Source organism: Pinus tabuliformis, chromosome 1_2 (assembly GCF_031772625.1).
Source record: "Pinus tabuliformis cultivar Carrire ecotype Pingquan chromosome 1_2, CPIR1, whole genome shotgun sequence".
In the NCBI taxonomy this organism is placed as follows: domain Eukaryota; kingdom Viridiplantae; phylum Streptophyta; class Pinopsida; order Pinales; family Pinaceae; genus Pinus; species Pinus tabuliformis.
In genome coordinates, this window is record NC_142298.1 from 336405175 (window position 1) to 336477263 (window position 72089).

General features: G+C 37.6%; 1 protein-coding gene and 1 pseudogene across 1 annotated transcript; both read right to left on the reverse strand.

The window, feature by feature from the left end:
* Window positions 1-36863: 36863 nt before the first annotated feature.
* On the reverse strand, window positions 36864-45769 carry LOC149205750 (ubiquitin C-terminal hydrolase 22-like; annotated as a pseudogene).
* Window positions 45770-51680: 5911 nt separating this feature from the next.
* On the reverse strand, window positions 51681-52178 carry LOC149205751 ((R,S)-reticuline 7-O-methyltransferase-like). Its single transcript, XM_089397496.1, has one exon. It carries the CDS (start codon window positions 52176-52178, stop codon window positions 51681-51683), a length of 498 nt encoding a protein of 165 aa, XP_089253622.1.
* Between the last annotated feature and the right edge of the window lie 19911 nt (window positions 52179-72089).

The following is a 72089-nucleotide window of genomic DNA, read 5'->3' on the forward strand; positions in this document are numbered from 1 at the left end:
TCATCATGACATGCCTTGAGGATGTCAGGTATTTCGTCTTCCCGAACACATCTTCTGATCACACAATCTAGCCTTGTTTTAAACAATTCATTAGAAATCCATGAATAACTTGAGCTCTCCTGAATAATTTTTCTTTTTTCACCAGGAAATAGATGTGGAGGTAGCTTCCCTGTAACCAAGTAGTTAGCAATATCTACATACCAAGGAGTCTTAGTAGTTACTGCAAAAAAATATTCATCTGGAAACTTATCCTCTACAGGAGAATCTTCGTTAGTATTTTGGATTCTAGACAAGAAATCAGCTACTGTATTTTGTTTCCCTGGCCTATCCAACACAGTAATATTGAATTCTTGTAAAAGTAAAAGCCATATTGTAACTCTGCCATTAATAACAGGTTTGTTCATGAGATATCTAATTGCAGAATGATCAGTATGGACAAAAGTTTCATAGCCTGTTATATAATGTCTAAACTTGTTGATTGCATGAACAACAGCTAAGAACTCTTTCTCAGTCTCAGTATAGTTTAACTCAGTGGGAGTCAAATTTTTATTGGTGTAGTAAATGGCATAGGGAACTAAATCCTTTTGTCCCAACGCAGCTCCTAGAGCTGTATCTGAAGCATCTGTAGAAATATGGAAAGGAAGTTTCCAATTTGGACCTCTCAAAAATGGGTGCTTCAGATATTCTTGTTTTCAAAGTTTCAAATGCAGATTGACAATTAGGATCCCATTTGAATTCATAGTCTTTTGTAAGTAATTTGAAGAGTGGAGATGCTATTTTGGTGAAGTTTTCAATAAATCTTCTATAGTATCCAGTAAATCCAAGAAAACTTCTAACATCTTTTTGACAATTTGGAATAGGCAACTTGGAGATGACCTCAACTTTTGATTTATCAACTTTAATCCCATCTCCTGAAATATGATGTCCTAAAACAATCCCTTCAGTAAACATCATAAAGCATTTTTCATGACTTAATGATAGGTTTGTTTCTTTACATCTTATAAGGACTTTTTCCAAATTCCTTAATGCCTCTTCAAACGAATTACCATAAACTGTAAAATCATCCATATAAACCTCTACACAATCATGGATTAGATCGGAAAAGATTCCTAGTACTGCCCTTTGAAATGTTGCGGGTGCATTACATAATGCAAAAGGAAGTACTCGATAAGAAAAAGTTCCCCATGGACAGGTAAATGTGGTCTTGTCCTGATCTTCAGGTGCTACCTGAATCTGATTATAACCACTAAAACCATCCAAAAATGAAAAATACTTTTTGCCTGCTAAAGTATCTAATACCTGATCGATAAAGGGTAAAGGAAAGTGATCCTTCAGAGTCGCTTTGTTCAATTCCCTGTAATCAATGCATACTCTCCATTTACCATTCTTTTTAGGTACTATAACCAAAGGAGAAACCCATCGGCTATCTGAAATTGGATAAATGAAGTTCACATTAAGTAACTTTTGGAGCTCTTCTTTCATGATCTCCCTAAGGTTTGGATTCATCCTTCTCTGATGTTGTCTGATATGTCTATTGTTTTCCTCAATGTAGATGTGATGAATACAAGTCTTAGGGTCAATACCTTTCATATCAGTATACTCCCATGCAAATGCAGTAGAATGTTTTTGCAAGATTTTGGTTAGTTCTTCCTATTGTGATCTTTCCAAATTTTTGTTGATATTCAATGTTTTTCCTGGAGAGATCTCAATGGCGGAACTACCAAATTCTTCCATAGAGAAAAGAGACATTTGTCTAGATGATAGATACTCAATGTCAGAATCTAACTGAAATTATGTGTGGTCATATTCTGAAGATGTTTCAAAATTTTCTAATGTGTTCAGAATTTGACTATCTTCACTAACTTCAGAAATGGTAAAGACAAGTTGTATAGTATCTTCATCATCAACCCACTCATTATCTCCTATTTCTGTAATTGCTTTTGCTGGAGGATACAGATTGAATTTCTTTGTCGAATTACAATAAGAAATATACATATCCCCAGACCTACAACTGATGAAAGCATCGGCTGTGGCTAGCCAAGGTCTTCCTAAGATGAGAGGATGTCCTCCTAAATTACTCTTGGGAGTTAAAATCATGAAATCCACTAGATATTCCCAAGAGTCTAAGGAAACTGAAATGTCTTCTAATACACCATCTGGTTTAATAATTGATCGATCTGCAAGTTGCAGTAAAGTAGGTGTAAAGAGAAGATTAGGAAGTTTCAGCTGTTCCATAGTCTGTCTACTCATAATGTTGATAGCAGCCCCTAAATCAATCAAAGTATTTGGAATTTCAACCCCATTGATATGTGTTTTGACAATTGGACTACCGGGATCTACATACTTCTGCATAGTAATTTTTCCCATCATGATGTCTGCAATTTTCCCTACCAGGTGGATTCTTCTTGTGTCTCTAGGTTTTCTTCCTGGTCTTTTAAGACTCAACTCCTTTATTGTTTTTGCTAGAATAGGAATCTCTTTGATGGCTTGTAACAGGGGAATCTTGATACAGGCATTCTTCAATTCATCTAGAAAATCATAGTCAAGCGACAAGATTTGTTTTTCCACCCCTTTGTCAATTTGTAATCTTTCAGGAAAAGGAGGTGTGGATGAAGATGCAGGTTGCACAACTATAGGAGTTGTGGGGGTTAGCTCTTTTTCTTTTTCTTTCTGAGTGTTTGGGTTTTGAAGAGATGCTTCAGAACCCTTATTGGCTTCAAGAGACTCTTCCTCAGAAATGCTTTGATTTTGGGCATCTATAGAAGGTTTATCTAGAACTCTACCAAATCTAAGTTGTACATCATTGAGAGGAACAATCATATAGGCAGGAAATTGTTGACCTTCTATCATGTAAGCATTTTGAGGGTTTTTATTATTGGGGTTTGGCAATGGCTGAGAAGGAAGTTGATTTGACTTCTGTTGGAATGGAAGCAAGAGTTGAGAATTTGGGTTTTGTTGAGAAGGTTGTTGTTGTTGAAATGGCAATGATAGTTGTGGGTTTTGATTTGAAAGTTGTGGAGCTTGTTGGTTTTGAAAAGATGGAGGATATTGATAAAATTGAGCAAATCTCCCATAAGGATTTTGCATACCTTGTACCCATGATTGAAAAGGATTCTGAGGTTGGGACCAAGGTTGTTGCCAAGGATTCCAATTTGGTGGGGATTGAAAGTTCATAGAGTTGTTAAACCCTTGATTTTGTTGCCCCTGCCAAGGTCTCCTTGCAACAAAACAGAGAGACTCAATTGTATTTGGATCTTCTTGAAAGACAGCTTTGAGCCCAGGAATTGAAGGACAATCCTTGGTCTCATGATTCTCTGAACAGATCACATATGTTTCTACAACTTTCGCATCCAAGGGACATTCCCTGAGAGCATGTTTTTTTTTACATTTTGGGCAAAAGATGGCTAAAGCTTCAGCTTCTGCTTTATGCTTGTTGTGGATCTTAAGAGTGTCTAGTTGCTCACTAAGACTCCCTAAGATATCAATTTTAAATTCATCAAGAATGTTGCCAATCTCAGCCCTACTTACTGATCCAGTTGCAGATTTGTTTGCTCTGATGAGAGAAGGATCTCTAGGCCCTTTTCCAGTTTTAGATTTTCCTCTTGAGAGATGGACACACAGTTCTGCGATATCATGAAGTGGAAGTTGAGATATATCTCCTTTTCCCATCATGTTCAAAATATCTATCCATTCATCTCTAATAACTTCTAATAGAAGGGCTTTCAAGGTCTCCTCATCTAAGTTACTCATTTTTGCTCTTTTCAGGTTGTATTGAAATATTTCAAGTAAATCCTCCAAGTTTTCGTCTTCTTTTTGTACCATTTTGAATACCTCATCCTTGTGATTGGTGGGCATACAATAGTCCAGGTATCTATCCAAAAATGTTTGTTTCATATCATTCCAAGTCCTAATGGATTGAGTGAGTAATCCCATGAACCATTTCAAAGCTGCTCCTTTCAATGTTGAAGGAAACAGTTTGAGTTTTTGAGAGTCTTCCAGATAATCATAGGTTCGACACACGACCTCAAACTCAAATAGAAATGTTTCAGGATCTTCATTTCTTAACCCATGAAAGTTTGGGAGGACAGATGGTGAAATATTTTTCATTGTTGCTCGAGAATCCTCATCGACTATAGGAAATCCGAATGAGTTATCTCCATCCCTATTTCCCCCATTGTTACCTCTACCTCCTCCATTATTTCCTCCTCCTCCTGCTCCACCTCTACCTCTACCAAATCCATTTACTCCCTCTTCTGTCATGGTAGTTTTCTCAGAGATTTCAAAGTCCTCTGGTTCTTCTACTAATGGTGAACGAGGAGGAATTTATCCCTCTTCTTCCTCAGGTGATTCTACTTCTTCAATTACAATGTGTCTCCTTGTAGAAGAAAATAAAGGATCTATTCCTAATTCAGATTCGATGGATGGTGTGGGAGAGTCAACTACTACCTCTTGAATTCCAGGAATCCTAGGGCTAGGAGATGATGGAGGTGTCTCTTGTCTATTCCTTGAAGTAGAAGGAGTTGTAAAAATCGAACTCTTGGCTCTAGCTAAAAACCTTCCGCTAGAGTCTCTTGCTCTATGCATGTCATTTTTTTTTTTTTTTTTCTTCAAGTCGGGCTAATAACTCTCTTTCTGATCTTCCAGGTCACTCTAGGTGCAAGAAGAGAGCATACTCAAGAAACTATTAAACCAATAACTTTCTCTTTTCTGATCCTCCAGATCACTCTAGGTGCAAGAGGAGAGCATACTTTGAGAGCTTATCGATTTTCCTTCCTTGAAATTTTCTTGTGTTTTTTTTTTTTTAAGAAATTGGCTACCTAATTTCACTTCCCCGGCAACGGTGCCAAAATGTTTGGTCAATTTAGTATGTTCTAAATTGCTATTTAAAATGTCAATCTGGGGTTCGTAAACTGACGAAGTGAAGTGTACTATATGTACTAGATAACCATTTCCTTAGTCTTTTGTCATTTTTGAGTTTTTTAGTTTGTTTTTGGATTTATCTTTCCCTAATGTGTGATGGCGAAAATGAAAGTTAAGTATGGATGGTGATGGTGATTTCTATAGTGATTTTCCAAAACTTAAAAGTGCTCAAAAAGAAAGCTTTAAAACAACTGTAATGAAATCGATTCTTAAGAGGAAATCAATGTATTAAACAGTGAACTAATGACAATGGCCCAGTATCCTTGCTGCTGAATGAAAAAGAAAGTAAAAAATGAACTTAAAGCAACTCAAACTAAAAGCAAAGCAACTAATTCACACTACTTCAACTCTTCAGATCCTTTACCCTTCAGCTCAATCTACCTTGTGGGAAGCAATCATGAACAAGTCAAACAATATGATATCTAGATGGCAAGAAATTAAATTGCAGAAAGGAAACTAATCACACTACTTCAACTCTTCTGATCCTTTCCCCTTCAGCTCAATCTACCTTGTGGGAAGCAATCATGAACAAGTCAAGCAATATGATACCTTAGATGGCAAGAAATTAAATTGCAGAAAAGGAAACTAATCACACTACTTCAACTCTTCTGATCCTTTACCCTTCAGCTCAATCTACCTTGTGGGAAGCAATCATGAATGAGTTTAAGCAATATGATAACTAAATCACACTACAATAAGTAATATTTTGATTTCTTACTAATAGAGTCACTTGACTATAGAAAGAAACCATAAATTGATGAGTAGTATGATGTCCAAGTAACAGAAAAATAAATAAGAAAATCACAACTTGAAAAAAAGAACATTGCTGGAATTAAACTTCAGAAAATGAAAGTTAGCAGGAAGGACAAGATGATCTCATATGTCAATAGTTATCAAAAATATGAAAATTTGCCCGGGCTGCCTAAGAAAACCTGCAGAAAAACATTGATCAGCTGACAGCTATAAAAACGGAAGTGAGCATGTAAACAGTAGTGAATTTAAAAACATCTAAACAGCGTGTTATATACAAGCTAATGATTATGAAGACAAAAACATAATGAAAACAACTATACAGGGCTTTAGTGCGTAGGGGCCCTCTGCCACCTCAGCCAATCAACAAACAGTCACAATAACGAGCTCAGCAAAGTAGTCTTCTCATGTATTAAAGCAGTAGCAACATATATAAAACAAAGTACAGTGGGGTGCTAATAGAAACAGTTCCAAAAATTACATCGCAAAAGCTTCTACACAGCGTTCATCAACGCGTTATTTATAATGAAAAAGTATTGAAACTAACTAACTGAATCCTATGCTATTAACTGTGTTGCCAAGGACGCGTAGATCTCCTCAGCCGAGATCTAGCATAACTGTCATCATGTTTGTTAAAGCTTCGGAGTGGTAGCAGGTTACGGGGATGATCTCCAGGTATGCCGGTGTCTTTGTGGGCTGAGGACTGTGCCACGTAAACGTTCACGTGCTCAAAACAGAGACGTGCCACCGCTAAAATCCTTGGTTGGCTTTGCCTTTGACCCTTGTTGACCGTGACCTTCTATGGATGATTTGGCTGATTTGAAGGGACACGTTCCATGTACCTGTCACCTGTAGCTTGCCCATGTGGCTCATTTCTTCATAGGACACCTGTAGCATAGCTTTTAACAAAATAGCTGCGGAATCCTGTGCTAGCTGCGGAAACGTGTGCTGGCTGCGGAAACTTACAAGTTTCCGTAGCTGTCTGAACAAAAATCTAAACCAAACAACAGTCATAAGCATAGTCAGAAAACCATGTAAAAATCTCTTTTTAGACTATAATGCAATGATTTTAACAGCTTGGTGGATGAAGTAAGTGGAAAAAGAAGGCTGAGAGGGTGTATAGGAAGGTGCAGGTTTGAGGCTCAACAGCGACCCAGAATATGGCCACACATACCAGCCACTCTTGTAGGGTTAGCATGTTCCATATTTTCACCTCCAGGATGCCCTGTTATGCCACCTGGGTCACCTTTGTGTTCCTTTAAGCGAGCATGCCAAGATGATTTGGGAAGCACACTATAGTTGGGTTGATGGGAATCTCTTGGTCGAGAAAATGGTGGCAGTACTGCAAAAGTATTTCTATTGTCCGAATCTTCGACAAGATGTTGGGAAGTAAATCAGATCATGCACTTCCTGTGCCATTGCCAAAGTGACCATCAAGAAGCAAGGCCTCTATACCCCACTGCCTACCCCTAGTCGACCTTGGGAATCCATCTCCATGGATTACATGTCGGTCCTTCCTTCCACTAAGCATGGAAACGACTGTGTTTTTATGGTCGTCGACAGGTTCTCGAAGATGGCCATTATGGTGGCCTGCAAGAAGAATATCACAGCAAAAGCCACTGCTAAACTCTTCTTTGAACGAGTGTCGGTACACTTTGGGATCCCACAGTCTATCATCTCAGATCAGGACAGCAGGTTCCTCAGTACATTTTTGCCCAGTCTCTAGTCGATGCTAGACACCAAACTCACTAAGTCCACAACCTTCAATCCTCAAACTGATCATACACATTTTGCGCATGTACAACTCAAAGCATCCACGCACATGGGATGAGAGCCTCCGCTATGTTCAACACAGCTATAACCAGGCTCTCCACAGCTCCACTGGCCACAACCCTTTTCAGGTGGGCTTGGGATTCCAGCCAATATGTCCCATTGATGTGGCCATGCCATTTGCAGCTACTCATACAGATTCGACTCATGTCCAGTCTGAAACAGATAAGGTAAACAACTTCATTGAGCACATCCAACATATTCGCCAGTAGGTCCATGACATTGTGGAGAAGTCAAATGTCAAGTATAAGCAGCGACATGATCAACATCGGGTGCCACAAAAGTTTCAGGTGGGAGACAAAGTCTAGTTTCATTTGCAAAAGGAACACCTTACCAAAGCCTATCAAAAACTCAGGCCACTCCGCTATGGTCCTTAGACCATTACCAAGGTTGTGGGAGACAATGCATTTGAGCTCAACATTCCCCCATTCCTTGGCCTGCACCCAATTTTCAATTTCAACTGCCTTCGACCATACTTTCCACCATTACTAGACACATCTGACATTGTAGAACAACTGACACCGATAGAGTTAAATCCAAATTGCATGGAACAAGTTGCAATTGATCGGATCATGGACACTGTTGGGCATGGGATCCCCCGCTGCAGGTTTTGGCGCTCAGAGCCCAAGTTTTGGTCAAAGATGATGTAAGACTCCGCGATTTACGGGCGCAGAGTGCGAAGTTTAGGATAAGGCATAGCGTTGTCCACCCTAAAATATTGTAATTTAATGTAAAGTTGTGTCAGCCTACCCATGGTCCCCGGACCATGGGATTGTATAAATAGAGCGAGGCTCTAAGTGTAAATAGCTTAGTAGAGTAGATATAGAATAACGAAGGCATGGTTCGAGGTTAGAGTGGAATCTAAAGTGTACTGGGTCATAGTAGTAGGTAGAGGCTCTGCAGCTGAGTGCGCAGAGGCCTAGTAGAGTCCACAGCTGAGTACACGGACCCCTACAACTGAGTGTGCAGGGCAGAGTCTGGTCTGTACTTGGGATTGAAAGTTAATAAAGAGAAGTTTATTCTGTGCATCTGTTCTTGAATCCTTATTTTGATGTTATACATTACTTTTACTCTATTTATTTACTGTACACACTTGATGAATACTCGTATGAATGCTTATATGTGAATTTAATCTAAGTAATTAGCTAACGGAGACAAATTAAAGAAGACTTGGGTAAATAACATAGGTTGCATTGCGGCTAGAACTGCGCGAAGACAGTAACACAGGGTGCGGGGTGCCCACAGGTGCGCATAGCACAGTAAGTGCAAAGGTTGGACAACGTACCAATCACCTCATATCAAACATTCGTAGCATGTGGAAACCTAGTTCTAGCACCCTCCCATACTACTTCGGGTGAGACCTCAGTCCGCACTCCGTGGACTGTTGCCAAAAGGGCCAGTAGTACCGGGATTTTCTTGGCTATATCACTTTCAAACCTGGGTCAGGCCCCAAAAAGCCAACAAATGGTTCCGTTGCCGGGATTGGGATCTGCATAAGGGATGTCTGATGTTGGGCCACTGGGACCCAACAAAGAAGGAAATTGAAGAGTGGTTGGACAAGAATATTCACGAGTTTGCAACACAAGAAAATAAAACTTCGCAAGTATATGAGGAAAAGTGGTTGGAGAGCTACGTGTATACAGAAATCCACGAGATTTTCTTCGCATCTTTTTCGTCGGAGCTGTATTAGTGGATCACGAAGTTAGTAGACAACTAAGGAACGTGTAGGCTCGACAAACCAATAGTGTGGACTCCGGAACTAGTGTGCAGACTAGAAGCCTCAGAAGATAAGATAGCGCGAGTTGTGGACCACTGACTTGACCGAATAATAGAAGGATTTATCATTGAGTTCACGGTGGACACCACCATCAGTTACAGCAAGGCAGAGCAACGTTTTCTCAGGGGACCACGAGGTACGTATATTAAATCTTTGAACACCTAGATTAATATGATGTTATGTGAAAAGAGGGTTATGCGAATAAATTAATGTTTGGAACTACACGAAGTGGAAAGATCTATAGAAGCGGAAGTAGGAAGAATTAGAAAACAGTCCCTTAATTTCACCCTCGCAAGAAAGCGAGGAGTTCGCTAAGGTCTCTCCGAAAAGCGCATTCAGTTTAATAAGGCAACGCATTCCGCAGTTACCACCTCCACCCACACCACTACTCGCTTCACCTCCCTCACCTCCATCTCCACCCACTCCACCTCCACCACCTCCACGGTTCAGTATGGCGAGTGTGATCAAACTGCCAGTATTCAAAGGGGTAGGGAATGAAGATCTGGACCAATTCTGGTTCATGGTAAGAGCAGTATGGGAAGCACAAGGTGTCACGGATGACAATATTAAAAAGGCTACATTGGTGAGCGTGCTGCAAGATCACGCATTAACATGGTACATCAAGCACTCTAACCACCACCCAAACGCAGGGATAACAGAGATCCAGAATGCATTGAACAGGGAATTTAGTAGGCCAAAGTCAGAAACACAATCAATCATCGAGTTTAAAGAGATTGTGATTCTCCTGGGCGAGACTCCCTGGGATTTGGATCAACAGCTGAAGAGTACGATCTGCGAAGCCAATATGACGCTAATGGATGCATAATATTGAGCTTGGTTTGTAGCATCTCTGGCACCACACTTGAGGACGGTGCTGTCACAACAGAAACTTTCCACTTAGGCCGAAGCGTTGGAAATGGTGATGAGATTACATGAGACCCCGATACAAGACCCTAGGTTGGGAGTTCAACAAATCCACGCGCAACTACAGAATCTATGTTTGGAAATGCAAAGCTTGAAGTGCACTATGGCCAGAGGCACGCGAGGAAGTACGGTGCATAAAATGCAAAGGCCAGGGCCATGACAAGGATCATTGTCCAGTGTTCGCGAACTACTCGACAGGAGGAGGGCCAATGCCATTGAGACCGAAGGCGTAGGCAGAACTAAGTGCGACACCCGCTTTATGGTGCGCGATCTGTCAGATAGGAGGGAAACACATGATGGATAATTGTCATTTGCTACAGAAGTATACACTGACACCCCAACAATTGTTTTGTAATTTTTGTACATCGGTAGGCCATGATGAGCACACTTTCCGTAGTTACGAGCTAATGATGGATCAGACCACGAAGTTGGTGAGATTGCGCCACCCCATATGGTCTATGAGGGGCCCGGAGATGTGGCGGTTGCACCAGAAGTTCCAAAATCACCACGGACGTTGCGGCCGAAGAAAGATAAGCAAACTATGGGACCAATCTGCATATCCCCAAGAAACCCACAGTTCGGCAAATTGTCAATGGAAGAGAAAGGCAAAGCCATCACCATTGAATCAGATGCAGAGGAGGAAGACTTACAGGCTCTAATTGATCAAATAGAGGTGCAAGACAATGTGGAGGAGGATGTCCCACCAATGCCTTCCGCAAAAAAGTTACCCACGTACGTCCCTCCGTGGAAAGGGAAAGTTAGGGTGGCCAAAGACCTGGAGGCCATGAAGAGTGTGCTCCAAACCCTGCTCCTCCCTGATGGCATTACTTTTGAAGGTCCGCCCCTCGGCTGGGTGCCTACCCTGAAGTTCAAAGATTGGGACCTCGCAGACAGCGAGAAGTTCCCGCACCTGATGACGGAAAGCTTGATGAAACAGAAGTTGGAGGGGCCAGTGATCACGTTGGAACCGCGAAAATGGCTACGCAGTGTGGAGAAGGCCAGGTTACTTCATCTACGATGGATACCCCACTTTCACCGCGCGCCCATCACCATTTTCGTCATCAGGCAGCTGCTGTGCTAGGTGTATGATGGGTATCTATGGCTAGAGGAGCTGATTCCCATCACGGCGGAACTTATTCACAGGATTTCTCAGCTTCCCTATAAGGGAAGGGACCCCGTGGAAATAGCTGGTAAAAGAAGTGATTTGGCTCTCGTAGAAGCCATGAAAACCAAGTACACGCTAGAGAAGAAGAAGCGCGGCTATGCAATTGTGAGTATCAAGGACAAAGGCATGCACGTAGCCACCCAACTCTTGGCTGGCAAGTTAATGTAGAAGTGCCATGCCAATGAAGTACCAATGCCTGTGGTTCTGCTAGATGAGTAGTGTGCGGAGGGGGCCCAGTTCAACTGGGTTGAGTTCCTTTGTGAGGAATTTTTGATAAACTGCAAGGAGGCCCAAGAGCAGGGTAAGACCTTCCACAATGTGTGGTTACTCTTTTCCATTGTGCTGGTAGCAGGCGAACTATAGGTAGATAGCCAGTTCTCCCATATCGACCAGGACCTTCCTGAGGCTGTGAAGTATGCTTCTCTCTAGGCCACGAAGGACGCAAAGCGGATTCACGCGGTCAAAGTGTTTTGGGTGCTGATGGAGGCGAGCATCTAGATATGGAGCAATAGAAGGCTACGATTGTCTCCCACAGTGTATGCCACTCTGAGGAGCTTTGTAGAGTTTAAATCGGACATACACAACATTCATGTCTGGACGCGGAAGGATCCAGTGAAGGAATGGACAAAGCTTCCATTTATTGCTATGGATGATGCCATCTTCATAGCATTGGAAACATGGCCTGCGGAGTGGCACACCATGGACTTGGCAGGAATGGAGAAGGCCGCAGCCCAGCAAAGGAAGAAGGACACCAAGCTGCACATCACGCAGCTGGATGAAATGAAGCGCCAGGAACATGAAGCAGCCGCACATCAAAAGACGGTCGATGCAGAAGCAGTGGCGCAGACAGCAGAAACCACAACAGCACCAATAAAAGAGGCAGAGGGGGGCCAGGAAATGTCCACAGGGTAGGAGGCTGAGGACATCGAACTGGATAGAGAGCGCGCATATCCAGAAACTACCTCGCAACAATTGAAAAAGTCGCGCGTCCTTGAGAAACTGGTCCCCAGAAAAAAGACGAAGACATCTAAGACATCCATTGACCTAATCACGCGTACAAAAGGTGATCTGTTTGAGATTGGTGAGATGGTTCGCGATGTCACTAAGGACGCGCTCCAAGAAGTGATGATGGAGCAAAACACTGTGTTGGGGGCGCTACAAGCATAGTTACAGGGACTATAGGTGTAGCCCCCACAAACAGGAATGATGGCCCCATATGTTGTAGCAAGTACATCAGAGACGGAACAGATGTTGTGCACCCGTGTGACCAACACTTTCGTGTTCCCCGAGGGCGCGTTAGCGGCAACAAATGAAGTTGACTGAGCTGCGATGGGCAGGATTAAGGGGTTGAGCGTAAACTTGGCTACCCTTTCACGAGAAACCCTATACCAGTTACAGGATGGGGTCATAGCCGAGCTCCGCGCTAGAGAAGGTCGTGCGCTATAGGTATTGAGCGAACAAAAGATCAATATGGAACAGCTCAGCTGACAGCGTGATGAACTCATTATGCAGACTCAAGGACTGGCGTAGGCAGTGGACAATGCTTATAGAACTGTCCTGGAATTGGCTGTCCTGGCAGATCTACCAGTAGGAGAGCGAATTCACAGATTGGCTAGTGGATTCCGCGAGGCAAAGGAGGAAGCAACGAGGATATAGCTAGACCTCAACCTTCAGATTGCCGAACTGTGATTGAAGGCATAGTCATCCACACCCCTGAAAGTTTGGGAACAGCGCGCTAACGCTATCCAAAAAGGGTTGGAGGAAATAGGACAGGCAGAGCAGACTTGTACGAGTATGTTGGAAGAATCCTTCATGGTCGTCACTTCCTTGCAGGAGGACCCCACCATACAGAGCCTGGAAGCAAAGGCGCGGCAGCTTCAAGTACAGTATGAAATTGTGCACAGAACGACACAGATAGTTGTCCTGAATCAACGGTTGGCAAAGCTACAATAGGAAAAGGCATTGAAGGAACTGGTGGATGTGCGCGACAGAAAGAGGCAGTACTTAAAGTGCGTGTCCAACCCTGGATTGATGAGGCCTTCCTCATCACTGCCGATATGGAAGGAAAGCTCACAAAGATGAAGGTGATGCATGCCATAAGTCAAGGATTTGCCACTGACAGCGAGCATTCAATAGAAACAGTAGAGCAGATCCAGTAGATGGCACAACAGTGCGTTGCAGACCTTCGCGTAGCACAGGCACAGTTGGAGGGGCTTCGTACCAAGATCGCCGCACCAACAGAGTGACTTGGGACGCGTCACGATGATTGTGTTGCAGGCTTGTTGGGCATGGGATCCCCCGCAGCAGGTTTTGGGGCTCAAAGCCCAAGTTTTGGTCAAAGATGGTGTAAGACTTCGCGAATTGCGAGCGCGGAGCGCGAAGTTTAGGATGAGTCATAGGGATGTCCCCCCTAAAATATTGTAATTTAATGTAAAGTTGTGTCGGCCTACCCATGGTCAACGGACCATGGAAATGTATAAATAGAGCGAGGCTCTAAGTGTAAAGATAGCTTAGTAGAGTAGATATAGAATAGCGAAGGCATGGTTCGAGGTTAGAGTGGAATCTAAAGTGCACTGGGTCATAGTAGTAGGTAGAGGCTCTGCAGCTGAGTGCGCAGAGGCCTAGTAGAGTCCGCACCTGAGTGCATGGACCGCTACAACTGAGTGCGCAGGACAAAGTCGGGTCTATACTTGGGATTGAAGGTTAATAAAGAGAAGTTTATTTTGTGCATATGTTCTTGAATCCTTATTTTGATGTTATAAATTACTTTTACACTATTTATTTACTGTGCGCACTTGATGAATACTCGTATGAATGCTTATATGTGAATTTAATCTAAGTAATCAACTGATGGATACTAATAAAAGAAGACTTGGGTAAATAACACAGGTTGCGCTGCAGCTAGAACTGCGCGAAGACAGAATCACAGGGCGCGAGGTGCCCGCAGGTGCGCGTAGCGCAGTAAGTGTGAAGGTTGGATAGAGTAACAATCACCTCATATTAGACATCCCCAGGGTGCGGAAACCTGATTCTAGCACCATCCCATACTACTTCGAGTGAGACCTCAGTCCACGCTCCGCGGGCTGTTGCCGAATGGGCCAGTAGTACTGGGATTTGTTTGGCTAAATCACTTCTGAACCTGGGTTAGGCCTCACTAAGCCAAAAGACACACAGAACAAAAACACTTGACAGCAGAATATCCAACTGTATTGAGTTGTCAAAGCAAGCCAACTCCTTCACCATGGCAAGTGGCTCACCAGGGACCAGGTTCAGCAAAAGTTTCCTCATTTCATGGAGGAACTCAATGCAATGGGGACCATTACTTCCTAAGGGGGGAGGAATGTTCCAGGTGGATACTCGTGGCCACCCGCCAAGTCCACTTGGACCCCCACCATTATTTCTTTCAGCTTTTTAGTTTCCTTAATTGTAGCACAATTTACTATTTTTAGCAGTTTTTTGGGTCTTGAACTTCCGGAGCCATTTTGAGGCCCTAAATGACATTTTTTTGGGAAAAGTGGGAGCAACATGGGTCCATGGGCTGATGTTTCTCTTCCCAAAGTTTAAGTTCTCGGATAGATCTTTCTAACGAGATACTGTGTGCGTCAAACGGAGATCGTATGCCAAACTTACGACCTTAAGAAGTTGATGTACCAATTTACTCAAACGGCGCCCACACTTTGGTGTTTCATCTTCTACGGCTATGTTTAAATCCAGATCAACAACCTATTGTTCCTAACTCAATCTTGCCTCCCGATGCTACTCCTCAGGGACCCTTTCCTTCTGCTAGTGTCTCTCCTAATCGATTTATGCCCAGAACCATTTCCCTAGGCCTTAACCATCGTAGATCAATTCCTCCATGCCATTATTCTTCTGGTCAGATATTGTTCTTATTTCCACCTCCTAGAGTTTATTCTACACCTGTCATGGCTACGTTGAGTCTACTCAACATTACCTTGGGGATCCCAATCTGGTACATTGATCCTCCTGCAAACACTCCATCCAATCAACTTAAACCTTACACTGCTTTGACCTCGATCCAGCCTATTGTTCCTACCCTTTCCTTTTGATGAGCACCAGTATTGCAGCAAGAATGTTGCACCTCGTGGGGCTACCAACTTTAATTCATCAACTCGGGGTTCATACAAACTTGGAGGTCACTAAGCTGTATACACAAATATATGTAATGGGTCCACTCTTTTCCATTGTTGAGCTGGGCCGATAGACCACTAGGGTTTCTCAAACCATCCTTCTATTGATTTAGAAGAAGTTTGATTACGAATTGAGAAAGGATAATTTTACCCTAATGGAGAGGATTGAATTGCTACCTACTACAGTAATGAAAGACTGAAAGAGATGCCTAAAACACACAACTCATCTAGATATTTGTTAATGTATCTTGATTTCAAAAGAATTCCAATTTAACACATGTGAAATCTTAACTACCCTAAGCATGGAATCTAATCTAAACAAGCACTTAACTATTGTGCATATGAATAAACATAACCTTTTTCCTTTTTATCTTTTTGTAAAAACATGAATGCTAATCCCTCTTGGCTGCATGGCAAGTGAGATAGGTGTGGAGGGAGATGAGTGCAATGGGTCAGATGTCTTGGGAGACATGCAGGGGTGTTCTCCTAGCTTTCATAATGTTTTTTTCACAAATTGGGCTCAAAACAGGCCACTACAGGTTTTCCTACAGGATGTCTACAGGATGTCCTAGTTCACCTACACGATCCCCTGTTTTCATACGAGAATAGGACGAAATCATAATGAGTGATTTGGAAAGTGGTATGGTCCTTAGGGAAGGTGAGGAATGGAAGAGATAAGGTAAGGGAGTGGTTGGAATTCACTCAGAACTAAAACCAAAGCTTTGTGATGGTTGGATTTTCTCAATAAGCATAAGTTGTCTTTGTAAAACAGTGCTTCGAATTGAGAACGTAGTGGCCCTTGGCAGTCATCGGTGGATATGATGTGGCTGAGGATGATGACATAAGGTCTTCTTTCAATGTAGAAACTCCTACAACATATACATCATTGATGACATTTATTCAAATATCATCTTAAAACAAGAAGGGTTTACAAAAATATGAGAAAAAATAATTTGCATCATTTATTTGCAAAGTTCATGCATGAAAATGCCTGAAACCTACTATGAAAGCAACATGAAATCTAATACAATACTTAAGATATCAGAAATGAAAACTGCAACCTATCTTCTAAAACTGAAAGAGGATGACCTAATTAGCAGAAGAACGCTAAATTTCATAAGAAACCAGAATTTTGTCTTTTTGGGCTAAATGAGAGTTGTTCCTCAAGCCGTGGTACCTGAAGGGAGGAATGAGGTAAGAGCCACCTATTATCTGCCTTATTTTGAATATTTTGTTATATATGTGATGCTACTATTAAAGTTATGTACAAATGGAAGCAAACTAATCAAATCTACCAATTCTTGTAATTTAACAACACCAAAATCAATTTAACAACTAATCTATGAGATACACTAGCTCGATCAAGCACTTAAGAAGTTCAATCAAGCGCTTAAGGTAAAATTTGAAATAACTCGATCAAAGGTTTTAAAAACCCTCAATCGAGCTCTTGACATGGTTAAACAAGGGCTCGATCGAGCCCTTCAAACCATAAATCCATCATTATGTTTTTGGCGGGAATTTAAAAAAAATAGCCCGATCAAGCTATTATGTAATTGTAGGTTACATAGGAGCTCGATTAAGAGTTATTTTTAAGCCCTCAAATAGCTTGATCGAGGGATAAACTATTTCTCGATCGAGCTATGTTATTTCTCCCTTCTAATCCGTGTGCTTACCAAAATGTGTAACCCATATTCATGCATTCACCCTAGAATAAGCTATGAAAGATGATATAAGATAAATGATTTTAAAAAGGAAAAATTATAGTTACAAAATAAACATAATTATTAAGCAAAATTCAAGGTTAGTTTAAAACAATGAATTTAGGATAAGTTATGAAATTTGAATTCAGGATAAGCCATGAAAGATGATATATGATAAGAATAAAATTGATGATGGAATCCATGATTAACAAATAAGAGTTGAGGTGGATGAAGTAGGTAGACTATAGATACATTAATTTTAATATTAAATTTAATAATCTAATTAATAGATGAATTGATTTTTTTAAGGGCATTTTTCTTGGTTAATTTTAACCAAAATATGGAAAAGATTTTTTAAATATTGAGTTTAAGTTGTTTAATATGTAAAATTCGAGTTTCCCAAGGGTGTTTTTGGGTACTAAGGCCATTGGTGCATAAATTTATTTTAAATAATAAAAAATCACAATTCTTCTTGAAATAATATCATGAGATTATTATGAAAAAAATCATTTCATCTATAAATTAATTTATGAATTATTAAATAAAGTTAGCAATATTTTCTTCCAACAAATTAAGTTATTTTTTTATAACTTAAACATACACTAAATTAAATGTCTATCATATAAATTAAATGTATATTCTAAATTATTTTATGTTGCTATAAGAACACTTGCTTTGAGGAAAAATATATCTTAAACCTCATAACCATGTGTGCACTTTATAAACCAAATTTCACCCTCTATAGAATACCCACCTTTAACGTCATTTATAACTTTCGAATTGTGTGGGACCCATGGCCATGTCATTTTATCTACATTCGTCCATGGTATATACGTTCGTGAAGATTTTATGTTGAAAATTAGGTTGTGTTTTTTAATTGAACGTGATGGCTCAATTAAAAAAATAAAATATCGATCATCGAATGGCTTTGTACGGGTTCTCATTCATGGGCCTTTTCCTTTCGTGGGGCCTTTCCCTCCTCACAAACCTCGCCATGAACAACTAAGTCATTCATATCAAAAGAGTCACAATGCCCACGAGTCATTTGGAGTCTCAATTGTCAAACCAAAAAGAGAGCATTATCTAGTTGAATCCTTAAAATGTAAAAAAAACAATACAGATGTGTGAATCCTTGGTTTGTAAGGTTCCAATTGTTATATCTCTTGCATATGAAGCATAAATGGTGTGCCATAAGAAGTAGTGCATAGAAAACACATAGGGTTTTTTGAGGACTAGTTGTATGATACATTTTGATGTTATTTTTATGTACTCTATAAAGCATAATGTAAAAATTTGCATCTGGGTGAGATCTTTTTAATATTATGATTTTGAATCGAATATTTGGAGGTCAAAATTTAATTACGTCAACTCCATGATGCTCGGTGATCTTTAAAAATATATCTAGGCTAATCCCTACCTTCAAATAGATCATTCTTTTTTCTATTTATTTGCTAGCTTGTTCACGACTTGTGAGACTAACATTTTGCTAAGAAACCATGAGTTAGGGGAATCTAAGACATCAAAATTACAGAGGGATCGCACTCGACTTGGACCGCACCAACCCTTAACATTTCTATTTTTTTTTGTACCCTTGAGGTTTTGAACTAGCAACCTTCATGCAATGAGTGCCTTAGAAAACATCTGTAATTGATTGTTCTAATCCCATGAGTTTCAAATAGGTCATTCTATCATAATGCCTAGTTTTGTTTAAGGCAGTTTCCACTATGTTTTCATATTGTAGTTTTAAATTAGATTTGGTCAACTCCAACATGATCTAAAACTTTAAAATATTTTCTTAAGTCATTATTTGTACCTGAATTCTTCATTGGACGTAGAAACACAATTTCTTCTTAGCATTCGACCTAGAAACACAATTTCTTCTTAGGTAGTTTTATATGTCTAATCCATTTCCCATACTTATATATGTTATTTGACAAGAACATTTTAAGGATTAAATTTCTCCTAGTCTCAAATTCCATGTTTTTGGGCAAAAAAAAATTACATATTTCCATTATTTTATAAAAGTGGTTCACCTAAATTTTATGAAAAAAAAATTACTTAACAACCAAAATTTTATAGAAATATATAAAATTTTAAAAAAGAATATATTTTTATAAAAGTAAAGCTAAATATTTTAAATTTGTATACCCAATATTAATTAGATTAACCCAAATTTTTACACTTTATGATAAATTTCATTCTTAAAATTTTCATTAATTTATTTGAATAGTGAACCACGAGACAAAAAAACTTTTAAAAAACAACACTACTAAAACTATTTTTAAATTTAAAATAGAGCCATCCTTATATTTGGATGTTGGTTAAATAATAAATTATTATTTGATAAATATAGAAATGTTGAGAATTTTTTTTTTTTTTAAATAATAATGATAAATTGAAATTGATCTGATAGCTTATTGTTGAAAGTTTTTATTTCAATTTAAGCTTGATGAGGATTTGTTGACTTTTTTTTAATATTTTTAATTAAGGGCCTAAATTGATTCTCAATGGAATATGCTCATCATATGCTTAGTCTTAATGTTTATCAAGTGTTGTAGTGTATTAAAAAGTTTGTTAAGTTGCATTGACTTTCGAAAAATTCCCCACCCACCAATTTCCTTGGGATTTGAGATGAACCACATTAGCTGGTCGAAAAGTAGACCAAATATTAATGATGTGATTAATCCGAAAGACATCCTCAGGCTGTAGTCTAACGATTATGTTTTTTTGCCCTAAAAGTTATGGAAATCCCGACCATATTTTGAAAAATCTGGTAGATATTTTTGTAAATCCAAGTAAAAATGGTCAAACTTCATAATTTTAGGGGCCTTAGAAGTTTTTGATGGTGTTGAATCCATTTCCACCATCAAAAACATGATTCAAACATTGGCTCTACAATATTTTTTTTTTTATTTTGTTTACTCGGATTCCGAGCAACTCCTCGCCTTTGTAGACGACTCCCATCCTCACTTGCAATATGTTTCAAAAAAGTCTAAGATCTAACATTATTCCAATTCTAATAGGTTCCTCCATGATGAGTTCCTCATTACTATTTATAACATTCATTTATATATAAGCATTTTTTATTTAGCAAAATGATCCATTAATTAAGAGAAGCATGGGAGCATCCAGTGAAAAAGCATGAATAGAAAATAATTAACATTCATTTTTAATAAATATAAAAAGGAAATTTGGAATTTTTTTTATAATGATTTTTTTAAAGAATATGGAGGTAGAAAATTACTTTGACTGTTAAATGTTACAAGAATTTGAACAAAAAAATTCAAAAAATCTTATAGTAATAATGTTTTATTGAAACTTATATTTTAGAAATAATAAAATAATTAGAACCCTTCAACCTTTTATTAGTATATTTAAAAAAAATCTGAATCATAATAATTACTTTAAAAAACAATAAATTAATAATATAATAAATATTTTAAAAATTAAATTAAATATAATTAAAAATTATATTGTAAATTATTTTTATTAATTTCCTATATTACCTATTATTATAACATAAAATTGAAAACCATTATTCTTATAAATTTCAGTTTTTGGTAAGAAGACTGAAAGTTAATTTAACTCACCATATCTATAGAAAGTAAATTTTACACCATAATGATGTAGAAAGCACACCCACATAATCTTCCAGTTATTTATAGGAAATCCCCGTTATTTAGAGGAAATGGAAAATTTCTCATATATAGTAACCCTGAATCAGTGAAAACAAACTAGCATTAGAATTTTGGCAAAAATCTCTCTGCATTATTTACAAAGTGAATAGTGGTTTTTTGAGTTTGTTTTGTAATTTTTTCTAGCAATTCTGATATATATATATATATATATATATATATATATATATATATATATATATATATATAATTGTTTTTAAGAGGCGGGAAATTTGTTTTTAAGAACTGTATAGGAATGCTACTTTTTCAATGGGAGCTATTGAAAGTTCAGAGAGCTTTGATGTAATGTCTCCATATAAAAAAAAAATTGAAAATGATTACAAATCACAACATATTCATAATTCCTAATTATATTGACTTATCATTAACGATATTATTAACTACAATAAGCACTGTATACATCTGCCATCACCATATATTTGGGGTTGGGGGAATGTTGTTACAACCATAGCTTAATTTGTAGGCGAGTTTATGATTTCCAAGGTTTACATTTATCAATGGTTTTGCCAACCACCTAATTGACTATCCCAACTATACAAACCCTCATTCTACGCATCGGGGTATTGTCATAAATATCCATAGACTTGATCTATTGTGGAACTGTAAATTCTTTATGGTGGACTTTAATTTTCGGAGGCCACTTGCCAGGACGAGGGGACGACCTCCTTGGGATGCTTCTCCATGGCGGACAGTTGTCCCTTGCTGCTTCGAGGTTTGTACCCCATCGAGGGCTCTCCTTGCTGCATTGAATTGGACGGTGGAGGCTGCTGCTGGCAGTATTATGCTTGGTTGAATACAGGAAAGGTCTTTATTGTTGTTCTTGCTCGCAATGGAGGGTTTCTGCTCCAATCCACGCACAAAGGATTTCACTGTGGTAAAACTCTAAACCCAACTTCTGCCTTTTCATCCTCGCCGCTGCTCGAGAAGGCCTTTCGCTCCTTGATTGTTCTTCCTTCTTGACTACAGTGTGTTGTTATAGCTTTGGGCACGGCTACAGGGGTACTGGAGGTGTTTTGTGACAACTTAGGTAAGTCAACCCAACACTAAGGCATTGTTTATTTAGAGTTGCAGTGTTTGATTCAGTTGCCAATGTTTTCTAACTAGCCTCATTGTTAGGGTATGCAAGTGCAACTTGAGAGGCCTGACTCTGGTTGTCGAAACTCGGCTTGGTCTTCAACGGGTATGAGCTTAGTTCTATATATCTTTCAAGAAATGAAGGGTGTGCCCCTAGTCTCATGAATCATTATGTTGCGTGTATATGTTAGCAAGAGCCGGGGTTGCTCTAGTTTAGAGCTTCTAAGTTTTTAGCTAGGTTGAGCTGGTTGACATGTATTCTCTGTTAATGAGACCACGAGTCTCAAGACTTTGAGGCGTTATTTTTAGTTTTATGAGGGTTGGGCCAAAAAGCTCTGCTCCTTCCGAATGTATGGTATTGTTCTTTAATTTTTGTGGTGACTACTATCCTCAAACTGGTTGCATGAATAAGCTAGCTCGACCTGAGTTTGATTATGTAAAACTGGGACATTTTCCTCTTGAATTGTAATTTTTGAGGACGGTCTCTATCTCTGGTTAATGTATGATTCACGGTTATTGCTTATGCAAAACCCGCGACTCATTTTCTTGGTGTCTGTACTGGAAGATAACTTTAAGTGACTCTTTTGCTCACTGATATTTAATACTATGTTTTCTTTGCTTCCTGGCTTGAATGTATTTGATCTCACAGACTATTTCTTTGCTATAGGTTTTCCATGTTTAAATATTTCCTTTCATGGATAGCTGCAGCCTTGCAGCTATATTTCTCACAATTTCCTACTGATTGCTTCTTTCCAACTAAAGAATTAGTTCCAATTTCGTTTATCTGTACCCAGATTTGGGGATTTCGCCAGATTGGAATAGAATAATTTTTTTTTTTTTAATATTGTGAAGGAAATGGTTTTCTTTATTTATTGAAACGTAGATGTTGTTCTTTCCTACTGGTATTGGGCCATTATTTATGTTGCTATCTGGGAATTCTTCTGAATATATACACAGTGTTATCTCTTAAGCTTTTCTTAAATTTTGTCTCATTTTGCCAACTCCTGAACTTAAAGGGGTTTCAGTTTATACATGTTTAGTGAATCAGTTTGCATTAATTACTATTCGTATATGCGACTATATTTGAGATTAGCATTTTGTTTAAGGGTTACTGGTGTTAGTAATTAAGCAAGATTTTTCAGATGTAACTTATCTGGTTTGTAATTTAGCATTCTATTTTATTAGTTACTGTTGATAGTATTCAAGCAATATATTCCAGATGTAAATTTATCTTGATTGTAATTTAGCCTTCTATTCTAAGAAAATTACTGCTAATAATAATTAAGCGAGATATTCCATATGTAAACTTATCTGTCTTGTAATTTAATATTTTATTTTAAGAAAATTGCTGCTAATAATAATTACACAAGATATTCCAGATGTAAACTTGTCTGGCTTGTAATTTAGCATTCTATTCTAAGAAAATTATTGCTAATAATAATTAAGCAAGATATTCCAGATGTAAACTTATCTGACTTGCTGAATTTCCTACAAGATGTCTACAGGATGTCCTAGTTCACATACAAGATCCCCTGTTTTCCTACGGGAACAGGACGAAATCATAATGAGTGATTTGGAAAGTGGTATGGACCTTAGGGAAGGTGAGGAATGGAAGAAATAATGCAAGGGATTGGTTAGAACTCACTCAGAACTAAAACGAAAGCTTTATGATGGTTGGATTTGCTCAATAAGCATAAGTTGTCTTTGTAAAACAATACTTCGAATTGAGAACGTAGTGGCCCTTGGCAATCATGGGTGGATATGGTGTGGCTTACGTTGATGACATAAGGTATTCTTTCAATGTAGAAACTCCTGCAACATATACATCATTGATGACACTTATCCTTAAATTATCTTAAAACAATAAAGGCCTACAAAAATATGAGAAAACATAATTTGCATCATTTTTTTGCCAAGTTTATGCATGGAAATGCTTGAAACCTACTATGAAAGCAACATGAAATCTAATACAAAACTTAAGATATCAGAAATGACAACTACAACCTATCTTCTAACACTAAAGGAGGATGACCTAATTAGCAGAAGAAAGCTAAATTTCATAAGAAACCATAATTTTGTCTTTTTGGGCTAAATGGGAGTTGTTCCTCAAGCCATGGTCCCTGAAGGGAGGAATGAGGTAAGAGCCACCTATTATCAGCCCTTTTCAGAATATTTTATTATATATGTGATGCTACTATTAAATTTATGTACAAATGGAAGAAAACTAATCAAATCTACCAATACTTGTAATTTAACAACACCAAAATAAATTTAACAACTAATCTATGAGATACACTAGCTCGATCGAGCACTTAAGAAGTTCGATCAAGCACTTAAGGTAAAATTTGAAATAACTCGATCAAAGGTTTAAAAAACCCTCAATCGAGCTCTTGATATGGTCAAACAAGGGCTCGATCGAGCCATTCAAACTATAAATCCATCATTATGTTTTCGGCTGGAATTTAAAAAAAATAGCTCGATCAAGCTGTTATGTAATTGTGGGTTACATAGGAGCTCGATTGAGGGTTATTTTTAACCCCTCAAATAGCTCGATCGAGGGATAAACTATTTCTCGATAGAGCTACGTTTTTTCTCCCTCCTAATCTGTGTGCTTACCAAAAAGTGTAACCCATATTCATGCATTCACCCTAGAATGAGCTACGAAAGATGATATAGGATAAATGATTGTAAAAAGGAAAAATTATAGTTACAAAATAAACATAATTATTAAGCAAAATTCAAGGTTAGTTTAAAACAGTGAATTTAGGATAATTTATGAAATTTGAATTCAGGATAAGTTATGAAAGATGATATATCATAAGAATAAAATTAATGATGGAATCCGTGATTAATAAATAAGAGTTGAGGTGGACGAAGTAGGTAGATTATAGATACATTAATTTTAATATTTAGTAATCTAATTAATAGATGAATTGATTTTTTTAAGGGCATTTTTCTTGGTTAATTTTAACCAAAATATGGAAGAGATTTTTTAAATCTTGAGTTTAAGTTGTTTAATATGTAAAAATCAAGTTTCCCAAGGGTGTTTTGGGGTACTAAAACCATTTGTGCATAAATTTCTTTCAAATTTAAAAAAAAAAAAAAAATTCTTGCTTGAAACAATATCACCAGATTATTATGAAAAAATCATTTCATTTATAAATTAGTTTATGAAATATTAAATAAATTTAACAATATTTTCTCCCAACAAATTAACTTAATTTTTTTTAATAACATAAACGTACACACTAAATTAAATGTGTATTATATAAATTAAATATATATTTTAAATTATTTTATGTTGCTATAAGAACACTTGCTTTGAGGAAGAATATATCATAAAGCTTAATTTCGTAAACCTCATAAATGTACTTGATGCTTCTCGGCTTGGTTGCAATAGATGCTTGCTTATTGCAAGAGGAGTTTTGAACTCAATAACCATATGTGCACTATATAAACCAAATTTCACCCTCTATACAATACCCACCTTTAAAGTCATTTATAATAAAACAAGCATAGGGATTTTATATTTACTAAAATGAGCTTTATGAACCGTATACACTTAAAACATTCGAATTGTGTGGCACCCATGGCCATGTCACTTTATCTACATTTGTCCATGGTATCAAGGGTAATATAGCATATATCTTGTTATCCCCACGTTCGTGAAGATTTTATGTTGAATGTTTTGATATAGAAGATCCCATGGATATTTTTATAGAAAAATTAGGTTGTGTTTTATTCACTATCCCATGAACCTGATGGCTCAATTTAAAAAAAAAATCGATCGTCGAATGGCTTTGGAGGGGTTCTCATTCATGAGCCTTTTCCTTTCGTGGGGCCTTTCCCTCCTCACAAACGTCGCCATGAAATGATCACCAGCGATTTGATTCTTTTGATATGAACAATTAGAGTCATTCATACAATTTCCTCCAAAACTTTGCAAAGAGTCACAATGCCCACGAGTAGATTGGAGAGATGGAGGTATTAGGGCCATGGAACATGGTACCCCTCTCTCAATAACCCTACTAACAAGTTGGTGGAACCCTTATTTTTTTTTAACAAGGTCAGGTAGTTGATATATTACCAAAAGCCGTGTTGGAACAAGTTCCTATTACAATCGACTGTAGCATGATAGTTAACTGAGCAATGAGATGGGAGCGCAGTCCCATCTCCTATGCTTGAGTTCAAAATTTCATGTATTTTTATGACGATTCTTGAATACTGCCTAACCAACTGACCTACTAGGAAAGTAAATTTACAAATCATAGATTCACTGTAACTTCTTCATGGCTTGTAGACTGATTGTTCTTGAGTTGGTTGGTTATTCTTGTTGTAATTGACCGAGTTCTCTCCTTCATTGCTCATTGTGTTATTTTTTATTATGCCACTACTTCTTCTAAATGCTTGCATTTTGTTTTTAGGTCCATGATCTCTTCTTTCTGCATCGCCATGCTTATTTTCTGGTAGATGTATTCCATTCTCATCTCCCTTCTGATATCCTTGAGTGACTCTTGCAGTTGATGAATCATTCATGCTCTTCCTCTTGTGTTGCTTACTGTTCCTTTCTCTACTATGATTCCTGAGTCTTATTTTGCCTGACCTATTGCTTCCTTCACTGTTTTTGTCCACGCTTCTTTTATTCTACGCTTTCTTGACTGCTATTTTGAATGTGACATAATAGAACTGAGGTCGAGTTCTGTTTAATGCCTTCCGTGGGAGCGCTAATCCTTCGTATTCTCTGATCTCCGATCGGCGCTTCATCGGCCATCAAATAATCAACCCATTGCATATTAGCACATCCATTCCCTACCATCTCTCCGATCTGACGGTCCATACTTCATCGCATTTCCCTGCGTCGCTTTGATCTCTGCCGTCCATTACTCCATCGAATCTAACTCTCTGTCGTTGATCTGATTTTAGATTCGACGTTAGTGACTTCACCCAGTGAACAAAACGATTGACAATCCTCCACCGTTGATCATCACCACTGGATCCGACGGCTAATAGTGATTTTAGGTGGACCACTTGCACGGTGGTTACCCACCCGAAAAGCTATTTTTTCCTCTCTCCTCCGCTGCTACGTGTTGAGCAGTTAATGGAATCGGGTGCCCAATCTGAATTAACACTTACTACTTTTTGCTCGCTCGAAATACCATTTAATATATAAAAACGACCTTTTCGTTGGCTATCTTCGGCGTGCCTTCCCCATGCGATGACTGTTAGATCTGTCGATCTATCAATCGGACAGCTCTCGCTCCCCTTTAACAATCCGTCGATGCGATATGAATACTCCGCTCCATGCGAATTAATTCGCAGAGAGGTAAGGAAGGTAATAGATTTGCGTGAAGGGCTTGGAGAGGGTGACAGCCCTGATCACTGAACTGGGGAGCAGAGAAACTCTGCGTGAGCACAAATTTGCATGAAACGCTTGCTTGAAATATTCAATTTCCTTATGCTTTTATAGCATTTTTGAGCACTCCAGTGACTGCCTTCGATGGAGTGGTCTGCAACATGATTCTCGTGACCAAGATTGTAATCTTGCTGCCTTCCTATACTCATGCGAATTTCTGAACTACTGAGTTGTTTCCATTGCATTCTCGTGACTTTCTGCCTTTGTCTGCAATGGAGTGTCCTTTGATGATTTTTGACTATTGATTTATTTTTTGTTTCTTTTATCATTGTGATTTGTTCCTTATTTTTGGGGATCCTCATACTTATGATATTTTGTTGATTATTATGGGACTGAGTTGTGATATTCCTCCTGATTTTCACGAGTATTCCCTTCAATTTTTTCCACTGCTTGATTTGCATAATAATCCGCCTGTTGATTATGTGTTCTCAAGACATGTCTGAAGATTACATCGCCAGAGTCTTCAAGGTTCTTCCTGATTCTTCTGAGAATTATGTTCATGAACTCATTACTTGGGCTTTTATTTTGTGCCATTGCCTCTATTATTATGGCTGAGTCTCCTATTATTATAGGATTTTGTATTTCTCTTTTTTTTTATCATTCTTGATCCCATCAACAGGCTGTATGCTTCAGCCTTATTATTTGAGATTTTTCCAAGTCCCCATTCATATGTGACAATTTCTCTCCCATTAGGATCAAGGATTAATCCCCCTTCCCCTGCCTTTCCTGGATTATGCTTTGAGGCCCCATCAAAGTAGAGGCAGTATCTGTTCTGATTTTTTTTCCAAATTTCTAGTTCCTCTTCACTCATTCTTATTTTCCAAATATTTCTTGAGTTTGCTTTCCTCTGTCCTTTTTGTCCATTGTTATTTATTATGGCTTTGCTGAGCCAATCTCGCTCTTCTTGTTGTAGAATGTTGTGATCTGTTGGTGTTGTTCCTTTAACGTTGAGGATTTCAAAATTTAATCCCCACATTTCTGATAGAGTTTTCCCTATTCTTAGAGTTTGGTTTTTGAAGATGAACTTATTTCTTGTCAACCAAATTTGCCAGCATAGTACTGCTGGGATGCATTTCCATATTCTTTGAATTGTGATTTTCTTCTTTGTTGTATATGGATAGGCCTTCTCTAGTGTTTGTAGAAATTCCGACAACGACTTTTCAAAATTTATTCTTCTTTCCAAGGGGCTTATAAGCTGTTGCCAACATTCTTTGGAAAAAATGCATTCTTGAAATAAATGTTGAATGTTTTCTTCAGCCTGTTGGCATAATGGACATCTTGATGAACCTTGGAAACCTTTTTTTTTAAGTTTTCACTGGTTAATACCTTCCCTTTTAAAAGAGTCCATATGAACATTTTGATCTTAGGCAAGCTTTCAAATTTCCAGGCTATTTTCCAAGGGTCGCAATCTTGTTGGTTTGGTTGTTCATGTAGGATTTTGTATCCCGTCTTGACTGTGTAATGCCCACCACTAGGATCCCAGAGGTATCCATCTTCTTCATCATACTTGCTTGGTGCTGCCCCTTTTAGGAGCTGCCTAATTTTGCTCCATTTCCCTTCCAGATTTGTAGGTATTGTTTAGAGTTTCCATTCATGCCAATCCTTTTGATTCCATAGATAAATTGAGAATAGAGTGTTAATACTTTTTCCTTTCATCTACTCTTGGATGCCTTCTATTTCTGGATGAGTCATCAATGGTTCTTTTCCCATGATTCTTTCCTCCCATATCGATATTTTTTTTCCATTGCCTAGGCTTTTAGAGATGTAGCTACTCATTAGAGGAATTTTTTTTTTACTAGCTTCCAAGCTTGAGTACATTGTCTTGTTGGGATATTTCCATTGAGCAATCTTTCCCTTGAACCACCCATGTATTTTGAGATGAGAGTTTTTTTCAACCAGCTCTCTTTTTCAGTGATCAATCTCCATACTATCTTCATTCCCAGGGCTACGTTCATGAGTCCAGGTATCTGTATAGAAAGGCCTCCTTGTTTGTATGGTAGCACTACTTGCTCCCACCTCACCAAGATGAACTTATTATTTTCTTGTTTCCCACCTACCATAGAAAGCTTCTTAAGATTAACTCCATTTGTTTGTGTGCACTTACTGGGGCCATGATTATTGCATATTGGTAGATAGGTAGTGCTGCAAGGAGTGCTTTGACTAAAATAACCCTTCCTGCCAAAATTAACCACATCATACCTTAGCTCTGAATTTTGTTTTTCATTTTTTCAATCTGCTTAGTCCATATTTCTGCCCGCATGTTCTCTTTTGAGATTGGAAGTCCTAGGTAAAAGAAATGGGTCCATTTTTCCTGTATTGGGATTTCTAATATTTGTGAAATCCTTTGCATGATTCTGGGGGGGGGGGGGGGGTGTTCCATCCACATATTTTGCATTTTGTGTTATTTAGAAGCCCACCTGAAACCTGTAAAAAGTCATCTAATTTTTTTTTGAACCTTCTTGCTATTATTGTTGATGCTGCTCCCAACAACAAGGTGCCATCCGCAAAAAGTGAGTGGTTGATTGTTTTTACTCTTTTTGCTATTCTGAGACTTGTAATGTTTTTTTTTTTTTTTTGTTTTTCCAAAGCTCTACTTAGAGTTTCAGCCTATATAATATATAGGAAGGGTGAGAGAGGGCATCCTTGCCTGAGTCCTCTTGTGCTTTGAAAAAATTCACTTGGCCTTCCATTTATGAGTGGGGCAATCCAAGGGGTGGAGATGCATGCCTGAATGACTTCTATTATTTCTCTTGAGAAACCCAGTTTTTGAATAACGACCATGAGATATGGATGGTTGATCCTGTCAAATGCATTTTCCATATCTAATTTAATTATTATGCCTTTTTATTGCCTTAGCATACTAGAGTGTACAACTTCTTGTACAATAATTACATTATCTATGATTTGCCTGTTGGGCACAAATCCTCCTTGATTTTCAGATATGATTATTGGTAGCACTTCCTTGATTCTATTTGCAATTATTTTTGTTATTATCTTATAAGAGGAATTGCACAGAGATATAGGGTGATACCTGTTGAAGGTGGAGGGATTTGACTCCTTTGGGACTAGAGCGAGGTAGGAGGATTTTGTGTTGCTTCCTATTTTTTTTTTTGAAAACATTCTTCACCATTCTTAAGAAATCTTTTCTGATTGTATACCAATGAGATCTGAAGAATGCTATTGTAAATCCGTCGGGCCCTAGGGCTTTATCCAGATGCAGGCTCCATATAGCCGCCACTACCTCTTCTTTTGTGATTTCTTTACACATTTCTGCGTTTTGATCTCTCTTTTTTTTTGTGTGCTGAAGGAAATCTTCATATTCAGCCATTTCTTCTTTTGCTGACAGTAAATTTTTAAAGTGCTTGTGGGCTGCTTTTTTTAATTTCTTCTCACCTTTGACCTCTTGATTTTCCACTTGGATTTTTTCTATTTGATTTCTTGCTCTTCTAATCTTCATTGAGTTATGGAAAAAAGATGTATTTTTATCCCCTGCCTTGAGCCACAGGCTTCTGGATTTCAGTCTAACCTCTTCTTCTTCTTTCTTGTTTTCCCTGTATATTTCCCAAAAGATTTCCTTTTCTCTTAGATAATCTTGCTTGCCTTCTTCTCTGCCTTCTTTTTCAATTTACATGCTGTCCATTCTCTGCTGTAATTCTTTTTTCTTTTCTTTTTTTTTTTAATTTCATTTGCTCTTGCCCATTCCTTTAACTTGATTCTTGCATTTTTTAATTTTGTCTCCCAAATATATTGTGGTGATCCTGATACTCTTGGCTCCCATGCTTCCTTAATTAATTCATTGATTTCTGTATTGTTGTCCCAAATTGAGCTGTATCTAAATGGGAGTGGTCCTTGATTTTCCATTTTTCCCATGACTATTGCCACCAGTTTATGGTCGGATGTTGTGGTGTGAATGATTTTTGTTTTAATGGCACTGTACGCTACTGCTATGTTTTCTTGTATCAAGATTCTGTCCAACCTTTCCTTTATGTTGCTTTTGCCACTCTTTTATTGCTCCAGGTGTATTCGCATTGCTTGGGGGGATGTCTAAAAGATTTTTTTGTTCCATTATTTCTTCTAGTGCATCCCTAGATGGGTCTGTGTGATATATGCCTCCAAACTTTTCTTCTATACTTCTTACCAAATTTAAGTCTCCTCCTAGAATTATTTTTCCTATTTGCGTTTCTTTTAGTGCTTCTTTTATGGTGGCCCAACATTTCTCTTTTTCCTTGTAGTGGTTTGGGGCATATATATTGATGACACTATACTTCTCTTTTGTACTGATTTGCATTAGATCCATTTGTATCCAGTGCTGTTCTTTTTTGTAGTGTATTAATTCCCATATTCCTTTCTTCCATATTGTGCAGATACCTCATGATGCTCCTATTGCCTGTATTGCTTCACCTTCATAATTTCTGATTTTTTTTTTTTGATATTTTCAGTTTCTTGGCTATTTGTTTTTGTCTCCTGAATCATAAGGATGTTTGGGTTTTCTTTTGCCAGAATGTCTCTTGTGGCATTTTCTTTGACGGATGATCCCAATCCTCAGCAATTCCAGGAGACCACTATCATTATTTTCTTGTTGGGTGGTGAATGGCTCCTTTTCCTCTTTGTTGGATTTTTTTATTGTTTCATGTGTTCCTTCCTAAGAAGGTTTCCATAGGTTTTTGTGTTCCTAATGCCATTTCCTTTGCTGCTGCTTTATCCCTCAACTCTTTGTTTGTCTTTCTTTTTTTCTACATTTGTGAGAGGTTCCTTTGACTGCATTCTAGTTAGGATTCTGTCTACTTACGGAGGGGGTGAGATTTGGGTGGTTAGGGCTAGAGGGGATCAGGGGGGAGAGTGTGGTGAGGGGATCTGGATCTAGATCTAGATCTGGGTCCGAGGGATGGTTGGACAGATGGATCCAGTGGCTCAAAAGGATTGAGGCTAGCAAGGGAATTGTTGTTAACTTTTGGTGATAGAGGATGGAGATCATAGGATATGGAGGGCTGAATAGAAGAAAGATTTGGTTGTTTATGGACTTCCTTATTTCTTTTGACCTGTTCCCATTTGTTTTCCGGGTCTTCAATCTTTTCCTTTTCATAATCTTTTTTTTTGTAAATCTATTAGAAAAATGACCATATTCATGACATACCTTGCATTTGAAGGGGATTTGTTCATAGTCCAGCTGTTGTATATGTGTCCACTTATCCACTTTGATTTTGATGGCTTCTGGAAGCCCTTTTCCTAGATCCACCTCTACACAGATTCTAGCACATGTGTGCATGTTTTCCTTTGGCTCACACCTGTCTATGTATTTCCAGACTACATTTCCTATGGATTTAACTAAATCGTCTCCCCAACAGTGGAGGGGAAGATGCGGAAATCTGACCCAAACGGGAACGACATTGGGTACATCCATTTCTGGGTCAAAATATGGCGTCCATTTGTTTAGATACAAACCCCTTGTATCCATAAAGTACGGGCCATTCCTAAATATTAGATCTCGATCCTCGTTTTTAAAGTGGAAGGTGTAGTATCCTCTTCCACAGAACTTGATTGAGATTTTTTTGTTTATTGTTGCAGAACAGATCCTTTCTACCCATTTTTGTACCATTTGGACGATGGCCATAACCCTGTAAATTGCCCAACTAATCCACGTTTTGCCAGGGAGAGTGTTGCTTTACGAGGAAGAGTTGGAGGGAGTGATATTTCCAGGATGTATTCCAATCTTTTAATAAACTTGGTGACTGATGGTCGGTTCTTTGCCGAACCCATTGCAGAAATGAGAGAGGCGAAAGCTTTTGTTGTTCCTTAATTTTCTCGTTGGTTATCTGAGGGAGGCTCTTCATCCTCTGATGATTCCATGCTGATCGATCCTCAGCAGCAGGAGGTCACTAAGGGCAGCTGCGTGAGCTTGCTGCGTTTAGGGCTTATTAGTGCTCGAATCTGCCTCAGGCTGAAGAAGGCAAAACTTGAGGCAACATCAAACCAAGCTCAGCCTCATAGCTAGCCCTACGAGGACAAGAGAGGGCTCTCTCCGGGTCTATCTCGATAAAATGATCAATAAAGTCTGAGATGACTTAAATGGTAACTGATTTTAGGCTAGTAAATGAATTTGAATGAGGGATATTTGATTTAATGACTAAGTTGCTGGGCTGTATGGGATAAGGACAGCATGAGCAGAGATTTAACCAAAGGCACAAGATATTTCATAAGGTGAGATAAGCATGAGGTTTTAGCAATCGAATTTAATTTAAATGGGGTGAAAAGATTGTTTAAGAAAGCTGAAAAGGGCATTAATGTATGAATCCTTTCCAGATAGAAGAAAACACATAAAGACTGAACAGTTCCTCAAGGCAGAGCAATGAATGAATTCTACCTTTCTCACTTAAAAGTATTCAGCTGGAAACGATCATGAATGAACTACAAAACATCACAGGATACATATGAAACGGAGAGAAAAAACACATGCCAAAACTCATACCGCAAGAATCTTATAAATCAGAGCTGCACCATTTAATTATTTCTCTGTCCAAATTGTACAATGATAGTGTTGGGTTCTTTCTTGCCACACTTTTTCTCAGAACTCATAACTCTTTACAAATAAATTTTCATACAATAAAAAGACTCAGGGATGGGAAAACAGATCGATGAAAAGAGGAAGCTGATACAACTAAAATCCTGAGGATAGGAAATGAACCGTCCATCTGTTCTATAGACAGAACAACATTTCATTATTTCATTTGAAACTCCTTGACGACCAATACAAAGGTGACAATTGTAACTGCAGATCATAACTGAAGTGAAAAATAGGAAATCGAATCCTATTTCTCTGCCATGGTAGATGTTTTTGTTTTAAATTTTGGCTTTTCGAGTTTTGACTTTTTGCCTCCCCTTTGCCTTTTCACCGCTTGGTTTTCGGCTTTTTCACCTTCTAGTCTGAATAAAAACCAATTTTATATGAAAATAGCTTTTAAATAATAATTCGCCTTTAATGAGGCTCCTTTGCTGGAACCTTTATCATTCTCACTAGTTTTGATTTCCAATATGTTTAGACTCTTCAGCTTCTATAGTATCAGCAATAATACTCTTAACTTGACATTGTGGACCAGAACGGTGCTGCTGACCCTCTTGTTTCCCTTCTGTTCTCCTAATCGATAATTCTTCAATAGGAGTTTCACTGGGCACATTATAGGAAAGATATCTAATTACTTCAGACCACGGAAAGATGCAACCCTGCTCATACTGATAGTTGTTATTATATCACCATCCAATCCACTGGCTTCATCCATATGATTTGCTTGATCTGCATTTTCAATGTTATTTTTTGATAATTCAGACAAACTTTGACATGGTAGTCTCTCAGAATTCAGATTTTGATATGAGATAGCAGACAAACTGCTATCAATATCAGGTGGCGCACCATCTACCAAATCAACTTACGATAAAATCCAATGTTTTTCATAAGCTGTTCAACTTCCTGTTGAAACGAGTGAGTCTTCAAATGATTTTCCCCTTGAAAGGGATGGAGAAGGAACCGAACCCCTAATGTTGTAGTAGTGGCAGCAGCATAATCGATTGAATCTTCATCAGCAACTTTAGAAGGGAACTCATGTATCTCGCTCGCATCCAGTGCTACAAGCTTTTGCATGAGAGCATTATATGAATGTAATCCTATTACTCTTGTAGTCTAAATACTATCGCGTTCTTATCTTTTTGCTGCGGTGACATTTTCATCTTACGCTGGCCTTTTGAACAAAAACTAATTTTTAAAAAAAATAGCCTTTAGACTAAAATCTCGCCTTGAATAAAAGGAACCGCCATTTCCAGCTGCGATGTAGCCTGCTATGCAGATGTAAGAGTATACATAACAACAAGAGCCGTATATAGGGCTCCCCTTTTAGCAATGCAACACCTTGCATGGCAATTTGAACTTGAAGGCGATGTACCCCATTGCCAGGTTCAACATTCCATTTTTTCCAGATATCAGGTGTCTTACGAATGGTTCCATTTCCACTGCAAGGTATATCACATAATATGCGATCAAAAAGTAACTCTGTCATACTTTCTGCATTGGGGCCATTCATCCATCTCAAGTCTTCCACTACTGTTATCCTCTAAGAAAAGTATTTCCAAAGCTCTTCCAAGACCAAGGATTCGAAGTTTCCCCCACAGCCGACATTTTCCATATCCAACACAGTCCATCAAAGCACTGATATTTCTTCAATTCCATATTTTTGTATGTCTGGTGTGAGTTTCACTCTTATTACTCCAGCACAATAATCTGCTTGGCAGCTTTCTTACCAGGTTCATCAACAGGAACCCATTTCCAAACTGAAGCTTTTTCATGACCATCATAAGCACTTTAATCATGCTTTCATTCTGGATAGAATATGTACACTGTATTGACACACGCTACTTCCAATCTGAAAAAATCCATAAAGTAATATGCTTCAACCACTGTCTCTTGATCCATGGATACGTTTGCCATGATTTGACCGTAATTTTGGTATATGACCCTCCCTTTGTGTACGAGTAGGAAGTTTTTTAGTTTTTATTTCACCACCAGGCTCATAGATTTTGGATTGTAGTAGTAGGCACCATGATATCAGACGAAATAGGGGATCTTGACCATATTGGGTTCTTTCTATTGACCACCTTGCGTGTGAGAATGTTGAATGCAGCTAGATCAAAACAACATACCTGTGTTGCGTTGAAAACGAGCTCTCCATAACTCAGTCCACTGAGCAGATAAGGTCCAAACAAAATTTCTTGGATTGATGTGAACCTTTTTTCTCTTTGTCCTGATCACAACAGGCAATGTCAGAGACAACTCCTTCATGATTATTGCGAAGTTCCCGGGTTCTGACAATAATAATTGAGCATTTACGATGGCCTGGGCACGCTTAGTAATGAACGAACGCAAGAAAATAGCCACTGTGACTATCCAACCATCCCATTTATCGTAACTTCGTTTGTCCATCTTTCTAAAAGGCAATTCTCAGCCTTACAAATCCATTTCCTTTAGCTGATATGGTTCAAATTTACGATGTAGAGTATTAACACGAAGAGGCTCATCATCATCCCAGGCTATATTCACTTTACTGTGCTGCAATGTGAAAATCTGGAGCTAGATAATTGGTTGGGACCTCTGTTGCAACATCTCGAGGAGGGTGATCAAATTCCATATCATCTGGAATGAAACGCAAGTCTAGAACATTTGAAGTCCTTTATAAACATTGGCCATTATATACAGCATTATTCTGAGTCTTCACTACTGATGAGCCTGGCCATTGCAAGAGGAGTGCCACTAAAACATGGATTCCACCTTGGCCTCTACATATATTGACAGTATTTCGGACAAGTTCCTCTCAATTTGCTAGCAGTGTCTGCCCAAGTTCAGAATATGTTTGCCACCTTGATAGCACATACTCCACGTGAACAAATTACAAATGTATGAAAGCCACCTTGTCAAAATAATCCATCTATGAGCACTTGAGTCGGTTGCATCCAAATGCATTACAATAATACTCTGCTAAATGCCATTCGGCATTGACTGACATGTTACATTTCCATGGTTCAATTCACTATCTTTCTTGTCTAGAAATCCTTGACCTGTTAATTCTTCACTTGCTTTGTAATAAAGCATTTTCTGAACATAGTACATCATATAACCCTGTGAAGCTCTAACCACTCTCTCACTAACTTGAGAGACCCAAGCATCATCACATTTGTACCATTGATTGCTAAGCCTTAGGTAGGATACATAGTGCCCTGCATCCAACTTACCGGTATGTGTAACAACAACAAATAATTCGAATTCAGAAGATAAATCTGAAGAGGAAGCCACATCTGAATCCTCACCATTCAAGGCAAAAATCCTGTTACCATGCCTGTTCCTGACAATGGAAGATGACATGTATGGAGCCATGTCTAGAAAGAGAGGGAATTGTAAATAGCAATCAACTTTTCTCGAGGTATTTCTTGTCGAAGAATGCTCAAATCTCTTAATGTGGAAATAGAGAACCAATGGTAGTCTTCTCATAGACATCTGTTTTATAGAGTCCTGCGGCACTTGACAATGCTGGCAATAGAATTTCTGATCAGAACCTAATATTTCAGGTCTTGTAAATCGGTCCAAACATCCCAAGAGTGTGGAGATCCCAAGGCTTTGGCTTGAAACTCCCGTTTGGACAAGATCCCCATTGTAGCTATAAGAGTCTGCTAGCATTTTTCAAAACCATGATTGGGTTCCAGATCTAAGGAGATATCGACACAGGGGTCATATGTAGTTGACGTAAAGCCACATACAGTGCATGTAACATCAGATCTCAAAATCCCTGAAAATACCCTATGAGCTATGCAGCAAGATTCCCCACTGCCTGCATTTCACCTTTGAGAATAGAGTGTTCTCTTCCATCGTTTGCGTGAATCCCATCAAGCATCGAAATGAAGAATTCATGAGCGTCCTGCTGCTCATAACTAGCAAGATTTACCACATGCTACCACCAACTTTAAAGCCGGGATAACAATGTCGCTGTCACTGCCGCTCATTGCGCCGAGCTGATCCAAACAGCTCAAACCTGTTTGAGTTTCAGGCCTTGACAACTGAAGAAAGGAGAAGACTTAAACTTCACCGTTTCCAGTGCGGCCATCTCCATACCACAGGATGTTGGCACGATTATGGTTGCAGTAACATGCTTTAGGCTTGTTATCCCTGGAAAAATCACACATTTGGAAAAATTCTTAGCAGTTTCGGGCTTGAGGCTATATGCGTCGCGCTAAAAACCCAGTGCGTCGCGCTCTCTATATGCGCCGCGCCCATGATAATTTACACTGGGTGAATACTCCCAGTGCGCCGCGCGCCCTATATGCACCGCGCCCATTATAATTTACACTGGGTGAATACTCCCAGTGCGCCGCGCACCCTATATGCATCACGCCACCTGTTATATGCGCCGCGCTGCCTCCAAGTCACACAATCAGCCTCTAAAACTTTGTTTTTTTCCCTTCACGGCTTTCCTCTTGGGTTTTGACAATTTCTTGCAATTCAAATGGATTTGATAACTATGGGAAATATCTCATGTATCAAAAGGATTTTAATTCTCGCTTCTATCTTTGTAATGTGTCAAGTGTGGCATTTTCATTTTTAATACCCACTCTGTTCTGCTTGCTTTCCATACTGATTTTCTGAGCTTTGAGCTGATGAACTTGGTTATTTTTTACAGGGATATTGGCGTTGATGTTTGGCAAAGGAAAACCAGAGCCTACTTTGAAAACTCCATGGCGGAAAAAATACATGATTATTACAAAAAATGAATTCGACAATTTCTTATTCAAAACAGAGTTTTGAACAAGAAATGTCCTCAAATGTGTTTGATGATGAACTTTTGAACTAAGGACCTCTTCGAAAGCCATCCTCATGGCCTGTGGTCATTATTCAACATGTTTGAAGACCAACTAGTAGACCTAGACTCTAAAAATAACTCTTTTTGACCAAAATAGCATAATGACTAGAAATGAACCTTGGTGAATTTGATTCTGACAGAGGACTGACAAGACTGAGTCTAACAGGGCTGCTGCGAGCTACTGTGTGAGGCTGCTGCGGCTGATGTTTTTATCTTTGAAACAAGTCAACATCAACGTGGAACCCCTATTACATTGGGAACCATGCTTTGAATATCCATAATCATGTGACTTGATGCATTGAATAATTTTAAACATGAGGAAGAATATTATAAACTTTATTTGATGTTGCAACATTATAAACTTTAATTGATGTTGTCACAGTTGTGGTTTGTCTAAAGGGAAGTCTTAGTTACCAGGTATAAGTCCTAAAGTATGGATTTTACTAGTTTTAATTCTATTTTATTGTTCATTTGAGAATCACTTGATGTAATGAGTGTTAATTGAATTATTCAAATGATGATAAATTAGTTAATTGTAACTAATATTTATGAATACAGTGCATAGATTAATGACTTACTCTTTGTAGATAATCTCAAAAATGATATTTCATAAAATTAAATTATGAAATTCCCTCGATGTTGAAATAAAAGAGTGAAGTGAACTAACTCAGTACTTCATAGGGCATAATACTTGCTAAGGTTTTTGCAAATGGGGTAGAGACCTAAGTGGGATTGATTATAGGGAAAGCTACATAGCTAAGCTCAGTTGAGCTAGAGCAATCTTGGAATAAGTGACCTCTCAATAAGTTTTGAATATCAACGACAAAGCTTGTGAAGTTTCGATTGATGCTATGTGATTTATTTGCTCATTTAAAGTTCTTAGTAATTGTTTGGTATGCTAAGTTAATTTTGTTGTCGATGCTCTCATTATGATGCGTTCCAAATCATAAAAATTGAGATAGGTGATCCTCATGCCTAGATTTGAAAGAACATGGCTTAGTTCCAAGTTTGGATAAGCGAAAATTGGATTTCCAAGCACATAAACATGGCCATGTTTGTAAATTTATTGTTTCTCACATTCTCTACATGGGGCCAGTGAACTTTTCCATAGGTAACACTGAATCTAATGAACAACCCCTTAAAACAACTTCTCAATTGTCAAACCAAAAAGAGAGCATTATCTAGTTGAATCCTAAAAATGTAAAAAAAACCACTAAAAATGTGTGAATCCCTGGTTTCTAAGGTTCCAATTGTTATATCTCTTGAATATGAAGCATAAATGGTGTGCCATAAGTAGTCCATAGAAAACACAAAGGGTTTTTTTAGGACTAGTTGCATGATACATTTTGATGCCTTTTTTATGTACTCTATAAAGCATAATGTAAAAATTTGCATCTTGGTGAGATCTTTTTAATGTTATGATTTTGAACATTTGGAGGTCAAAATTTAATTACGACAACTCCATGATGCTCGGTGATCTTTAAAAATATATTTAGGATAATCCCTACCTTCAAATAGATCATTCTTTTTTCTATTTGTTTGCTAGCTTGTTCATGACTTGTGAGACTAATATTTTGCTAAGAAACCATGAGTTAGGGGAATCTAAGACATCGAAATCACAAAGGGATTGCACTCGACCTAGACCACACGAACCCTTAACATTTCTAGTTTTTTTTTGTACCCTTGAGGTTTTGAACTAGCAACCTTCACGCAATGAGTGCCTTAGAAAACATTTGTAATTGATTGTTCTAATCCCATGAGTTTCAAATAGGTCATTTTATCATAATGCCTAGTTTGGTTTAACGCAGTTTCCACTATGTTTTCATATTGTAGTTTTAAATTAGATTTGGTCAACTCCAACATGATCTAAAACTTTAAAATCTTTTCTTAAGTTATTCATTGTACCTGAATTCTTCATTCGACCTAGAAACACAATTTCTTCTTAGGTAGTTTTATATGTCTCATCCATTTCCCATACTTATATATGTTATTTGATAAGAACATTTTAAGGGCTAAATTTCTCCTAATCTCAAATTCCATGTTTTTGGCCAAAAAAAAATTACATATTTCCATTATTTTATAAAAGTTGTTCACCTAAATTTTATGAGAAAAAATTACTTAACAACCAAAATTTTATAGAAATATATAAAATTTTAAAAAATGCATATATTTTTATAAAAGTGTAGCTAAATATTTTAAATTTGTATACTCAAGATTAATTAGATTAACCCAAATTTTTATACTTGAAGATAAATTTCATTCTTAAAATTTCCTTTAATTTATTTGAATAGTGAACCACAAGACAAAAAAAAACTTTTAAGAAACAACACTACTAAAACTATTTTTAACTTTAAGATAGAGCCATCCTTATATTTGGATGTTGGTTAAACAGTAAATTATTATTTGATAAATATAGAAATGTTGAGAAATTTGAAATTTTATTTTTTTAAAATAATAATGATAAATTGAAATTGATTTGTTAATTTATTTTTGAAAGTTTTTATTTCAATTTAAGTTTGATGAGGATTTGTTGTTTTTTTTAATATTTTTAATTGAGGGCCTAGATTGATTCTTAAAGGAATATGCTCATCATATGCTTAGTCTTAATGTTTATCAAGTGTTGTAGTGTATTAAAAAGTTTGTTAAGTTGCATTGACTTTTGAAAAATTTGAAAAATTAGATTCGTGCCATGTGGCTCCCCACCCACCAATTTCCTTGGGATTTGAGATGAACCACATTAGTTGGTCGAAAAGGAGACCAAATATTAATGATGTGATTAATCCACCCACCAATTTCCTTGGGATTTGAGATGAACCACATTATTTGGTTGAAAAGGAGACCAAATATTAATGATGTGATTAATCCGAAAGACATGCTCACGCTGTAGTCTAACGATTTTGTTTTTTTCCCTTGAAAGTTGTGGAAATCCTGATGATATTTTGAAAAATCTGGCAGAGATCCACATTAGTTGGTCAAAAAGAAGACCAAATATTAATGATGTGATTAATCCGAAAGACATGCTCACGCTGTAGTCTAACAATTATGTTTTTTTCCCTTGAAAATTGTGGAAATCCTGATGATATTTTGAAAAATCTGGCAGAGATTTTTGTAAATCCGAGGAAAAATGGTCAAACTTCATAATTTTAGGGGCATTAGAAGATTCTGATGGTGATGAATTCATTTCCACCATCAAAAACATGATTCAAATACTGGCTCTACAAGATTTTTTTAATTTTGTTTACCCGGATTCCGAACAATTCCTGGCCTTAGTATACGACTCCCATCCTCATTTGCAATATGGATTAAAAAATTCTAAGATCTAACATTATTCCAATTCTAATAAGTTCCTCCATGATGAGTTCATCATTTTTATTTATGACATTCATTTATATATAAGCAATTTTTATTTAGCAAAATGGTCCATTACTTTTAATAAACTTAATAAATTTATATTCATGACTCCCACCCACCAATTTCCTAAGGATTTGAGATTATTCCAATTCTAATAAGTTCCTTCATGATAAGTTTCTAGCTATTATTTATAACATTCATTTATTAAACAAAAATCTTAAGTTAAAATAGGCCCATAACCTTTTTATACATGGTTAATCTTCATGTTACAATAATTTTTAATTATATTTATAAAATCTTCGGCTATATCAACCAAATTAATATTTTTGATATAATTATATTAATAATATATATTTATTTATCATTAATCTAAAATTTTATTTTTAAACAACGTTATCAATATTATTTAAAATTTAAAATTTACTTGACAATTAAATTACAACTATATTATATTCTAAATATTAATAAAAAATATTTCCATGTGTTAATATGCATGTAGTTTAACTATAAATGATGACATTGAATAGGTTAAAAAGAAAATTGTAGCCATTGTTATATTTGGATGTTTGTTTTGTTATATTTGGATGTTTGTTAAATAGTAAATTATTATTTTGATAAACATAGAAACGATTGAGAAATTTGGAGTTTTTATTTTCTTTAAGGGACCATAATAAAGTGGATTTGAGCTAATAATTTATGGTAAATAGTGCTTTGATAATTTATCATAATCATTATAGTGAATTTAAATTAATAATTTATGGTAAAGAAAATTTTGGCTAAATATTTAAATTAATTGTATTACAATTTTTTTATTTTCTATTTTTTATATTATATTAGATGAATTTATTTTCTATTTTTTATATTTTATTAGATGAATCTATTTTTATTTTTTATATTATATTAGAGGAATCTATTTTTATTTTTTATATTTTATTAGAGGAATCTATTTTTATTTTTTTAATATTATATTAGAGGTATCTATTTTCTTTAAGGGACAGTTATAAGTGGATTTGAACTAATAGTTTATAATAAGGAATGATTTGATAATGTATCAGAATTATAAAGTGAATTTAAATTGATAATTTATGGTAAAGAAAATTTTGACAATGTATTTAAATTAATTGTATTACAATTTTTTTAATTTTATTTTTTATATTAAAATAGGGGAATTTTTTTTTATTAGTAATAAGAAATTTAAACTATTTTTTTGAAATGAAATACTTTATTTTTAAATTTAAAAATTTTAAAAGATAATACTTCATTTTTAATTATCATCAATTATATTACTTTCATAATTATTACCAATTATACTATGCTCACAACTGATTGCTTTTCAAATTTAACTCTATATAAATTTCACAAATAATTTTTCTAATTTAAAATACCATGTATTAAAAAATAAATTAATTAACCAAAACTTTTTTACTTTAAAATAATTTTTCGTTTAACCAAAACTTTTATACTTTAAAATAATTTTTTGTCCATAAAGGACGCAGGAATCCTTTCCCGACAAGAATTCTATGAAAATTAATAAATATAGAGAGGAAATTTGGATTTTTTTTATAATGATTTTTTTAAAGAAAGATACGGAGGTAGAAAATTACCCTGACTGTCAGAAGTTATAAGAATTTGAGCAAAAAAAATTCACGAAATGTTATAGTAACAATGTTTTATTAAAACTTAGATTTTATAAATAATAAAATAATTAGAATCCTTCAACCTTTTATGAGTATTTTAAAAAATAAATCTGAATCATAATAATTACTTTAAAAAACCTTAAATTAATAATATAGTAAATATTTAAAAATTAAATTAAATATGTAATATACCCCGGTAACCTCGCATGTAAAAGTAGGGAGTTAGAATTTTTATACAATTACCACAAGTAATTAATCGATTCACAACTCCACAAATCATCACTAGCTATTAAATATACTATTCATTAGTACATCAAGTAATTTGCCATCAAGGATGGTAAGTTTCATAACCATTGCATAACCTTTACCATCGCTGTAATAACATAAGCTGTTTCAGGAATCCATGCATCCATTTCTTAATATCCTTAACCATGTTAGATAATCATGTACTAAGACATTATGGTTGTCACATCAAATAAAGAACCATCATCATTAAGAACCCATCATTATCAGTGGACACATAAGGCAATCACAACAATCACACCATTTGAACACGGATATACCCTGGAAACCCCGTAGGGTGAAAACCAGCAAACGTTTAATCTTATTATTAAACGCTCGTGAGGGTTTTCACCCCTCACTCAATGGCTCCTAAGGGATTTCATCCCTTAACCATTGTTATTAGAATCTTTACAATGAATTATCATTAAGCTGTCACATAACTAGCTATAAGCTAATACAATTTACATGTAATCTTTCATTTACATACCGCCACATGCAACATCCCTTGTGGCATGATCGTCTAGCAATGTACGATCCTACTACTCAAACCCATCTGCACGGCCCATTAATCATCCGCCATCATCCGCCATCGCTTCCTGTCAATGCGGTCATCAACAATCTTGGCAACAAGATTAGTTACAATATTATTCAAACAATAATCAACATCTAAAGCGATTTTTTAACATCTTCTCATATGCATGAGCACGCATAACACACTAGCTAACTAGCATATATATATACCCAAATAATATTGTTTGACCTCCACAATTTTTACTAATGCATAACTCTCTTTAAGAGTTCTAACTCGTTAGCTCATGTAAACCGAGGAAAGAATCAAGACCAGGTTCCTATTTTCCAAGATACATCTTGGTGAATAGCAGCCATAATGATAACCTTCACCGCATGCATTATCATATGTTTTCCTCACCAAGAAAATACATCAAATAATCATTTCTATTTGCATGCATCAACAAATTTTCTACTAAGAAAACATGTAATTTAAACATTCTCTTGCTGCACATAAACAAAGAATATTACACGAGGTCAACTTATCTTTCTATCCTTCGACACCCTCAACGCCATAGCGCATGCTGAGGTCCTGGAAGCGATTTCCTATTGCTGGGATTAGTAAGGTGTTTCTCCACAATCATGGATATGGCCGATCCCGTTCCTCCTGCAACGTCCACCACCGTTTTTATATTCTTAAACCCATCATCATAAACCTTCCATCACAGTTTCGTGCAGACGCTGCAATCCTTCCCCGGGGACCTTACTGGTCGCTGAGAACACCAGCGGCACGCACGAATATTCATTCTCCGCTGTTAGCAGCTTGGAAAGGGAAGTGAAGCCATATCTGTATCGCTTAAACTCTGCAACTTCCCCAGCGTGTGAGGTCTCAATGAAAACATGGTAGGAAGCCAAATATCTGAGAAGGCGAAACAGGTATTCCAAGTGAGGTGCCTTCATATTCATATTCGTGTTGCAGGGCGCGGATGCTGCAATGTGGGAGGCGATATCCTCCACAGAGAGAGAGCTACCTTCACCTCCACCGTGGGTGGCGATAATGTCGGGAATGTTGAGGTTAACGGCGGCCTTCAACGCCAAGGGCTTCACCAGAGAGAAGATCATGTCGTAGAGTTGGAGTTGAGGCGAGGAAGAAGTATCTATTTGGAGGGCGGCATTTGGAGCAGAAGCAGCAGCAGATTCACCCATGGCTGCCCGGTGACTGGGTGTTGCAGGGATTATAGAGGTGAAGGGGAGGGCGTACGGCTAAAATCCATATGTTTCCCCGACAAGTAGAAGCATTCCCCTCTCCCCTGCACTGGCAAAACCAAACATCTTATCACTCAATTGATAACCACCATCAATGAAGCGTTAAGGTCCCGACTTTTAATGATAACCACCTCCTTTTATTAGTGCCCCCCCAACCAACACAAGGCTTCCCATTAATAATAATCCGCAGCATCCAAACAGAACCAAGAATCAGTTCTCAATACCAAACATCAGTACCGAATCCAAGAATCCGTTTTCAAATACAAACTGTTAACCATTCGTAATTGTTGAGTTACTACGGACCCTCAGTTACAGCCAACCCGTAAATATCTCATATGGTTAATTATGATGCGGTAGAGATGTTACATACTCCCCCCCTTAACAGGAACACCGTCCTCGGTGTTCATCTTTCATTGAGAACTTGAGATTTTACTCATGGTGCTACCATCGAATCCACACAAAATGTGACCCTTCCTCTTTAAAATCAGAGTTTTCATTCCAAGAAATGACAACAAATAAAATGGTAATGATATAATCATAAGAAATATCATTAGTTATAAGCATCAATAGTCAGAAGCATTCATAATTGCAAAAATATGCAACTTCTAATCGCCACCACTTGGCCCTTATTCATTCATGATAACAATTCTCTGTGTCAACTTACCATTACTTACCATCTATTCTTGAAAATCATGAATACCTTCATGTAAACATTTAATAGTGGTTGGACAATTCTTCAACCTTCCATGGTAAGTAACTCCTGTAATATATGACTAACAAATTCAATCACATTAGTCACTATATTTTGAGTCAAATGAGATACTTTTGACTAGTAATCAATTGTGCAATGTTAGATGCTTTCTAAATCACAGTACTTTTTACAAGTACTTAAAGAGCACTAATACTAACCATCAAATGATAAATCACTGTTCCACGTGCATACTGAACGAATTCTCACCAAAGACTTCCACAAAGTACTTCGAGGAGTACCAAAAGAGCACATAATTCTCTAATCATCAAAACAGTCAATCACTGCATCAAGCAAAAACTGTCTTAGCTCCCACTAAGATGTTCACAACTTTAATAATACAATAAAGGGATTAAAATTTCCATTTACTCCTTATTGAGCACTAAGCTCATTTTCTTGTTAAATGTGCATAACATATTTCACCCAACTATATATAGAATTTATTTTTAACATTACATACAACTGATTAGTTAATTTCTTTAGCCATGAAAATCACAATAGACTAAAGAATTCCCAACCCATGGGAACTGGTTTCCACAACCAAACCGAGTCATTTTCACATCCAGACAGTTTCTTTGATAGAGACCTTACCAGGTCTAACATGGAATTCCACTGGCCAACCAGCTCAAGAATTCCAATGACCACATAAGGTCCAATATAGGATTCCTCTTGGCAGCGTCCTGCCTATTCCTCTGACAGCGTCCCGTCTATGAGGAATTTTGGGCCTCCTCCAACAGGCTCCAAATCAACAGAGCTGCCTCAGGCTTTTTACCCTCTTCACCGTCTTGGCAAACTCTTTTCCCTTACTGAGATCATTGATCTCTAGGGAGAGGAAATCCGGGCAGACAAGTACCATCAACCCCTCCGGGCAGGTAACTGCCATCAACCCAAGGCATATCCGGGCAGACAAGTACCATCAACCCCTCCGGGCAGGTAATTGCCATCAACCCAACTATCTGCAACTATCTGGCATGTGAAATTTCTCTTTTATTACTCTTTCTCAAAGTAATTACACAATGAACCATATAATCATTATCATTACAAAATAAACATGCATGTACACCATGAATTTACACTTATCCCTCACCATGGGTCCACAACATCAAGATTGATGGGAAACATATCCATCATACACGTTGTATGCATGCAAATTTTCCAAATAACATAATTCATGCATATCATATAACATCATTCTTTCTCATTTATAATTGCATTTCACATTGCAGCAATTTATGTGATGAGTTTTCTTGTTGCCATTAAGCTACCACTACTTAATCCCATCAGCAACGTTAGTTATAAATATGCGTCAGTTGACACGTATTCCATTTCCAAGAATGTTCATGCATACAATATTGTCATGTATAAAAGCATATGCAAATACTCATTAATGTATAAATGTCAACAACAGTTGAGTTAATAATCTAAACATTTCCAATTTTGCCATAGTCTGTTGTTCCAATTCAAATCATCATTAATGGAGTGTTAGCTTACGTTTACTATGGCTAGGTTTAGTCATGCATCGTTAGTGTAATTAAACATAATTTTCTCTAAAGAACATAACTCTTATGTCACAATGACTAATCTTTGTGCATACCATTGCTTATCATATAAGCCCTTCTTTAATGTATGCAACACTTATTCCCTTCACTAGAAGACTACCATCATTTCATACAACAAACCACATACCTCTTCCTTAAAGGAAGTCATTTTAATCCTCATTTCTCTATCTTCCGATTCCCTTTCAAGAAATGATTAAATATATCTATCTTTAGGCATAAAAATCAAGATGCAAAAACAAGGTTTACTTATCGTTTATGTATCAAAATCAAGCAATCAACACAGCTCATCCAACAAGACAATCTCTCCAAGAGATTATTATTTTTCGAGGAAGCTAACATGACCACTTTCTTTAAGTACACACAGACTTATAATTCCAAAGTCACAATAGCTACCAATATGCAACATGTGTTCTCCTAACACAATTACTTTACTTCAATGCACATAGTTCTTTTCATGAAACAAGTAAGGATTTTATAGACAAGAGACAAGCATTTCACATACAAGACTCACGTGGAGTCTTCCCAATAAGAACTACTTATTTGCTTTATTAAGAAAGCATACAAAATAATCAATCTTTAATTGTATGCATTAACACATTTTCTTTACCAAGAAAATCTAGAAAAGAACCATTCTTTCATTGCATGCATTCAAATACTTTCTCTACTAAGAAATCATATAAACATTCATATGTATTCTTCAAGAAAGTGAGCAAGATACTTATCTTATCCTTGGATCAACATGCATAACTAACAAATTAAACCACCCTTACTGGAAGCAATTGCTCTACTTATGCAATTAGAAACATAATCTCCTAAGTGTCACACATGCACCAGAGTTACCACTTGATGCTAGATGCAACAAATATCATAACACTACTATGTATCCATTTCAGAATAATGACTTCAAGGAGACATTACGAAAATCATTAACAGCAACACACTATAGTTATCATTTTCCAACTCCTTAAGCATGGTCAAGGGAATACTCACATGCACATCAAGCGCTAACTAGTCATTCCCAAACTCTTTTTTCCCATCTCCGTCTGTCCCTACAGCACAGTCTTCTTCCTTCTCCTTGCTTCCATTTCCTTTGGAAGCATCTATAGTTGGGGAAGGTAGTTAGAGTTTACTGACAACTGTATTAACACAGGTAGTCTATTTATGAGTAATTATCATACGTAATTATACCATGAATGGATCCTAGAAATGTTACCCACCGAACATGCCTCTCCAATTAAGTTCACACTGGAATGCAACATGCATAAGAAATCCATCATTTCCATAGTATAGATAAATTCAACCATCATTAAATCGAGGCTCCAATGGTTTTTATCTCTCAACAAGTAATGATAAACACATACCATGCTAATGGATTTCACTTAATTAGAGGGTAATCATCATTAAATCTATTAAGACATGAGCATATACTATTCATCATGTATTCTCATGGTGAATAAAGTTAAGAACTCTTCTCATAAACAACTAGAACTATAGCACAGAGAGAGTAAGAATCTTCACACACACATTCCATGCATGTGACATCAATCAACTTCACTTATTTACGAATTGTAGCAACCTTAGTCCAATTCAATTAATGCATATACGTTCTATGGGTTAGTCATACAACACTAACCAATCTCAACTACCAATCATCTTCATGCATCCATGACAAGGCTAAATCAAAAGTTAGTTATTACAATCAAGTCCCACTACTTGACTCATTGTTTACTTTCAAGTCTAAGGGGTGCTTACAATGCTTTTTTTTTTTTTTTAACACTATATCCTCATATCCAAGGACATTCCCCATACTCTACATTTATGCATTGACTCATTAAAATTAGTTCATTGTAACTTCAATCATGTTCATTAAATGCATCATTGTTATTGCCATATTTGCAAATCAAAACTTGGTAGTTGATTGTTACTTCCTTCAATGAGTGTTCAATATTGTTCTTAAGTGTGACAAAAGTTTCATTGTCCTTTATCCTCATCAGGAATCCAACGTTATGAACGTAGTTATACAACAACTTATTACTTACTTCTCAAAGAAGTTATAAACATGAATCACATCTACCATGCCAAAAGTAGTGTACGACATAAATGAATATGCGAATGATTAAACTCATACCTGAGTTAATGCCTACTGATGGCGTACCTCAATATCCTTTTCGCTTACCAATTCCCAAAGGCGCCAGTACTGCAACCTTTAGCTCTGATACCACTTGTAATATACCCCGGTAACCTCGCATGTAAAAGTAGGGAGTTAGAATTTTTATACAATTACCACAAGTAATTAATCGATTCACAACTCCACAAATCATCACTAGCTATTAAATATACTATTCATTAGTACATCAAGTAATTTTCCATCAAGGATGGTAAGTTTCATAACCATTGCATAACCTTTACCATCGCTGTAATAACATAAGCTGTTTCAGGAATCCATGCATCCATTTCTTAATATCCTTAACCATGTTAGATAATCATGTACTAAGACATTATGGTTGTCACATCAAATAAAGAACCATCATCATTAAGAACCCATCATTATCAGTGGACACATAAGGCAATCACAACAATCACACCATTTGAACACGGATATACCCTGGAAACCCCGTAGGGTGAAAACCAGCAAACGTTTAATCTTATTATTAAACGCTCGTGAGGGTTTTCACCCCTCACTCAATGGCTCCTAAGGGATTTCATCCCTTAACCATTGTTATTAGAATCTTTACAATGAATTATCATTAAGCTGTCACATAACTAGCTATAAGCTAATACAATTTACATGTAATCTTTCATTTACATACCGCCACATGCAACATCCCTTGTGGCATGATCGTCTAGCAATGTACGATCCTACTACTCAAACCCATCTGCACGGCCCATTAATCATCCGCCATCATCCGCCATCGCTTCCTGTCAATGCGGTCATCAACAATCTTGGCAACAAGATTAGTTACAATATTATTCAAACAATAATCAACATCTAAAGCGATTTTTTAACATCTTCTCATATGCATGAGCACGCATAACACACTAGCTAACTAGCATATATATATATATACCCAAATAATATTGTTTGACCTCCACAATTTTTACTAATGCATAACTCTCTTTAAGAGTTCTAACTCGTTAGCTCATGTAAACCGAGGAAAGAATCAAGACCAGGTTCCTATTTTCCAAGATACATCTTCGTGAATAGCAGCCATAATGATAATTCCTTCACCGCATGCATTATCATATGTTTTCCTCACCAAGAAAATACATCAAATAATCATTTCTATCTGCATGCATCAACAAATTTTCTACTAAGAAAACATGTAATTTAAACATTCTCTTGCTGCACATAAACAAAGAATATTACACGAGGTCAACTTATCTTTCTATCCTTCGACATCCTCATCGCCATAGCGCATGCTGAGGTCCTGGAAGCGATTTCCTATTGCTGGGATTAGTAAGGTGTTCCTCCACAATCATGGATATGGCCGATCCCGTTCCTCCTGCAACGTCCACCACCGTTTTTATATTCTTAAACCCATCATCATAAACCTTCCATCACAGTTTCGTGCAGACGCTGCAATCCTTCCCAGGGGACCTTACTGGTCGCTGAGAACACCAGAGGCACGCACGAATATTCATTCTCCGCTGTTAGCAGCTTGGAAAGGGCAGTGAGGCCATATCTGTATCGCTTAAACTCTGCAGCTCCCCCAGCGTGTGAGGTCTCAGTGAAAACATGGTAGGAAGCCAAATATCTGAGAAGGCGAAACAGGTATTCCAAGTGAGGTGCCTTCATATTCATATTCGTGTTGCAGGGCGCGGATGCTGCAATGTGGGAGGCGATGTCCTCCACAGAGAGAGAGCTACCTTCACCTCCACCGTGGGTGGCGATAATGTCGGGAATGTTGAGGTTAACGGCGGCCTTCAACGCCAAGGGCTTCACCAGAGAAAAGATCATGTCGTAGAGTTGGAGTTGAGGCGAGGAAGAAGTATCTATTTGGAGGGCGGCATTTGGAGCAGAAGCAACAGCAGATTCACCCATGGCTGCTTGGTGACTGGGTGTTGCAGGGATTATAGAGGTGAAGGGGAGGGCGTACGGCTAAAATCCATATGTTTCCCCGACAAGTAGAAGCATTCCCCTCTCCCCTGCACTGGCAAAACCAAACATCTTATCACTCAATTGATAACCACCATCAATGAAGCGTTAAGGTCCCGACTTTTAATGATAACCACCTCCTTTTATTAGTGCCCCCCCAACCAACACAAGGCTTCCCATTAATAATAATCCGCAGCATCCAAACAGAACCAAGAATCAGTTCTCAATACCAAACATCAGTACCGAATCCAAGAATCCGTTTTCGAATACAAACTGTTAACTATTCATAACTGTTGAGTTACTATGGACCCTCAGTTACATCCAACCCGTAAATATCTCATACGGTTAATTATGACGCGGTAGAGATGTTACAAAATATAAACAAAAAATAATATCGTAAATTAATTTTTTTAATGAGTGATAGAAATGTTGACCAGTTATGTATCCCTAATTTCATTGTAAGTTATTTTTATTAATTTCTTATATTACCTATTATTATAATATAAAATTGAAAACCATTATTCTTATAAATTTGAGTTTCTAGTAGGAACACTGAAAGTTAATTTAACTCACCATAACCATAAAAAGTAAATTTTACACCATAACGATGTAAAAAGCACGCCCACATAATCTTCCCGTTATTTATGGGAAATCCCCCTTATTTAGAGGAAAATAGTTAGTAACCAAACTAGCATTAGAATTTTGGCAAAAATCTCTTTGCATTATTTTCAAAGTGAATAGTGGTTTTTGTGAGTTTGTTTTGTAATTTTTTCTGGCAATTATGATATATATATATAATTTTTTTTAAGAGGTGGGAATTTTTTTTTTAAGAATTGTATGGGAATGTTACTTTTTCAATGGGAGCTACGTTCAGAGAGCTTTGATGTAATGTCTCCATATAAAAAAAATTGAAAATGCTTACAAATCACAACATATTCATAATTGCTAATTATATTGACTTATCATCAACTATATTATTAACTACAATAAGCACTCTATACATCTGTCATCACCATACATTTGGGGTTGGGGGGATGTTGTTACAACCATAGCTTAATTTGTAGGCGGGTTTATGATTTCCAAGGTTTAAATTTATCAATGGTTTTGTCAACCACCTAATTGACTATCCCAACTATACAAACCCCCATTCTACGCATCGGGGTACTGTCATAAATATCCACAGACTTGATCTATTGTGGAACTGTACATTCTTTATGGTGGACTTTAATTTTCGGAGGCCACTTGCCAGGATGAGGGGACGACCTCCTTGGGATGCTTCTCCATGGTGGACAACTGTCCCTTGCTGCTTTAAGGTTTGTACCCCATCGAGGGCTCTCCTTGCCATGTTGAATCGGACGGTGGAGGGCGCTGTTGGCAGTATTATGCTTGGTTGAATACAGGAAAGGTCTTCATTGTTGTTCTTGCTCGCAATGGAGGGTTTTTGCTCCTATCCACCCGCAGAGGGTTTCATTGTGGTAAAACTCTGAACCCAACTTCTTCCTTTTCATCCTCACCGCTACTCGAGAAGGCCTTTCGCTCCTTGATTGTTCTTCCTTATTGACTACAGTGTGCTGCTATGGCTTTGGGCGCGGCTACACAGGTACTGGAGGTGTTTTGTGATAGCCTGGGTAAGTCAACCCAACACTAAGACATTGTTTATTTAGAGTTGAAGTGTTTGATTCAGTTGCCAATGTTTTCTATCTAGCCTCATTGTCAGGGTATGCAGGTGCAACTTGAGAGGCCTGACTCCGGCTGTCGAAACTCGGCTTGGTCTTCAATGGGTATGAGCTTAGTTATATATATCTTTCAAGAAATGAAGGGCGTGCCCCTAGTCTCATGAATTGTATGTCGCATGTATATGTTAGCAAGAGCTGAGGTTTCTCTAGTTTAGAGCTTCTAAGCTTTTAGCTAGGTTGAGTTGGTTGGCATGTATTCTCTGTTAATGAGACAACACGTCTCTAGCCTTTGAGGCGTTATTTTTAGATTTATGACGGTTGGGTCGGAAATCTTTTCTCCTTCCGAATGTATGGTACCGTTCTTTAATTTTTGTGGTGACCACTGTCCTCAAACTGGTTGCATGAATAAGCCAGCTCGACCTGAGTTTGATTATGTAAAACTATGACTTTTCCTCTTGAACTATAATTTCTGAGGAATGTCTCTATCTCTGGTTAATGTATGATTCACGGTTATTGCTTGTGCAAAACCCGCGGCTCATTTGCTTGATGTCTGTACTGGAAGATAACTTTAAGTGACTCTTTCGCTCACTGATATTTAATACTCTATTTTCTTTGCTTCCTGGCTTGAATGTATTTGATCTCACAGCCTACTTCTTTGCTATAGGTTTTCCATGTTTAAATCTTTCCTTTTGTGGATAACTGCAGCCTTGCGGCTATATTGATTACAATTTTCTACTGATTGCTTCATTTCCAACTAAAGAATTAGTTCCAATTTCGTTTATCTATACCTAGATTTGGGGATTCCGCTAGATTGGAATAGAGTTATGTTTTTGTTTTAATATTGAGAAGGAAATGGTTCTCTGTGTTTATTGAAACGTAGATGTTGCTCTTTCCTACTAGTATTTGGCCATTATTTATGTTGCTATCTCGGAATTCTTTTGAATAGATACACAGTGCTACCTCTTAAGCTTTCCGAAAATTCTGTTGCCAATTCCTGAACTTAAAGGGTTTCAGTTTATACATGTTTACTGAATCAGTTTTCTTTAATTACTATTTATATATGTGACTATTTTTGAGATTAGCATTTTGTTTAAGGGTTACTTTTGTTAGTAATTAAGCAACATGTTTCAGATGAACTTATCTAGTTTGTAATTTAGCATTCTATTTTATTAGTTACTGCTGATAGTATTCAAGCAAGATATCCCAGATGTTAGCTTGTCTCGCTTGTAATTTAGCATTCTATTCTAAGAAAATTACTGCTAATAATAATTAAGCAAGATATTCCAGATGTAAACTTGTCTATCTTGTAAATTAGCATTCTATTCTAAGAAAATTACTGCTAATAATAATTAAGCAAGATATTCCAGATGTAAACTTGTTTGGCTGGTAATTTAGCATTCTATTCTAAGAAAATTATTGCTAATAATAATTAAGCAAGATATTCCAGATGTAAACTTATCTGACTTACTGAACTTCCTATAACCTTATAACTCATTTAACCTCCCAACCTTGAGACTTGCGCTCCAGCGCTTTTAGTCTCCCCCCGAGGTACCTGAACTTGGTAAATTATTCAAGAAAACTCCGTCTTGAATAGAAGAAAATATATGATCTTAAACAGACTTATCCACTGCTTCTCTGTTTGTCTCTACAACACATACATTCTGCTTTCTTACTCCTCCATTCCCTTGATCACAGATGTCCCTATCTCCCATCCTTTTGATCTTTTAGGGATGGATTTTTCATAGGAGCAGTTAGGGTTGGGTAACTGCCCCACCCACTGTTTCTTGAGAACTCATTTCCATCACCCTTATGACAGATATATCTCATGAATTAAAATAGTTTCTTTCCTTAATATATTCCAGTACTAAATTTCTTTTAATCAATTTGAAAACAAAATTTCTAATTATAAAAACTCAAATCAGTTCGAGTTTGTTTTACTGGTAGTAAAAATAAATCTTCACATTCATAGGGGATATCACATCTTCCCCCCCTATGGGAAACAACCGTGGATAAACCTCCCTCATAATCTTCTCATCTTCCGAGGTGGCTTCTTCAGGCCCATAATGCTGCCATTAGATTTTAACTTGGATGATAACTCGTCTCTGCAGCATTACTTCTCTCTGATCAAGAATACCCATTGTCACTACCAGGAATTATCCTTCTGGTTCGACCTACTTGAAAAAATAAAATAATTCAGTCATAAAAAAAAACTCATTCAACTGCTAACTTTTACTTCTACATCTATATATCTATACATTTGTATGCACGTCTACAATAGATTGTTTTGAGAGATTTGTCTTTCTAACGCGCCTGGATGTCCTGCCAGTTTATTATATGTTTAGCATCATAAATATATCTCTAAAGTAAAGAAACATGAAAAACGTTGTGCACATGAATGTGGCTGGGTAGAGCGAGCTGGTATGCCACTGGCCTGATTCGAGGTAAAATCTGGAAAGTCCTGCAGAATCGGGGTGCTAGCGTATCACATCCGGTCCATTGCAAGGTGCTTTTCTTGGCCTTAACCCGAATGTACACATGCTCCCCTACGTGAAACTCTCGGAAGCTCCTTTTTCGATCTACAAAATTCTTTTGTTGGTCTTGAGCAGCCTTTACACTAACTCACACACTTTTCACCATATTTTCCATCTATTCCAGCATATCTGGTCCCAACATTAGTTTGTCATCTGGCCCGCTCCAACTCAGAGGTGTCCTGCACTTACGCCTGTATAATACTTCAAATGGGCTCATCCGTAAGGATGTATGGTATCCATTGTTCTAGGAAAATTCTACTAGATGCAATTAGTCTTCCCATTTAGATGGTTGTTGCATTACATAGGCTTGCAACATATCTTCGACAACTTGATTTACTCTTTCCATTTGCCCATCCGTTTGAGGATGATATGTGGTACTGAAATCTAATTGGGTCCCCAATCCCTCGAATAGGGCCTTCCAAAAGGCTGACGTAAATTTTACATCTCGGTCAGAGATGATCATCTTAGGTAAGCCATGCAACTTAAAAATACTTTGCATAAAAATTTTAGCAATTTGCATTGCTTTATAAGTTGACTGTATAGGTATGAAATGAGCATATTTGCTCAGCTTATCTACCACCACCATGATAGAGTTTTTTAGCTTTTTTGTTTTAGGAAGTCTAGTAATGAAATCAATAGATATTGTCTCCCACTTCCATTCTGGAATGGGTAGTGGGTGAAGCAATCCCGCTGGGTGCTGGTGCTCTGCTTTTACGAGCTAGCATTTCAAACAGTGTCGTAGGTATTCTGCTACTTCTTTCTTCATACCAGGCCAAAAGAATTCCTTCCTAAGGACAAAAATCAATTTTTGATATCCTGCGTGTCCTGCGTAAGGAATTTTATGATATTCATTCAAGATTAATTCTTTAAGCAATTTTTGGTTAGGCACATAAAGTCTCTCCTATAAACCAACAACTCATTTGGAGTCACTTCGTACCCCATTTGTTGTACGTGGCTATTTTCCACTTTTTCTTGCTGCCACAAATGGTTATATACCACATTTTGCATGGCTGTTTCTCGAATCTGATCATAGAAGGTGGTGCGGGACTCACTAAAAGAAATCTCGTATAAGAAATTTACCTTCCGGCTTAGAGAATCCACTACCCTGTTTTCTTTTCCCTTCAAGTGGCTGATTTCAAAATCAAATTCACTTAGGAAGTCAGCCTAACGAGCTTGTCTAGCATTTAATGTGGGCTGTTTGAAATAGCTTGTTAGGCTTTTATGATCTGTTAAAAGCAGAAATTTTTTGCCCAACAAGTAGTGCCACCACATTTTCAAAGCATGAATTACTGCTGTTAACTCTAAGTCGTATGCAGAATAATTTTGCTCGTATTCCTTAAGCTTTCTTGAGTAGTAAGCTATGACCCTACCCTCTTGCATTAGTATGCCACCTACCCCCTCCTTGCCAGCATCCGTAGACACGGCATATTCCTTACTAGGATCAACAGTACTCAAAATTGGAGCAGTGGTGCACAGGTGCTTAAGCTGGTCAAAGCTTCTTTGAAAATCAGTGGTCCACCTAAAGGCTCTTCCTTTCTTCTGTAGAGAGGTAATAGGGTATGCTACCCTAGAAAAACCTTCCACAAACCGCCTATAATAACCAGCTAGGCCCATAAATGATCTTATGTCAGCCACATCTTTTGGTACCGTCCACTCCATATTGATTTTTATTTTCTCAGGGTCTATCGTGATTCCTTCCTTGATGATAATATGTCCCTAGTACTGGATTTGTTCCTTGAAAAAGTCACACTTGTTGTACTTAGCATACAACTGGTGTTCTCTTACAACTTGGAGGATAATGCCGAGATGTTCCTTATGTTCTTCCACGCTTTGTGAGTAGATCAAGATATCATCAATAAAGATAAACACAAACTTGTCTAAGTATTGATGGAATATGATGTTCATGAGGCACATGAAGGTGGTTGGGGCATTGGTTAGTCCAAAAGGTAGCACCACAAACTCATACTGCCCATATCGAGTTCTGGATGCTTTTTTTTGCTATATCTTCCTCCTTTATTCAGATCTGGTGATAGCCTGATCGGAGGTCAATCTTGAATAAAATGGCTGCCCCCTCATCTTGGTCAAATAATTCATCTATACGGGGTAAGGGATATTTGTTCTTAATGGTCAGCTTGTTTAACTGATGGTAGTCCATGCACATTCTCATTGTTCCATCTTTTTTCTTAACAAACAATACTGGAGCTCCCCAAGGGGACACACTGGGTCGTATGTACTTCTTATCTAGCAACTCCTACAACTGCATTTTTAATTCTTTTAGTTCAGGAATACCCATACGGTAAGGGGCTCGGGAGACTAAGGCAGCTCCCAGAATTAGCTCAATGGTAAAATCCATGTCCATTTTTGGGGCTAAACTTGGAATTTCCTTAGGGAAAACATAAAGAAAGTTTTGTATTACTGGTATATCTTCTAACACATCAGATTTCTCCTTAGGGTCAACATAACCTACTTGAATGGAAAAAATCTGACAGCCTTTTCTGATGCATTTTGCTAGTTTGGAAGCTGTTACAAGTCTTATTTGCAGAGGTGTTCTGAATGCCCCGTATTTCTTGTCTTTTCCCCTTATCGTGTCGAAAATTAATGGTTTTAGTTTTGGAGTTAATAAGGGACCAATGCTTTTCCAACCAGTCCATACCAATAAGGATATCATATGATCCTAAGGGTAGTATATTCAAATTTTCCTGGATGGACTGGCCAGCTAGCTCTAAGTGGAAATTATTGACCTTGGCCAAAACTCTTCTTTTTTCTCCTGTGGCTAATTGCACCAACCCTGGATTTTTAAATTCTACTACTTGTAACTTACATTGTTCCACAATCTTGGGACTAATGTAACTTAAAGTTTCCCCGGGATCAATCAAAATAGCTACAGTTTGGTTAAAAATTTTACCTTCAAACTCGACCACTGTCAGTTGAAATTCTACTTGGTGGTCTTGTTGGCATTATGACACAGGTTTGGCACTATGACACACGCGTTGACCTGTTGTGGTCACCAACAACCCCCCTCTTTGTCTGGTATTAGCAATAACATCAAACAAATGGGGACCCTTAACAGAAAATATCCCAAAAATATTTTTATCAAATTTTTTGTATTTAACTCCCTAAAAGCTATATCGCATCGCAAAGAGAGAGTGAAGCGTTTTCCTATGCGCATAAATAAGCTGCAAAGAAGCGATGCGACATTCATCGCATCGCATATTTTGAAAGCGCCCTTAAAAGAAAATCTAAGGAATCGCCGACGGCCGATATGCGACGTCGCATATCGCAACGTCGCAAAAGCAGCACACATTGATCAAATGAAAATTGCGATCTTGCGATTTGCGATCTGCGATCCTACAATCTGCGATCTTGCGATTTGCGATCTGCGACGAATGAGACTATCAAATTGCTGCGATGCGAATCGCAGAAACCACTCATCGCAAAGTTTCTTCGGCATGATCTGTAAACCCAAAATTGAGCGCGCACCTTAAGGGAAATTAATGATTGCACGCCTGAGTATCCAAGGATGATCATGTTGCGTTTTTCGAAGAGTCAAGTCATTATGAGTGTCATGATTATGCATTCATTAGAACTTAAAGCTTTCATGTCAATCTTTTCGTCATTTCTCTTTTCCTTTGCGTGAACTGTAAGGCAGCAACTAATATAAATCTATATGCAGGAAACATCCAAGGAAAAGGGGAAAGCGCCAATACTTGAAGAACAGAGAGGAGATGCCTTCGCAAATGGATGCCGCATGCAGCAGAGCCGCGGATTCCAGAGTATCACTCAACAGACACTGATGAAAATAGATTATCCAAGACTCAGAGTCAAAGGCGCACAAAAGCAGCATGTTTGCAAAAGATCCTGGAGCTCAGATTGGATAAAGCAAAAAGAAAAACGCTGAAGAGGGAGGACGCTCCAGAAAAGCCTGGAACAAAGAACGGAAGCAATTTTCAATACGGAGGATTGTTCAGGCAACGAAATCCCTAACTCATTGAGTCATTCGCACGGCCGGAAACCGAAATAGCAACAGCACAATCAGTTTGAAAGAAATCTGGGTTATACTAAGTATACACACAGCAAATACACCCAGCGAGAGGAAGATTTTCAAAAATATCTTCTAGTTTGTCAGAAAGAGGTGCCAGCTTTTGTTATTTCTACTTTTATCGCTCGAGCAAAGGAAAAAGACAACCAGCCGACTCTTTCCAGGCGAACCTTGCATTGCTTACAGTACTAAGGAGCAGATACATAAATGGTTAGAAATTAGATTCAATTTTTAGAAATAAATTTGTTTTAGTAAAAGGGCGGTCATTTGAAGCCGTTTCCTAAATTTGTGTAATTAAGATTAGTTAGTTAGTAGTATTTAACCCTTCTCATGGCATTTGGAGAAGGGTCCGGAAATTTGTCAAAAAACTTGTCCTCAGAACATGCACTTTTGCACCCTCGGAGGGGGTTTTTGATGAATGGACGGATCGAGATTTATTTATGTTTGCATTTTAACGTCTGCTACTGATGTTGCACTTCTGTACTCTTAGTAGATGTTAGAAGTAAGTAGAGATAAATCGTTATTGCTTGAAGTTTGTGAGTGAAATCAGTCATAAATGGTACTTTTATCTCTTGATTAATTTCTGCTCATATTCTTAGAGTGATATACAGTTGAGTTGTTTATATGTTAATGTATGAATGTGTGGGTTACCATTTGGCACTTTTGTACGGTGGAGTCATTTATTTGTGCTTGAGATATGAATAACTTATTATGCGATATGTTGTTCACAACTGTTTTGCCTAACTTCTTATGCAGACTGGTTTATCTTATTTGATTTATATTCTTATGATAGCTGAATGATCTTTATTACCAGTTATTGTATGAAATCTTCTTAGATCGCATAATAGAAGAATTTTACCCCGGGTTAGTATAGATTAGATGTGCTGTTTTTGTTAGATTACAGTAGCATAGAGTCAGTTTAGAGTCTAGAATTAAATTAGCTTAAAATTACCTCTAGATTAGCATCATCAAAATCTACACACACACACACATCTTTCAGATTGGGAAGCTGGTCCCATTATCCCCAGTCGGACCCGCTACACCAAACAGGCAAGGAGCCGCCAACCAGGTTCCCGACCGGGTGGGTATCCCCCTTGTTGTTGACCCGATTTCAGGGCCCTCAACATATTTGGCGCTAGAAGGAGGGCACGAACTATGAATGGCAACTAAGTCAAAATCTAAATGCCATTCTGAGAGTAAATCACCCTCATCAACTCCCCCGACTTCTCCAGTACGGTTAAACCCGGAGTTAGAAGTCGCTCGAGTATCCACCGCTGCTACCTACTCTAATATATCAGACCAACTCATTATTGAACCCCCTGAAATTCAAACTTTGATTCGTAAACTCCAGGGATTCTCTATTTTTTCTCATAGGTCTGATAAATCTAACAGCAACGTGACTTCGCAGTACAATCCTGCTCATCCCCTGACCAGATTGAAGAGTGAAAAATTTGGTATTCAACCAAGTGAACTCCCTCTCCCTACTAGGAAAAGAGCAAGGAAAACACCACCAGAGTCTGACCGTGAGACTCTTTCATCTACTTCGTCCATTTCAACCCCCTCACCGCGAAGTCAACCACCCACATCCTCATCCCAAATCACTCATCCATCTTCCACAACCCTTCCTCTTCAATCATCAAAGATCATAATATCTTCATCTTCTCAGCATCAGGGACTATCTTCTGCACTTTCGTTAACTAGCAGCTCAACGATGGCCCAGTCTCCATGGAACAATCCTGGGGCGGTTTTAATGCCTCCACCCCTGAGCCCAATACCGGCCCATCCTGAGAAATGGCTACCTAAATTCAATCCAGAAACAGGCATGCTAGCTGAAGAGCATATCAATAATTTCATGCTTTCTGTTAATCTCAACGGAGTTACTAACGAAGATGCTGTCGTCCGACTTTTTCCTTACACAATGCAAGGAACAGCCGGGTCATGGTACTTTTCGTTACCTTCCAGGTCCATCACAAGTTGGGACATTTTTCAAAATCAATTCCTCACCAAGTTTGGCGATGACAGATCAACAACGACATTGATCAATGACCTATCTAATCTTAAAGCTGAGGCTAGAGAACCCATTAAAGATTTCAATTTATGGTTCAATAAGATCCTCAACAAGATTCCCGCTGCTTCTCAACCCAGCGAGGAAGTAAGATGTGAATGGTACATCATGGCCTTACCATCAAACTTGGCTATATTCGTAGATAGGGCAAACAAGACGACCTTAGTTGAAAACTTAACTGAGGCGTTAGCAGTAGAAAAACGCGTAGTTGCCCTAGAAAAGAGATCTGCAATAGAAGAACGCAAATCTAAGAAAATCTCTTTCAAAGAAGACACCAAGAAGAAGCAAACGAAAGATCCTTTCTATATGGAAGGATTACAAATGGTGTTAAAGGCCATGTCCAATGAGATGATTGACATAAGAAAACAAGTATCAAAAACTTCTTCAAAAAAGCCCTACAGATCTTTTAAATGAAATCCTCCCATGGAGGTGAAACCACCCAATGCTGTCTCAAACGTCGAATCTGAAGAAGAAGAAGAAGAAGAAGAGAATATCACTGAAGGGTAGACCGATGATGAAGAAGTTGTGGAACTACAAGGAATGTGGGACTTCATCCTCCCACAAGAAGAGGATCAAGAAGCATTTCCGGTTAGCACACGAAGCAAAAATCAACTTGATCCTCCCAAAACTACCCCTAAACAGAAGGGCGCAAGCCCTGCAACAAAAGATAAGGTTGCAACAAAGAAAACAACTGCTAGAGCGACCCAATTTAGCCCTGTCCAATCAGATCAAGCACCTCCATCAAGAACACTGATAGTGTCAGATGAAATGGAGTATAACATTATCGATGACATGAAAAAGACTAGGGCTAATATCACTCTTTACGAATTGAGCAAATTGAAACATCAACAGAAAATTATGATTAAAGAATTACATGCCGTGCCTACTACATCTCTACCTACAGCTGTAGCTTCCCACAACATGGGAAGACCTCCAACCAACATGATCAATAAGATTGATCCGAATGACATTGCTTTGAATGGAGGAAGGTCAAGATCCCACACTCCTCCTTTTCTTCTCACTTATGAAATTTTCAATAAAAACATGCACAATTGCTTGGTTGATTCTGGTGCTTCAACGAATATTTTACCCAGATCAATATGTGCCAAATTGAATGTTCAGCCTCATAAATCTGCAGTGCGCATAGTTCAACTTGATCGATCTCAAGTCGAAGTGATTGGTGAACTTAACCAGGTGACCATAAGATTGTCGTCTAACCCGAAAGTATGTCAGGTTATCGACATTCTAGTAGCTGATATCCCTGAATTATATGGTTTAATTCTTAGCATGGATTGGTCCAAAAAACTCCACGGATATTTCTCAATCGACTGGTCGCACATGTGGTTACCCTACAACGGTAAACCCAGTCAAATAAAGGTTGAACGAGAGTTGCACCAAAAGTACATAGTGACTGAATTGGAAGGAGAGAATGAAGCAATAGCATACAACAACAGTATCATAGGCAATTACTCGGTAGATTCTTTCCTCGGCAATTTCAATTCTCACACCTCACCTTACTTAGAAAATTCAGTTTTGTCCCAAGTTGAAATTTTTTCCCAAACTGATGATTCAAAGTGTTTTAATTTTTTAGATAACTCTATAAATACATCTTTATTTTGGAAATTATATTTTGATGGCTCTAAATCTAATGAGGGAGCAGGAGCAGGATGCGTTCTGATTAACCCAGACGGAAACAAGATCATGCTTACATGCAGACTTGAGTTCGATTGCACAAACAATACAACGGAGTACGAAGCCTTGGTGCAAGGCCTATACAAAGCAATCAGGTTGGATGTTAAGTATCTTCAAGTCTTTGGAGATTCTGAAATTGGCGTCAAACAGGTACATAACACCATACATTGCCTGTCAAGTCATTTAAAGCACTATCAATCTTTAGTACAATATCTGACTTCACATTTCACAGCATTCAATATTTCGTCAATCCCAAGACTCCAAAATGCGAGCACGGACCTGTTAGCTAACATAGCCTCTAGACTTATTCCCTCTGAAGATTTTAGTCCCGATAGGTTCTCAATAGAATTAATCTTTAGACCATCCATCCCTGACAATATCACCAACTGGAGAGTATTCAACGACGATCCAGACATTGTAAATTTCCTCACTTCTGAAGGATCTTACTCAAATCAAATAATTGACGAAGACCATCATGATCACCAAATTCACCAAAATAGCACTGGTAATGCTATACCTAAATCGGTGGTTAAGTTAGAAGATTTTTATGATTTGAAAAATCGGTTTAAAAGGTCTGCCAATTCGAAACTCTGCAGTTCAACTCTGAATTATGAATTAGTCAACCTAGGAACCGATCAGAAGCCGCAAAACGTTAATCTGGGCCACGGCCTAGCCCCTGAAGAAAAATCAGCATATATCCGTCTTCTGAGACAATAAAAAAACGTTTTTGCATGGAATTATGATGAGCTGAAGACATACAACACTTCTATCATTCAACACACTATCCCTATGACTGACAATGAAAAACCTGTCCAGCAGAAGCTCAGAAAAATCCACCCCAACTTAGAAAATCAGATAAAGACTGAGCTAAATAAATTTTTGAGAGCCAAAATAATTTTCCCCATCAGACACTCCAAATGGGTATCCAATATGGTGCCCGTTAGAAAGAAAAACGGAGATATTAGAATCTGTATTGATTTCCGGAACCTCAACAAAGCCTGTCAGAAAGATAATTTTCCCCTCCCACCTATGGAGCAAATACTACAGGCAGTAGCGGGCTCAGAATTAATGTCTTTCCTGGATGGATTTTCAGGATACAATCAAGTGCTGGTACATCCCGATGATCAGTTGAAAACCACATTCCGAACCAAATGGGGCACATACGCATATCGGAAGATGCCATTTGGTCTGATCAATGCCGGCGCTACCTTTCAGAGAGCCATGGACATCGCGTTTAAAGGTTTAGTCAATAAATCGGTAGTGATTTACCTGGATGATATAACAGTGTACTCCAAGAAGCGAAGCAACCATCTCAAAGATTTGAAACAAATCTTTCAAAGATGCTTAAGGTATGGGATTTCACTTAACCCAAAGAAATATTTTTTCGCATTAAGTGAAGGGAAATTGCTTGGATTCATAGTGTCAAAATCTGGTATTAACATTGAACCTGACAGAATCAAAGAAATTTCCGAAATATCCATACCCCATAACAAAAAGGCCATGTAATCTTTCCTTGGACAGATCAATTTTGTAAAAAGGTTTGTCCCGGATTTTTCACGTATTATTTCTCCTTTACAAAATATGATAAAAAAGAATTCAAATTTTAAATGGGGTCAAGATGACCACGAAGCATTCAACTTGATCAAACAAGCTATCATCAACGCTCCATCTTTAGCTACCCCAAATTTTTCAGAATCTTTCATCTTATACACTTTTACCTCAGAGAAATCTTATGCCGCGATTTTAACTCAAGTAAATCAAGAGAAGGCGGAAGCTCCAATCACGTTCTTTAGCTCGAACTTACAAGGTGCTGAACTCAATTACTCAGACGTGGAGAAACAGGCATATGCCGTTTTCAAAGCGATCAAATATTTCAGACCTTTCTTACTTAAAGCCCATACCAAAGTCGTAGTACCGTTTCCAGCGGTAAGAAACCTTTTGGTACAGAAGGATGTGGGCGAAAAGAGAGGAAATTGGATTACCGCTTTACAAGAATACGATCTTAAGATCAAACCAGCAAACATCATAAGAGGTCAAGGCTTCTGCAAGATGTTAGCTGGAGCATCGCAAATTCCTGAGAACTCATCTGAAGAGGTACATACATATGAGGTAAGCCTAAAAGATGCAGAATCATTATATGCAGACACCATTTATTATCTTAAGAACGGGTATGCTCCATCACACCTGGATCACACCAAGAAAAGAGCTCTGAGGTTGAAAGCTAAACAATACCAGCTCATAAATGATGTTCTGTTTAAAAGGAATTACGATTCTGTACTTCTTAGGTGTCTTGAGAAAACTGAAGCCGAAAAGGTTTTGCAGGAACTCCACGATGGACCAGCAGGTGGACACTATGCTGGAGAAACTACTGCGCATAAGATCTTACGTGCAGGATATTATTGGCCCACGCTGTTCAAAGACTCATACAATTACGTAAGGAAATGCCAAATCTGCCAGACCGCTGCGGGGAAACAAAAGAAATCGTCCATGCCACTACAGCCGGTTAACATCGAGCAACCATTCAGCCAATGGGGCTTGGACATAATAGGTGAGATCGTTCCTCACTCTTCTAAGCAGCATAGGTATATCCTCACAGCAACATATTATTTTACTAAATGGGTAGAAGCAATTCCTCTCAAGACAATTAATTCTGAAAACGTTATTGATTTCATAGATCAATTTATCATCACTAGGTTTGGATTGCCAAAGGCCTTAATGTTTGATAATGCATCATACTTTTCTGGAAATGCAATGACTGAGTTTGCACTGAAAAGAGGGTTCAAACTGAAATATTTTGCCAATTACTATCCACAAGGTAATGGGCTGGCTGAATCGACAAACAAAAACCTAATCAGGATTATCAAAAGAACAGTCGACCAAAACCAAAAGAATTGGCACAAAGCGTTGGTAAATGCTTTATGGGAAAATTGAATCACGAAGAAAGCTTCAATCGGCACTTCTCCATTTAATTTAGTTTATGGGAAAGAAGTGGTTCTTCCAACTCACTTAGTCATTCCCTCTTTGTCTTTAGTACAACACATCGATGAAGTATCTACTTCCTCTTTACAATTGAGGCAAATGGAGATAATCAAACTAGAAGAATGCCGAGAACAAGCTAAGAAAACCCATGCTCACCACCAAGCGCTAATAAAATCCTCTTTTGACTCAAGCATAATGACCAGAAAAACCTTTCAGATGGGAGATTTAGTTTTGAAATGGGATAAGGCTCATGAAGAAAAGGGCAAACATACGAAATTTCAGAAGCTGTGGCTTGGTCCTTTTCAGATTGTAGAAGTCATAGGCCCATCGACGTTTGTGTTGCAGGATTTGGCAGGTAGAAGAGATTCTTTGCCTGTGAATGGACAGATTCTTAAAATGTATTTTCCATAGAAGATCATTCTTCTATTTTTGTAGGATAGTTTTAGTTTTTTCTATTTTTATTATATACTTTGTTTTTCTCTTTCTTATAAATAAAACCGGTTGTAAATGATCATTGAAAAGGATTCATGAAAGAGCACACCAACTCTCTATCAGATTTTGATTTCACTTGTACAAATAGCAAAACTTTTCGAAAAATCTGACTTTTATTATTGACAAATAGAGTTAACTTTAACCTGGATTTGATATTAGTTTCAACCTCTCAAAAAACTTTGATGAAAACAACCTTTGGTAAAAAATTGTTTTATGTCAGAACAATGAAAGGTATCATCAATAATAAAATAAATATTCTCTGTAAAGCTGTTGTTTTCAAACTCTATTATTGTTGTCCAGAGCTTTCTTAAGGAAAAACAATGACTTCCTCCCTGCTAAAGGAAACCACAGCATTCAGAGAAATAATCCGAGAAAACACTATATCTCAAAGAATAAGAGGTCTCATCACGAGCCGGCTTATCATGATCACATATATTATAACTTGATGACTTTGCCAATACTGTCTATCAAAACAGGGCAACGACTCAAGATTGTTGCAATCAAAAGACAAGGGGTCTCATCACGAGCCAACTTGTTCAGCAAAAGTGTAAATCAAGTGAATGACTGTGTCATAATTTGGCCACCAAACCAAGACATTGTTCTTTAGAGAATAAAAAAGGAAAAAGTGTCAAAAAGGATTTTTCTCTGAAATGTTGTAAATAACCTCAAGCAGGAAAAAGAATCATTTTTGGATAACATGGTAACCCTGTTGAAGCTATGGACGCTTGCGGGAAGCAGAGGCTCTACCTACGACAAATGAGCATATTTTAAAGCCAGTACACAGAGAAGACTTTCTGGTATGAATGCAAGAACTAAGCCTAAGGAAGCAGACAATTGGAATAAAAGAAAGGTTGAGACAAAGTATCATTGACAGGATAAGGGGTAATCTACTCTATCTGTCCATAACAAAATTTAGACATATGAAAATTTTTCTGTTTCGGAAGTGGAAATGTCAATAGAAAAGCAGAGATAACTGGTTCTTCACAGTGAATCGCCATTGTTGTGGTCACCAACAACCCCCCTCTTTGTCTGGTATTAGCAATAACATCAAACAAAGGGGGACCCTTAACAAAAAATATCCCAAAAATATTTTTATCAAAATTTTTGTATTTAACTCCCTAAAAGCTATATCGCATCGCAAAGAGAGAGTGAAGCGTTTTCCTATGCGCATAAATAAGCTGCAAAGAAGCGATGCGACATTCATCGCATCACATATTTTGAAAGCGCCCTTAAAAGAAAATCTAAGGAATCGCCGACGACCGATATGCGACGTCGCATATCGCAACGTCGCAAAAGCAGCACACATTGATCAAATGAAAATTGCGATCTTGCGATTTGCGATCTGCGATCCTACAATCTGCGATCTTGCGATTTGCGATCTGTGATGAATGAGACTATCAAATTGCTGTGATGTGAATCGCAGAAACCACTCATCGCAAAGTTTCTTCGGCATGATCTGTAAACCCAAAATTGAGCGCGCACCTTAAGGGAAATTAATGATTGCACGCCTGAGTATCCAAGGATGATCATGTTGCATTTTTCGGAGAGTCAAGTCATTATGAGTGTCATGATTATGCATTCATTAGAACTTAAAGCTTTCATGTCAATATTTTCGTCATTTCTCTTTTCCTTTGCGTGAACTGTAAGGTAGCAACTAATATAAATCTATATGCAGGAAACATCCAAGGAATAGGGGAAAGCGCCAATACTTGAAGAACCGAGAAGATATGCCTTCGAAAATGGATGCCGCATGCAGCAGAGCCGCGGATTCCAGAGTATCACTCAACAGACACTAATGAAAATAGATTATCCAAGACTCAGAGTCAAAGGCGCACAAAAGCAGCATGTTTGCAAAAGATCCTGGAGCTCAGATTGGATAAAGCAAAAAGAAAAACGCTGAAGAGGGAGGACGCTCCAGAAAAGCCTGGAACAAAGAACGGAAGCAATTTTCAATACAGAGGATTGTTCAGGCAACGAAATCCCTAACTCATTGAGTCATTCGCACGGCCAGAAACCGAAATAGCAACAACACAATCAGTTTGAAAGAAATCTGGGTTATACTAAGTATACACACATCAAATACACCCAGCCAGAGGAAGATTTTAAAAAATATCTTCCAGTTTTTCAGAAAGAGGTGCCAGCTTTTGTTATTTCTACTTTTATCGCTCGAGCAAAGGAAAAAGACAACTAGCCGACTCTTTCCAGGCGAACCTTGCATTGCTTACAGTACTAAGGAGCAGATACAGAAACGGTTAGAAATTAGATTCAATTTTGGAAATAAATTTGTTTTAGTAAAAGGGCGGTCATTTGAAGCCGTTTCCTAAATTTGTGTAATTAAGATTAGTTAGTTAGTAGTATTTAACCCTTCTCATGGCATTTGGAGAAGGGTCCGGAAATTTGTCAAAAAACTTGTCCTTAGAACATGCACTTTTGCACCCTCGGAGGGGGTTTTTGATGAATGGACGGATCGAGATTTATTTATGTTTGCATTTTAACGTCTGCTACTGATGTTGCACTTTTGTACTCTTAGTAGATGTTAGAAGTAAGTAGAGATAAATCGTTATTGCTTGAAGTTTGTGAGTGAAATCAGTCATAAATGGTACTTTTATCTCTTGATTAATTTCTGCTCATATTCTTAGAGTGATATACAGCTGAGTTGTTTATATGTTAATGTATGAAGGTGTGGGTTACCATTTGGCACTTTTGTACGGTGGAGTCATTTATTTTTGCTTGACATATGAATAACTTATTATGCGATATGTTGTTCACAACTGTTTTGCCTAACTTCTTATGCAGAATGGTTTATCTTATTAGATTTATATTCTTATGATAGCTGAATGATCTTTATTACCAGTTATTGTATGAAATCTTTTTAGATCGCATAATAGAAGAATTTTACCTCGGGTTAGTATAGATTAGATGTGTTGTTTTTGTTAGATTACAGTAGCATAGAGTCAGTTTAGAGTCTAGAACTAAATTAGCTTAAAATTACCTCTAGATTAGCATCATCAAAATCTACACACACACACACACACATCTTTCAGATTGGGAAGTTGGTCCCATTATCCCCAGTCGGACCCGCTACACCAAATGGGCAAGGAGCCGCCAACCAGGTTCCCGACCGGGTGGGTATCCCCCTTGTTGTTGACCCGATTTCGGGGCCCTCAACATGACCTTGATGGCAACTCACTCAGATGGCAGATCAATGTTTAGGCTCTCAGAATGAAAGAAAAAGAGGTATACACAGGTTCCCTTTAACGAAGTCACTCCGTATACACGCGAGATTGCCGATCAAAAGTAGCGTATGCATATGCACGCACTTTCATGCACGAAAAAGCGCGTACGTGTGGGAAAATTTATTTTTGGTCCATGGTATTTAGTCCTTGGTATTTGGACCTATGGTTTTGGACCATGGTATCTCGTCTGAAGTGTTGAACCCAGGTATTTGGTCCAAGGTATTGATTCTTTATGGTTTTGGACCATGGTATTGTGTAAGGCCTAAGACTATAAAAGGGGTAGGAGATCATTAGGTAAAGGCATTGACTCAAGCATTGAATATCTTATGAAGAACTAGATCTGGAATACTGGTCATTGGGTTATGATGCATAGCTGGATCTGAACCAAGGAGGAACCTGAGTGCTATAAGAAGGATAAGTTCTATTGTTGGGTCAAGATCTTAAGGCTTGAATAGTAGTATCTTTGTGTGATTTTGATCTATTATATTTGGCGCATGACTTGATCTATAAATATGATAATCTGGGTATAACTGATCTCTAAATAAGTGAAAAGGGTAAATTATCGTTTATAGATCTGTACGCAGGTTCGGCATAGTAGAGGCGCGTATACACGCCAGTTCAGCAAGGAAAAACAGTGTATACGTTGGTTGGCCTTAATACAGAAGCATATGCAAGCAGGTTCTACATATTTAAGTAGCGTACGTCTCTTGAAATATGTTTTAGCTACTTCTATTTATTGCTGCAGTGTTCTGGGTTCAGAATTGGTGTCTGGTTACTGTTACTGTTTTCTAGGTACAACATTCAGAGAAGTGACTATTTGATTCAGTTTTTGTTTGGTGTAAAGGAGATTGGTTGATGTAGATATACTTGATGTTTGATTGATGTTATTCTTGGATCCAGTCTGAAAATTTATGAAACATAGTCCCTGAAAGGAAAGAGAAGGTTGTAGCCTTCTGTAGGTCAGCACCTACGTACTAGTACCTCAGCTAGTACAAGAGCTAAGGGGGTTATAGCTCCCTTCCAGAAGAAGTTGGAGAACGATAGAAGGTTGTAGCCTTCTGCAAGTAGCAGCCTACCTACTGGTATAATACTGCACTATAGAATCATTATAAAAAGAAGTTTCTAATTAAAATAAGATAGAGACGAA

Bases quoted from the DNA above. Each gene is read 5' to 3' on its own strand.
- LOC149205751 (XM_089397496.1), bottom strand. From the start codon at position 52,178: ATGGGTGAATCTGCTGTTGCTTCTGCTCCAAATGCCGCCCTCCAAATA.